The 72089-nt window shown below is 44.2% G+C and overlaps 2 protein-coding genes across 2 annotated transcripts; both read left to right on the top strand.

The window, feature by feature from the left end:
- The first annotated feature begins 8666 nt into the window (after positions 1-8666).
- phka1a (phosphorylase kinase, alpha 1a (muscle)) lies at positions 8667-53646 on the top strand. The gene is made up of 31 exons (XM_056300140.1): positions 8667-8883; positions 15275-15433; positions 15643-15690; positions 16020-16188; positions 17132-17214; positions 17868-17948; positions 21676-21774; positions 25170-25316; positions 26374-26427; positions 28555-28677; positions 29897-29992; positions 31264-31371; positions 32062-32140; positions 32822-32956; positions 33225-33334; positions 34406-34550; positions 35059-35137; positions 35274-35458; positions 37624-37785; positions 38509-38606; positions 38960-39096; positions 41872-42025; positions 42711-42869; positions 43809-43938; positions 44202-44303; positions 44728-44843; positions 49979-50023; positions 50223-50384; positions 51042-51095; positions 51862-52062; positions 52509-53646. Exons 1-31 carry the CDS (start codon positions 8806-8808, stop codon positions 52680-52682), a joined length of 3672 nt encoding a protein of 1223 aa, XP_056156115.1. The 5' UTR covers positions 8667-8805; the 3' UTR covers positions 52683-53646.
- Positions 53647-55382: 1736 nt separating this feature from the next.
- Positions 55383-66334, top strand: hdac8 (histone deacetylase 8). The gene is made up of 4 exons (XM_056300581.1): positions 55383-55757; positions 55879-55931; positions 59851-59981; positions 66189-66334. The coding sequence occupies exons 1-4, from the start codon at positions 55644-55646 to the stop codon at positions 66332-66334; spliced, it is 444 nt and encodes a 147-aa protein (XP_056156556.1). The 5' UTR covers positions 55383-55643.
- Positions 66335-72089: the final 5755 nt, after the last annotated feature.

Below are 72089 nucleotides of genomic sequence, written 5' to 3' on the forward strand. Positions count from 1 at the left end.
TCACTGGTTTCGGTCGAAATGCCACTGTATTGTTTATAAGGGTGTTTATAATACCTGCAGTCAGTTGAGACTGAAATGTCACTTAGATGAGTGATGAAACGTATCTGTCAATAAACATATCCAGATGAACTGATTCAACCTTTTTTGATCAAAATGATGTGCCTTCTGCATTTGGCTGCTATGGTGAAGATGGAAAACATTATGCCCCTGTAACCCTGGTCACTATTTAGCAATAGGTTACAGTAGTAAACTAGCTTAACGGGATATCAATGATGTGAATGTGGACCAATCTCAGAAGAAACTAGGACAGCAAGAGCCCGAAGGTTTGACTATCAATCAAGAGAATCACATACCAAAATGAATTTGTATGAACACGTATGTTATTACACAAAAGTGGCAGTTTAAACATAGACAAAAGCAATGTTCCCAAAATAACAAACTAAAATAATAAGGTGTGCACAAAAGAAAACCCTTTTTTTTACTTCAGCTCATTCTTTCAGTCGTTGGGCTCAATTCGATTTGTGTCCGTGTCTGTCCTACCACACGATGAGCGAGGAAGGGGATCCGTTTCACAAGTCAAAATCACTATCAGTCTGGCTCGCCACCCAGTCAACTGGGATCTCTGGAATCTCACACAGCAGATGCTCCTGTATGAACCTTTATCCCTCAGCGGAGTGGACTCCTGGCATTAGCCGCTTCGCAGCATCAGAATTTGCTCCAACTTGCAGTTACCAAAACCTGACCTATAGACAGGTCACATCACATCCACATAGTTCGAGTTACATTCATACACTGTCAATATAGATTATACCTCACTTCTAATTCAGTGTGAATTATCGCCAAACATTAATAATACAATACAATAATATAATACATTAATAATACAATCAAATCACATTCTCAATTGGTTCTGTTGTACAACAAAAATATAGTTTCTAATCAAATTCAGTGTAACATGTTAAGCTAAGTGTAACAAGTTAACTCCGTTTCAAAACTTCAGAGTGACATTACTCCAACTACTTCAAACTAACCTTGATTTAAGGCTTCAAATTTACACACACCACATGAGGCGCGGACATGTTATACTCTGTGAACCTCTGAGGCTGCATAAAAACACAGGGTGCACAAATTAAAATAAATGCCCATGCTTCACAGGCAAGTAATTGAGATCGGCTAACCACGTTTTTCCCGCAGCCACATGCTGACCTAGCTAGCGTCAGCCTATGGGAATTTACATGTTATTTGTTTCGCGGCTAACGGCCGTCTTTTTCCGCTCCGCGTTTCCTGACAATTTTCACTTCCCTACGCGTCTAACAGCCTCATTACACCCACCGCGGAGCGGACTAGATCCCGCCGTGATCCTGCTGGGCCAGCGCAGTCGAATTTCAGCGTCTTTTGCACACTTGCGGCCAACAAACGGTTTAGACAAGCCGCTCACTCGCTCCGGCGAAAAACGACAAGATGTCGGTCGGCTGTGGAGAGCCTCTGCTGATTGGCTACCCTGCACCAGAGTACGCCACCTGATTGGCTCACTTCAGTGTCACTCACAGAACTCGAGACGCCTCCTGATACCTTTCACAATAAAATGTCAGGATTAGCTCGTAACTTTTTAAAACGTGAAACTACACGAACCACTTCTATAAATATGCTCAAAAAGAAACTGAAACTGCGGTGGAAAAGGTCCTTTGTTTCTATGCAAATCTTCAGGGTTGGATCATTAAATCCGGACACCACAGGATGACCTGGTCAATGACTTCCACAACAAAGCACGTCCTGACAAGAGGCCTGTTTGGGATGGACACTTGACAAACACGATCTAGCTGTGTCCGCACTTTACAGATTCAATCAGTCAGAAAAGCTCGACTCGCCATTTGATCTGAAGGACCAGATATTGTCAAATCTGTTCGATATTGTAGCGAATTCGGGGGGCCACGCAACCACAGGAACTGCCGCGGCCGAAGCCGTATCGCCCGCACCGCAGGAGACATCGCTAACCGCTAGACTAAAGGGTCAGACTCGCGAGCAAGCGGCCAGCGTGTCTTCTTATCCATGCACGTTACAATATTTAGCACCTGACATCCCCGCGGGTCCAAAGGGAGACTTGTAGTAATGTGTTAGGATCAACAATTCATCCCCAGAGGTGGAGACCACCACAGGAGCATCATGCATCCACTCATGATGTGTTTCTTTAAAAATGTATTCGTATTTTTTTGATTGATTTCTGACTGGTTTCACATTGAATTGTGCAAGTTGCAGTGAGATTAGAAGTCCTGTCGTCATGATAATCTCAGTTCTATATTCAGTGATGTGAAACTCCGTCTTTGCCCGATGCTGAAATGTGAATGCATTTATGGCAAGAGTGACAGCATGTATGATGCCCTGTGTTTTTAAGATCCACTTTAACCCGTAACCAAACCATGCTCGATTTGAATTCAACCATCCTTGGCCATCAAAGCATTTGTATTGAATAGAACTGGGTTCGAGCCCCGGGGTAGTCCAACCTTGGGGGTCGTCCCGGGTCATCCTCTGTGTGGAGTTTGCATGTTGTCCCCGTATCTGCTTGGGTCTCCTCCGGGTGCTCCGGTTTCTCCCACAGTCCAAAGACATGTAGCTCAGGTGAATCGGCCGTACTAAATTGCCCCTAAGTGTGTGTGTGTGTGTGGGGGGGGGGGCTGTTTGATGGCCTGGCAGCCTGTCCAGGGTGGGGCTTAAGGGGGCATATGAACCCCGGTTAGGATAAGAACACAATTGGAAGGATTTATAATCAGGGGTGCACATAATTTTTTTGGTCTGGTTCTGAAAGGAGCACCTGAGGTTCTTGCTTGGTGCTCACCTTTTTTTAAATGCATTTTTCATGACCCACCCACCTCACAAAATTAACAAAATATGAGGGATACGTGGATAACATTACATGTACTTTAATTTCAATTGAAAATGAACAAAAGCAGTAGGTTACAACAAAATGTCTGTTCTTTAAAGTGCCATACATGTGACTTTCAAATGAAATGACTGCTCTTCAAGCACTGAAAACTAAATATACAAATGACTGCTTTTTCAAACACTGAAAACCAAATCAAACTCACAACAGATACTGCTATTTAAAGCACTGAAAGTTCTGTTATCCTACAGGACATCATCGTCATCTTCATCACTCCCCTCCAGACTGTCCTTCCTCTATTTCAAAAACACCAGATGTACTAGGCCTGCTCCTTTCTCGCTGCTTCAGCCTACGATTAGCTGTTTGCATCCACAAGTCTACTGCTGGCTTTGGGTCAAAGGTTTCTGTTGTGAACTTAGATAAGTGGATGTGCATTAGAGATGAGAGGCGATAGGCTGACAGGCAGGATCTGTACTTGTTTTTTATTATATTCAGGTGTGAAAATCCCCTCTCACATGCAGCACTGCTCAAGGGCAGTGTAAGAGACAGCAGAAGGACTTTCTGAATGTTGGAGTAACTGCCTGGGTTGCTGGTGTTCACTACATTGACTAGATCATGCACAGAGGAGGCTGCCAAACGTTTTCCAGCTTGCTTTAAACGCATCCACTCTCTTAAAGTTGAATCTTTGTCAACATGCATGCTGGCGTCATATTTCTCAAGGATGTTACTAAGTGTTGTGTTGCCAAAACCGTTGAGGTCTTTCATTTCATTAGGCCAAGTTGTAGGATCAAAAATCAAAAAGTGATCGCATGACTTGAGGGATTCATATCTGCTTTCAAATTCATGAATTAAAGCTCTCAACACATCAATCTTATCCCTGTCAGCTTCAGCATGTGCCACAGTCTCCTCCCTGTACTTGCCCTCACTGCCCATCAGTAGCGTCAACTGTGCAATAGCAACCATGAGCTCATCTTTGCATTCACCAATAGTCAGATTGTCTTTCTGGAACCTGAGGGAGGTGAACTGTAAAATGTTCCCAACATCAAGCATGTTGGCTAGGAAACAACGAAAACGCTTTGTGCTGAGATGTTTTAGGCTACTGTCATCACTTGGATCTGAATGGCTGGTAACATTCTCCATATTTTAAACAGAGTCTCTTGTCTCCATGCAGACCATCTGATGTTGTGGAATTTACCTAGTTTGACTAAATCAATGTCTTTCTCCTCACATATCTTTTGTAGTTGTGCAATTCGTTTTGCACCCCCTTTCTTTAAGTAAAAGCTTAGCAAAGTGATGATAGATTTATTAAATGACTCACAGTATGGGACCGCACGATCAGCTGATTTAGCGCAGTTCTCCAGCGTGTGGGTGGTGCACAGGATATGCACAAGGGAATCCCCGATATCCACCATCTGACGTAATTTGGGATGAACCCCGTTGTAAACTCCAACGTTGACAGCTGCTCCATCACTGCGTACCGACACCAACTTTGTCTTCCACTCTGCTAAACCACAATCATTGAACAGTTGCACAAGTCCATCCACTATGTCCTGTGCTGTTCGGTTGACCCCCAGATTAATTAATCCAAGGAAGTCTGAGCTGTATTCTCCGTTGCGGGACACAGAAACAATGTACACAATTTCCTGCTCCGTTTTTGTTATATCTTCGGATCCATCGAAAAGCACACCCCAAAATTCAGCTGCTTTCAGTTTTTCACTTAACTCTGAACTTATTGTCTGAGCGATGCTGTCCGTGATGCGGGATCCCCCTTCTCGCGAATGATAAGCAGTCCCGACGTTAACTCCTAACCTCTTGAGAAGCGGAATGTCCTCCTCGTATGAACGCAAAGGACGTGCATGTTTCGCTCTGTGAAAGGCCAACCAGAGCATGTTTGTCAGTGCCTGATGTTGTTCTTCCGTCAGTCTGTCTTGCCACCTGTCGAGCGGGCCGCTGGGTCTCTGGTTCTGGCTGCGCCTGTTAGCAATAGCTTCCGCTACTTTCTGGTGTTCTCTGCTGTTTGCATGCTTATCAAAAGCTGGATGGCTGAAGTTTTTCGTCCCCATATAAAAGTGGCAGTTTCTGTCCGCTAATGTGGGATTTTCCCGACATAGTTTACACCACATCTCAGTGCGGGCGTCATCTGTTTGAAGCCAGCCGATGTCCTGCAGCCATTTCTCTGAAAACTTACGCTTTGACTTTGGTTCTAGTTCAGTATGGCGTTTCTTTGGTGGAGGTGTAGGAAGACCAAAGAAATTACTCAATGTCGCTTGCTTCTTTGACATTTTGGAGAAATTAGTGGCTCATACTATAGCATTGGCTAGAAGCAGTGGCTCATACTCTGCACTGCAAAATGTTTGGTGCGCAAATGCGCGGTAAAATACTTGAATCTGGTGCTCGTTGAATATTTTAAGTGCGCATGCGCACCTGCGCACCACTTATGTGCACCTCTGTTTATAATCAATGTCTCATCCCAAATACGGATGAAAGGTGTACTTATCACTTAGCCACTGCCTCCACCTTGTGGAGATACAGTACATGGGTTTGTTGACCTGGAACGGAAGACTGCATAAGGAGGTTTCTGACTTGACTTCATTTGGTAGTCATTGAGTTAAATCCTGTTAAGTATTTGGTATGCAAAATATGTATGCTAACTAACAAAAATAAAGACAGATACCCCTCAGAGTCCCAGTTTTATGGTCAGCTCCATGGCATAGCAGACACCCGGTGTTACAGTGGGGTCAGTGGAGGTGTCTAACGTGCACTTCCTGTCTCAAGTACTGGGTTGAGTAAATTCCACTAAAAAGTAAAATGTGCAGAACTTACAACAAAATGCTTTAGCTTTAGATACTTAGGATTTGTACATTGTGCGAATATATTTCAAGAGAAAGAAAGAAAGAAACCCATACTGTGACAATTGATGTTTATACTTTTTTTTTGCTAAAAAAGGGGGGGGGAGTGTATATTAAAAAGAACTGTTATGAACATTTCGAAAACGTGTACGTGAACATCTGCATGTGCAAGCATATGTGAATGTGCACGTTTATGTGCACATACGCACATGTGTGCAGAATTCCCAAGCAGTCAAATCATCGTGGGTTTTGCGGCCTGTGCCAAATCCCAGCCGTTGTTTGATAACAGCTTGCATATCATCTAAGCAACAAGTGCGTCAAAGTCAACTCAAGTCAATTTTATTTGCACAGCCCTATATCACAAATTACAAATTTGCCTCAGGGGGCTTTACAGACCCACTGGGAGGAGACCCCGGGGTAGACACAGAACTCGCTGGGGGGACTACATGTCCAATCTGGCCTGGGAACGCCTTGCGATCCCCCAGGAGGAGCTGGGAGGCGTTGCTGAGAGGGGCGTCTGGAGGGGCCTACTTAGCTCGCTGCCACCGCGACCCGAACCCGGAGGAGCGGCTGACGACGAGAGATGAGGTGGCTTTAGAGCAAGTTAATAAGTGCATGCTTTCAACAGCAAAGGTAACGCAACTTTGACCAACAATGAAAATGTTGAATTGTTCGCTGTGGTGCCTATCTCAAATGAGATTCAAATCACTGCAATTCAAATCGCCAATGTTTTTGTAAACTACTAATAAGACACGTTAGTCCCTAGTTAACGGGTCTGACCCTTAGCCGAGCGGTTAGTGATGTCGCCTTGTGGTGCAGTACACCCCGTATCGAATCCCGCACCGGGCAAGAAAACAGCCGATTGCAGTTTCTATAGCTTGGCTAACGCACTGAGATGATGAGTGCAAACCAAGGGCTTCCTAACAGAGATGAAAAGAGCATTCAGAAAATCTAACGTACTTTAACGGTCACGGATGAATAGACTCGGTAGCCCTTGGCTAACGACTGGTTAATGTTGTCGCCCGCGGTGCGGGAGATACGGATTCGCGTCCCGGCTGCGGCGATTCCTGCGGTCGCCCCCCCCCCCCGAATTCGCTACGTTAGCCGCTTGCGGTGTAGGAGCCCCAGGTTCGCGTCTTGGCTGTGGCGATTCGCGGGGACGCGAATCACGAAGGAAGGGGCAATGTAACGATCACGGATGAATAGGCTCGGTAGCCCTTGGCTAGCGGGACGGAGCCTTTAGTCGACTGGTTAACGTTGTTGCCCGCGGTGCGGGAAATTCGAGTTCGCGTCCCGACTGTGGCTATTCTTGCGGTTACCCCCCATTTCGCTACCTTACTTTGAAAAACGGTCGCGATTTGTAAAAAATATACGCCATTCGTACTAACGTCTTCAGAGTTGCGCCAATTTATCAAGTATATGCGCACGCCCAGTAGCACTTGTCAGTACTACTTGGTAGGTGGGGTGAACTTGAAATTGGGACTCCGGCCTTTAGTGATGGGGATTCCGGCTCTTTTTAGTGAGCCAGCTCATTTTGCTCAGCTCAGCAATAAGAGCCGGCTCTTTCGGCTCCCAATAGGCTCTTCATTTAGTACCACTTCTGACTTTCATGATTCAGCCAATTTACCTATGATTGGAGTGTTTGTACATATATCACTTAAATTATTCAACGTAATTATACCGAACCGTTTAATTTTCCGAATGCCATAATTTTACATTATGTTTGGTACAAAAACCTTAAATAATGTAAAAAAATCAAACACTATTACACATGTGTATTGAGCGATTTATTCATATTGAACTATGTTTTGTATGTTGGCGACCGGCGCAACATACAAAAGTCTCACCGTGCTTGGCTCTGCATGTCATTACCAAAGTGAGACGTTTCCAGTCAACAAATACGTTATAGGATCACCCTATTAGTCTGCCTTGTATTTATTTAAAGAAAACAAAAATTAAAATCGGCTTTCAAACGGGACTCCGCGGTTCACTTAAAGGAGCCGACTCATTTTTTTTAAAGAACTTTATTAACAAAAGTGAACAAAAATAGTATACAACAATGTCAATCAACAATAGTCACATTATTAAATGTATACAACATTAACACATATATTATCATAAACATTACATAAATACACCAGAGGGATTGTATAAAGTAAAACAAATAAATTACACACTTAACTAAATATTTTGTAAATCATAAAGTGCTTATATGTTTTTACAGCTTTTTTATTTTCACTATCAGATATTGATGAAATATATTGTTTGATATACGCAGACAGCTCAGGAAAATTAGGTTTCTTGCTAGAGAATTTAGATCTGTGAATATAAAATTTTGTTAAGATAATTAGCAAATTGATTAAATAATACTGAGACTCGAGGTTCCTATCAAATTCAGTATCTCCAAACAATACATTTTCCCAACTCAGGGTGAAATGAGGGTAAATATGATCAATAATCAAACGAGACAACCTACTCCACAGTTGTTCAGTGTGTGGGCAAGACCAAAATAAATGAACCAATGTTTCATTAAACAAACCACAGAGAGAACAACTCACATCAATGTCCTTCTTAAGTCTGCAAATAATGATTAGTTGGATAGAATCTATGAATAATTTTGAAAGATATTTCTTTTACTTTATTAGTCAAGAGAGGAACTTATGAGGTAAAAGCCAAATTTTTTCCCAAAAGGAGCCGACTCATAGAGCCGACTCGTTCGCGATCACCACATCACTACTCTGCGCTTCCTGGTCGGCCAGTCCTCCCCCGCCCACTCGGCTGTCACGGGATCTCCGCTCGTCTCCAAACACAATGGACGCGTAATCTCGAATCGTGTCCTCCCGCGTGGTTTGATTCCCAACCGCGGAGCGTGTCGTCGTCTCGCTCGAGCCCAGAGTCGGTGGGCGAGCTGCCGCGGTCTTATTTGACGCGCCGCCGCTTCCCAAAAAAAACCTGCCCCCCCCCCCCCACCACGCACTTCTTCCGGCGAAGAGGAGGAAATGTGACGGCGACTCTGCTCATTTCAGAGTTGGCGAGTTCGCGAGCGGGTCGCCGAGGAAGCCCTGGAAGCTCGTCGACATGCGGAGCAGAAGCAACTCGGGAGTGAAACTCGACAACTACGCCCGCGTAGTGAACCAGACTATCCTGCGGTACCAAGTGAGTGTCGCTCTTCGTCGTTCACACGACGACTGGCGAGTGTGTACAGATGAGACGGGGTGCAAAAAAAGAAAAAATAAGAATCTGCTCGGATGAAGATGGTTGTCATGGTTTGTTGATCAAATAGCTTAATACCGCAACACAGCGCTTTTAAGTGCATATTAAGTGTGTGAGGCGCGCGCACGCGCGCGCGTGCTCGATGTCGCCCTTCGGTGAACAGGCTGAAGTTGGCGCCCGGACGAGTGAGCCCGTGGAAAGATGGTTGCGTCCTGCACCGGTATTTAGAAGCTGAACAATCGCTCACCGTTTTGGACGGGGGGGGGGGGGGGTGTTAATTTCCCAGCACACACCTAAAGACCCGCTCGTATAGTGAAACCTGTCTTACGGGCTGGTTTCTTTCCCCTTCCATGTCTCTTGTGAGGCAACCTGTCTGTCAGCAACAGTCATTAATGGACGAGATGGACAGGGGAGAGGGGCGTGTATTGTACCAGGCAGTTTTGAAAAATACTGCCAGGACTGTGGCAGGTGCCCAAGTTCACCAGTTTGGATCTGTGACGTTGTTCCTGATTCGGACTCCAAGCCCATAACACATTCCTAATGGACAATTTGACCGTTAAATGGACCCAGTGCATTTTATTTTGCACGGCACAAGGAATTGATTCTTTAATTTCCCCCTTGGAGGGGATTTATTGCCACAACCTGCTCCTTTTTATAACGCCATCATTTACGCGCACATACATAAACGTAACATGCCAACAGGACTGCCCGGCCTCGGCTTGAAATAGACTGAGGTGAATCTGAGATGAAAGCTGTCATTGGTTTTTGATAGCTCACATTTTGAACCCATTTCAGTCACAATAAACAGATGGCCAAGGGGAAGAAAATGGAAATTAAAAATAAAGATTTTAAACCCAAATTGAAATCACAAGTGTTTTATGAAAGATTAGGAAGATTCCAGCATCTTTGGTCGAGCTGCTCCGTAACCAGTAGCAGAAGATAGTGATTTTACTGGGCAACTCCCAATCGTGAATGTATAAGCAATGAATGGGCAGTTTTGAAAAGATTAAACTTGTCGTGGTGTTGCGACTGGTGCCATTTGTTTTGTGTTTTTTTTTCTACACCAGTCTTGCCATCCTTTTGAAACTGATAACTGGTATTGCTGCCTTTAACCATTTGAGGCGGTTGTCACTGGTCACTATTGTGCATTGCAAATCCTCCTTCATCATGCTGCACATGGATTCCCAGAGTTTGGAAACACCTCTGATTGCATGACAAATCAGATGTGCTTCCTCGTTGCAGTGTGTTTCTTGTTGTCCATGGCTCATACAGGTTTCAGAGCATGCAGACGTGCGCACCTCCAAAATCTCAACAGCATGTTGAACGTTTCAGCTAGCCTTCCTGTCACGTCATCGCTGATTGGCTGTGCAGTGAATGATAGCTGGTATGTGACATCAACATAAAACCAAAAAGACTAATGGGAACAAAGGAATTGACAAAATATACAGACAGACTAAGCACAGATCAAAAACAATGGATACATACAGATGATTTTTGCACTTTTTCTGTTTCCAAGTTTCTTTTGCTAATGCTATGTGATTTGGTTTTGTAAATGCAACACTCCCCTATATGGCATATTCGAGTGCTGCTTGCCTATATACACTGAACCGCCAAAACATTAAAACTAATGACAGGTAAGTGAATAACATTGATTATCTTGTTACAATGGCACCTGTCAAGGGGTGGGATATGTTAGACAGCAAGTCAGTTCTTGAAGTTGGTCTGTTGGAAGCAGGAAAAATAGGTAAGTGTAAGGATCCAAGCGACTTTGACAGGGACCAAATTGTGATGGCTAGGCGACTGGGTCAGAGCATCTCCAAAATGGCAGGTCTTGTGGCATGTTCCCTGTATGCAGTGGTCAGTACCTACCAAAAGTGATCCAAGGAAGGACAACTGATGAACCAGTGGCAGGGTCATGAGCGACCAAGGTTTATTGATGCATGTGGGGAGCAAAGGCTAGCCCGTCTGGTCCGATCCAACAGAAGAGCTACTGTAGCTCAAATTGCTGAAAAAGTGAATGCTGGCTAAGATAGACAGGTGTCAGAACACACAGTGCATCGCAGCTTGCTGTGTATGGAGCTGCATAGCCACAGACCAGTCAGAGTGCCCATGATGACCCCTGTCCACTGCAGAAAGCACCTATAATGGGCATGTGAGCATCAGAACTGGACCATAGAGCAATGGAAGAAGGTGGTCTGGTCTGAAGGTGCATGTGCATCATTTAACTGGGAAAGAGATGGCACCAGGATGCACTAAGGGAAGAAGGCAAGCTGGCGGAGGCAGTGTGATGCTCTGGGCAATGTTCTGCTGGGAAACCTTGGGTCCTGGCATTCATGTAGATGTTACTTTGACATGTGCCACCTACCTAAACATCGTTGCAGACCAGGTACACCCCTCCATGGCAATGGCATTTCCTGATGGCAGTGGCCTCATGCAGGATAATGCACCCTGCCACACTGCAAAAATTGTTCGGGAATGGCTTGAGGAACATGACAACGAGTTCATGGTGTTGCCCTGGCCTCCAAATTCCTCAGATCTCAATCTGATCGAGCATCTGTGAGATGTGCTGGAAATACAAGTTCGATCCATGGAGGCTCCATCTCACAACTTAAAGGACTTGAAGGATAATATTAATAATAATTAACGATAACTTTTATTTTTACAGCACATCTCTTTATTTTTAGATTTTTTTTTTGGCATTTTCCGCCTTTTCATTTGATAGCAATTGTAGAGAGAGACAGGAAAGGCAGGGGAGAGAGATGCAGCAAAGGGCCCAGGCCAGATTTGAACCCAGGCCACTGCAGTAAGGACTCAGCCAGGTGAGCCACTGGGGCACCCCCAATATAGCACTTTTCTAAAACAATGTTACAAAGTGCTTTACAAAGAAATAAAACCAGACAAGGCAAAAACAAGAGTAAGACCACATAAGTAAGAGTAAAAATAAAAACAGTATAAATAAATGATAAGAAATCAAACACTTGTAAACTTCTTCATAAAAAGAAAAGTTTTAAGATGGCATTTGAAAGAAACTAGAGACTTGATTTGTCTTAGTTCAACAGGAAGAGAGTTCCATAGTATGGTGGCTCTAACGGCAAAAGCCCGATCATCCTTTGTAACAAACCAAGACCTGGGAATAACCAGCAGGGCTCCATCTGTGGATCTTAATGGTCGAGGGGGCATATACCTTCACAGGTCTTGTGGAGTCCATGCCTCGATGGGTCAGTGCTGTTTTGGTGGCACAAGGGGACCTACACAATATTAGGCAGGTGGTTTGAATGTTTTGGCTCATTGGATCGGCATATGTGTATATATGTGTGTATGTCTGTAACTGAACAAAAGTTCTGTTGTAATTTGATAGCAGCAGGCAACATCACAAGGCTGGAAGTGACACCAGCTAACTCTTTTTACAGTGTGGGATCAGGCCATTTTTGGCACGTTGGTCCGTGCAGTTGTACATTTAACCTAGTCGCTCAACATTGGTGATGGGTTGAAAATATGAACTCTCAATTTTCAGTAAACAAATACTGGCATTGAGCGTGTTGGATTGATGCTCCAATATCATTGGCCGTTGGGCAAACAGCCCACTGTAACAAACAAACCAAGGATTAAAAGGAAAGGCTCAATAGAAAGGGCCTCCAGATATATTGTGCACTCTGCAGAGACTGAATAAGGAGGAAAGCCCATGCCAGTCCCCAAGTTTGGATCAGTCCCGAATGAGACTTTGTGATGTCCACGGCTCGTTGCTCAGATGGCTCGCTGCACATGGACACAGAGTGGCTTCCAAGCTGCAACTGACAGTCGCTGTCACGTAACTGCCTGTGAGATCCTTTGAGGTCGAGATCTGTTGGCAGTGGGGCTCTGTGTTCATGGGGTCACCTGGTTCAGCATCTCATGCACAGCCGTAGACACATAGGTTATTCATCTCAAGCCAAGCTTTTGTTGATCCCACACAGTATTTGATCCTATAACACAGTAGGGGGACTGAGTGTATAAAAATTTCTCGGAAAAATATAAAAATGTCTGTTATCTAGTAGCAAGATTGTAGTGCACAGAGTGGCAAGTTTGTCTGTCATATATTAAAATGCGAGTTTACACTTATTCTCATAGTGAAATGCTTGTTTTGCTGGCTCAACACACAAGTGGGGAATAAAAGTACTTACAAAAGTACTTGGAGAAGTCAAAGTGCAAAGAACAAGATACAGACTTTGGTTGTACTTTGTGTGCTATAGTAGAGAATGTCTATTGTAGTAGTACGGTGACATACGCGGCGGTATTGTAACAGTAAAATGTGCAAAAAGCAGGTGGTGCAGTCGGTGACAGCAACATAATGAAATGGGTATTGTAAGCAGGAAACCATAGACTTGTGCAGAAAGCAGTAAAACTTGTGCAGATAGCAATGACTGGTCATTTTGGAGTCTTACAGTATTTGACCACTCGCTGAGGAAAATATAATATGAATTGAAATTTGAATTTTTGCTCCATTTTTTTTTTTTAGTATGAAGACACTTATAGTGTATATTCTTTATGGTGTTATACTCTTGGGGGTAAGATGAATGCAGTAGTTGGGCAAAACTTTGTGGTTCCGTCAACTGAGGCTGCTCTCTTTCTGCTGTGTTTGCACAACATAGCTGGAAACCACTTTGTGCAACCTTTCTCTCTTGACGGCGAGAAGACCAAGCTAAATATGGCAACAGTAAATGTGTATAGTGCTGTTGGTTCTCAATGTTCACAAATAACGGCTAATAATAGCCATGCTGAAATAATGCTTTGTGTCCATAACGGCAATACGTATAAACGTGCTCACCAATGATGAGCGCTATCAGTTGTGTCACATTTGTTATATTATGATGATGATGATGGATTACATTTATATCGCACTTTATCTAGACACCCAAAGTGCTTCACAGAGAAGGGGGGGGACTCACCTCAACCACCACCAATGTGCAGCACCCACCTGGTTGATGCACGGCAGCCATTTTGCACCAGAATGTTCACTTCACATCAGCTTGAGTTGGAGAGGGAGCAATCATTGAGTGAACTACACGGAGGGATGATTAGGTGGCCAGATGGAGAGAGCCAGGTTGGGAATTTTGCCAGGACACTGGGGGACCCCTACTCTTTGCGATAAGTCCCATGGGAACTTTAATGATCACAGTGAGCCAGGACGTCGATGGGCTCTTTAATGACCACAGTGAGTCAGGACCTCGATGGGCTCTTTGATGACCACAGTGAGTGAGGACCTCAGTTTACCATCTCATCTGAAGGATGGCATCTCCTACAGCACAGTGTCCTCACACTGCACTGGGGCCTTGGGATTTCTTTACTTGGACCAGAGGGAAGACTGCCCCCTACTGGCCCACCAACACCACTTCCAACAGCAACTCGGTTTTCCCAGGAGGTCTCCCATCCAAGTACTAGCCAAGCCCACACATGCTTAGCTTCTGTCATGTAGCAGAGCCAGGGTACATGTTGGTGTGGCTGCTGTTGTTGTGTACTTACATGTGCCTAGTAGTTTCTTGTTGTATATTAGGCACATTGGCCAAAATGTTGGGTTAATGAAGACGGACAAGGCTAATGTTTATAAAACCAAGGCCTATAGTCCATCTATATTTGTATAAAACTTTATATATATATATGCTCTATTAGCTACTTAAATTGGAAACTGACAGTTTTTCAGAGATTCTTACTGTTGTTTAGAAATGTATTTAACAGGTTGGATGGTAAAGGGGTTGTTATTTAGTTTTGACTTTTTGATTTTACAAGCTGATGTTCCATTGCTTTAACTATACCGTGGGGTTATTGTAAGGTTTTTCTATGGACACGGCACCATGCTGTCGTGTGTCCTGAGGTGACCCATGTGATGAAAACTTCAACAAAATTAAATTTTTGCCTCCCCACCTCTATGCTTGTACTGTGGTTTACTCTCTTTGAAGAACATTGGTTTGGCTGGCATTGTGTTTCCCTGCGTTTCTGTGAAAACCAGCAGATGTCACGGCCTCAGCGGAAAGCAGGGAGAGCTGTCACAGACCTGGTTTGTTTTGGGCGCTCTATGAAGGATTTTTTTCTTTTCCTTTTTTTTCTCATTCTGTGTTTGTCATGCGCCTGCCTCGGTTAAAGAAAGGTCATCCCACATTATCAGCTGTTCTTACTATTCCTGTCAGGGTACACAGAGGCTTCACTGATATTCTAAGAGCAAACCAGGCACGGCATCTGTTTTCTTTCTGTGATTTGATCGACACATTAAGCTGTTCAACCACGAAACATTTCCCTTGACACCTTTGACCACCTTTGACTCCTGATCTCTGACCTTTGACCTCCCACTGTCTCCCAACAGGACCCAGTAACAGGGTTAATGCCAGCCAGCGAAGATCAGCATGATGCGTGGGTCAGGGACAATGTATACAGCATCCTGTCTGTGTGGGCTCTCAGCCTGGCATACAGGAAGAATGCTGACAGGGATGAGGACAAGGCCAAGGCCTATGAACTAGAACAGGTGCGTGTGTGTGTGTGTGTGTGTGTGTGTGTGTGTGTGTGTGTGTGTGTTAGTACTTGGTTGGATACCTGTGTGTCTCTTCTTTGCTCAGAACTTACTGTTTGGCGTGGACGACTCTACTCGAGTTTCTCTACTTGGATACAGAGGACACTGTGTCGACCATGTTGAAATCCAACTCTCTCTTTCACTCTCTCTCTCGCTCTCTCTAGAGTGTGGTGAAACTAATGAGAGGAATCCTTCAGTGCATAATGAGGCAGGTATGTCAGCAGCGCAACACATTTTTCTGTCATTTCTCTCTAACACACACTGCTAGGCTCATGTCCAGCTTTCCCTCCTTTTCAGAAGAAGCTAGAAGGTTTATTGACAGAATGGTTTGTTGTCAGGGATGTAGTGGATTTCAGCCTAGTCTGAACAGCCTGTCTAAGCTTGTCTTAGTCCATCCATCCACTTGGTGTAAAGCAAAACTTCATAGAATTCTCATTAATTGATTTTCCACTCCACAATTATCCCTCCCAAACCATCCACCCACCCACCCACCTCCCTTACTTCATCCAGTCTTTGACTCTGTCCCCCTGTGTCCTTCCAGTTGGAGAAGGTGGAGAAGTTTAAGTACAGCAAGAACACATTAGACTCCCTCCATGCCAAGTACAACACCAGGACCTGCGGCACCGTGGTGGGAGACGACCAGTGGGGACACCTGCAGGTGGATGCCACCTCCCTCTTCCTGCTCTTCCTTGCCCAGATGACTGCATCTGGTGAGACAGAGGAGATGACATGTTTATGTGTGTGGCTGTGCCTATGGGTGTGTGTTTGTGTGTGAGAGAGAGACGGAATCGGAGCGAGAGAGACACACAGAGTGAAAGAGAAGGACACAGAGTTAAATTTGTGAGGTAAGAGTGAGTATCTCTTGTGCGTGCGTGTGTGTGTTAGAGAATATATGCGGATGACTTTGATATTTTTGTGAAAAATTGCTGTGAAGGGTTAAGACAGAAGAAGAAAAACAGAAAAGGGGGGGGGGCGTCCGGGTAGCGTAGCGGTCTATTCCGTTGCCTACCAACACAGGGACTGCTGGTTCGAATTGGCTTGGTCGGGCGTCCCTACAGACAATTGGCTGTGTCTGTGGGTGGGAAGCTGGATGTGGGTGTATCCTGGTTGCTGCACTAGCGCCTCCTCTGGTTGGTCGGGGCACCTGTTCAGGGGGAGACGGGGATAACGTGATCCTCCCACGTGCTACGTCCCCCTGGTGAAACTCCTCACTGTCAGGTGAAAAGAAGCGGCTAGCGAATCCACATGTATGGGAGGAGGCATGTGGTAGTCTGCAGCCCTCCCCGGATAGGCAGAGGGGGTGGAGCAGTGACTGGGACACCTTGGAAGAGCGGGGTAATTGGCTGGGTACAATTAGGGAGAAAAGGGGGGGGGGGTCCAAAGGAAAAAAAGAGAGAAAAGGGGAGAAAGCTGGAAAGCCTGAGAGGCAGTAAAAGATAATGATATTATCTTTGGGTAGGAGAAGCCTGTGACGTATCAGTTGGATCATGTGATCTTTCCACTGAAACCAAGGATGAATAGCAAAGTGGCCCTGGCTAATCAAGTCAAGGAAAAAAAAAAAAAAGAAGGAAAAATGTATTATTCTTTGCTCAGTGTGTGTGTGTGTGTGTGTGTGTGTGTGTGTGTGTGTGTGTGTGTGTGTGTGTTTTCCAGGCCTTCATATTGTTTATACCCAAGATGAAGTGGACGTGGTTCAGAATCTCATGTTCTACATCGAGGCGGCATACAAAGTGGCCGTAAGCATCCCTCCTATCTTTTACAACCAAACCTAGTTGTAAAGTTTTTGTTCCTATCGTCATTACTGAAGCCTTGACAGTTTGTTGAAAACCAAAAAAAAAACAAGCAAAACTCAAAATACTGTCCACTGGAATCGGGAATATTCTCAGATGAGCCACCTCATTTTGCCCATGAGTCAAGCCAACAACTCTGGATGTCACGCATTGGCGGTAGCTCACAAGTTACAACAACCATCACCGGGAACATCGAGAAAAGTACCAGGAAATGTTCATAATAGTTTATGGCTGATTGAATTTCATTCCGAGGCATAAAGTTTGGATTGTGGTTTTATGGGTAAGTGCTTGATAGATGCACATGACTTGTGTCTCCCAATAGAGACTTCAGCTAGTCTAGCTGGACATAAAATATGCATCATGAGACCTGCATTTTTCCTGTTACAAGCCCAAAAATGTGGTTGCGGCAGTGCCTTTTCTACGAAAGAGTGGATGGTATGAAAACGATCGAAAAGCAAACTTCAGAAGTTTAATTTGCTGTAGCCGGTATTACAGTTTTAGTGTGTAACATAAGCATTTGTGCAGGGAGACAGTGCAGAATAAGGGGGGTGAAGTGTTGTTGTTATTATAAAACTGTTTTCTTTCCCACTGCTACAAAGGATTATGGGATGTGGGAACGAGGAGACAAAACCAACCAAGGCATCGCTGAACTTAACGCCAGCTCTGTAGGCATGGCTAAGGTACACACACACACACACACACACACACACACACACACACACACACACACACACAAGCTCTGTAGGCATGGCTAAGATATACATAGCACACACACACTCACACACACAAGCTCTATAGGCATGGCTAAGGTATACATAACACACACACACGCACACTTACATGTGTGTGTGTACACAAATGCACAACACTGAGATATGCTATGGCTTATTTATATCCATCCATTCATTATCTGAACCGCTTATCCTGCTCTCAGGGTCGCAGGGATGCTGGAGCCTATCCCAGTAGTCACTGGGTGGCAGGTCCCCACCTGCCACCCAGTGACACCCCAGACAGGCCACCGGGCCATCACAGGGCCCACACACACACACACACACACACACACACACACACACCCATTCATACCCAGGGACAATTTAGTGATGCCAGTTCACCTGACCTACATGTCTTTGGACTGTGGGAGGAAACTGGAGCCCCCTGGAGGAAACCCACGCAGACACGGGGAGAACATGCAAACTCCACACAGAGGATGACCCGGGACGACCCCCAAGGTTGGACTACCTCGGGGCTTGTACCCAGGACCTTCTTGCTGTGAGGCGACTGCACTAACCACTGCGCCACCGTGCCGCCAGGCTTATTTATATTTATTTCCAAAATAATATACCCATGCACACACACACACACACACTCTCTCTCTCTCTCTCTCTCTCTCTCTCTCTCTCTCTCTCTCTCTCTCTCTCTCTCTCTCTCTCTCTCTCTCACTTACGTTTGTGTACACAAATGCACAATACTGAGATATGCTATGGCTTATTTATATTTATTATTAAAATCATATACCAATGCATGCATGCACACACATGCACACAAATATTGATGTTCATACACATTGCTTAATGACACCCAACAGACAGTAACAGAGACAGAATCTAGCAGATCTACACTGGCACAAACACATTACTCAGCCCCACATTGGAGGGTACAAGGGCCTGCTATTAATAATCAAAGAAATGTGAGAAGGTTAGAGAGGGCTGTCCTGATTTTCCTTCCACCCTTCCAGTCAGTATGGAAAATTGTGTACAGTCTGCAATGGTAGATGTGTGTGTATAAAACATTTCATAATGCATGATGATGAACAGAGAGGGTATGTGTATATCCATGTTTACATTTTTAGGAAATCACATGTACATACACAGACCCACTGAACGGTGCACGAGTGTGTGAAATTCGACAATCTAACATGTCGCTCGCTGGTTTTCTCAGGTAAAAGCGCGCTAGATTGCTAGTTTACAGGCTATTTTTTTTAACACCCACTAGCCACAGGTAGGTGTAAATAATATTTAACAAAGGTGGTGAGCAAGCAGGATAAGCAGTTTGGATAATGGATGGATGGATGTGAGCGAACCATGGAGCATTTTTTTTTCTTAATAGAATTAGATCAACTGCTGCAGGAGGTCATAAACATGTCTACCACCATCACTGCAGACCTTTACACTGACCTTTAGGTCACACCGGCAGTGGAAATTGGTGTGCGTACCACAGAAAGGTCACCATGCAGCGATGATGGCAGGAATTCAATTTTGCTCAGGCAGGCATAATTTATGAATATAGGCACGAAATTCAAATAGGGACAGAATCAGATGTTGTAAATGGATTCAACAAGTGTTGCGCTATCTTTTTAGCATGATTTTAGGATAGAGTCTTGTTAACTTCAAGGCAGTAACTAATGGGTCTCACTGGAATGTTCGCTGATAATGTAGCACAAATTTGTGCAAAATCTCCGCCTACATTTGTGCGTGTCAGCCTTGTGATGGACTGGTGGCCTGTCCAGGGTGTCTCCCCGCCTGCTGCCCAGTGACTGCTGGGATAGGCTCCAGCATCCCCGTAACCCTGAGAGCAGGATAAGTGGTTTGGATAATGGATGGATGGATGGATGGAGGTCTTGTGCTGTTTGTATGGAGTGCGTTCTTTTGGGAAAGAGACTACTTGAATTTGTAGTCGAGATCAAAAAAGATGACGGTGAACATTTAAAAATGACATAGAAGGGACTTGTCTGAGCTCCTCTGGTTGGGTCTTCCAGAATCCAGACGTCCTGATAAGAAAGGGTGGGTTGCTCACAGATTTGAGACTAATCTGGTGCAGCAAGATGATTCACGTCGGCTCATAAATGGGGTTAATGGGTCCAGCTGTAGTTCAACGGTTGAACAGGCAGAACCTGCTATCGTATACGATTGACTTATAGGTGTGTTTAAACTTGTATTTCTACCACTTTAATCCACTCACACTCAGAAGACCGTCTTGGACTCGCTCCCTCCCTCTCCCGTAACCCAGTGGTGTGCCCGACCCAGCCGTGCCCTTGGCCGGTGGGGGAGAGGGAGTATCAGGTTCTCAGCAGTACATTCTGAGGTTTCTAAGAACCGAGCATCACTCAGAAATAAAGCGGCACTCATACTCCTGGCCCAGTAAACACACCCTCTCTTTTTCCGTCTTTGATGCGCAACCAAACACAAATGCACAAACATGTATCGAGGTTAATTTTAGACTTAATGGAAGGCACCACTATTGGACTTTCTCTGTAACTTCTCTGCCAAGTGGCTTCAATTTACTATCAGGTAGATATTTTACTTGGCTGTACAGGGCTATGCTATATACTCCATCCATGCATACTTTATCTAGACCTGTTTAAACCAGTTTGGTGTTGCAGTGGGAATCTGTCCCAGCAGGCTTTGGCAAGAAGGAAGGGAGACACCCTGGACAGGTGCCCAGTCCATCACAGGGCTGACACACAGTTGCTCTGTCTCGTCCAGTTACACAGTAGTCGCACCATCGGGCAAAATAAGGGGTCCAATTAACCTAACAGGCATGTGTTTAGACTGTGGGGAGAAACTGGGGGGCTGGGTGCCCGGGTAGCGTGGCGGTCTATTCTGTTGCCTACCAACACAGGGCTCGCCGGTTCGAATCCTCGTGTTACCTCCGGCTTGGTCGGGCATCCCTACAGACACAGTTGGCCGTGTCTGAGAGTGGGAAGCCAGATGTGGGTATGTGTGCTGGTCGTTGCACTAGCACCTCCTCTGGTCAGTCAGGATGCCGGTTCAGGGGGGAGGGGGAACTGGGGGGGGGGGAATAGTGTGATCCTCCCATGTGCTACGTCCCCCTGGTGAAACTCCTCACTGTCAGGTGAAAAGAAGCGGCTGGCGACTCCACATGTATCAGAAGAGGCATGTGGTAGTCGGCAGCCCTCCCCGGATCAGCAGAGGGGGTGGAGCAGCGACCGGGACGGCTTGCAAGAGTGGGGTAATTAGACGGGTACAATTGGGGAGAAAACGGGGCAAAAAGAAAAAAAAAGAAACTGGGGTACCTAGAGGAAACTCATGCAAACATGGGGACATAACAAGCTCCACACAGATGGGTTGGAATTGCACCCAGGACCCTCTTGTATGTGGAGCCACTGTGCCACCTCTAATCTCTACTGTATTATCCCATCCTATCCAGCATACTGTACTATTCTACACTAGAGTATACCACACAGTGCTGTACTATACGATGTTAACTGTACGTTACTGTACTGTGCAATGGTGTACGATACTCGATCAGACTGAACGAGACTATACTGTACTAGACTGGACTTTGGCCTTGTAACTACTCTAGTTTGTTAAAACAGCTCTACTCGTGAAGTTGAAGATGAAGTTTTTTTTATGTGCTATTGAAGTGCTTCCACTGTCTCTCATCCAGGCAGCTCTGGAGGCGCTGGATGAACTCAACTTGTTTGGAGCCAAAGGAGGACCTGGCTCTGTCGTCCATGCTCTGGCTGATGATATCCAGCACTGCCAGGTACACACACACACACACACACACACACACACACACACACACACACACACACACACACACACACACACACAAGCTCATGCAGACATGCACACATAGGCATACACAACTGATTAGTTCTGTTCTTTTTTCTTTCTTTTTTTTCGTTTTTGTTTTTTATGAAGCCCTGGCTAAGACGGGGCCAAACATAAAATTAAAAACATAGATGTTTTAAATCATCATTACACAACAGTTTTGGTTTATACCAGCAGTCGTTCTCAAACTTTTTATGTCAGGCCCCCCCCCCCCCCTTAAGCATAGGAAAAAATTCCAGGCCACGCATCATAAACCGATACTCCTTCTGTCAGTGCAAATCATTAATATTGGAAACTGTCGGTAATTAATGACGCTAAATAAATAAACCTTTTGTTGAAAAATTGCTAAAAGCGTGAACTGCCTGAGCTGCTGAGCATGAACTCATTTCAACTTCATGAACAGGAACATGAAAGTGATAGTGCTTTTTTTAGATGTAATAAAAAAAAAAAGGGATCAGTTTGCTTGGCCAGGGCATGTTTGACCATTACATAAAGCCACTCTTAAATCAGTCTCGATCTTCAGCTTAGATCTGTACTTTGATTTCAGTGAGGCAACAGAACAGAACCCCATTTCACACAAACAGGATGGGGCAAAGGGGAGCTGAAAGCCCACAGTCCTCTGGCCTGAGTCCCTCTCCACACCAAGCCATAATTCACTCAGTGTCTGAGATGCAGAGTTATGCCTCATAGGGGAGTCAGATGTCATGTCAACGAACTGTTCCTCTGCAGAGGAGCTGAATCAGCAGGGGCTGCAGCGCTGAAGGGATCTCTGACCCAGTCATATTGACTGTTGACTGCTGTTGCTCAGGAAGTATTTCTCAAAATGTCCTCTCAGGACAGAACTGTGCTCCATGAGACAGGGAATCACTGTATTCTCTGTGAGCTCATTGCTTTCAGTTAATGCAGTGAGATTTTCAAACAAATCTGGTTTTCCTTGGCCTGGTCCTCCTGTCCCACCTCTCCAGCTTCCTAGTGAATGAGTTGATCTTGTCTGCCAAGTGTGGTAGGTGCTTGTCTTTGCCCTGCATGTGCAAATTCAATAGATTCAACTTGGCGCAGTTGTCAGTGAGATAGGCCAATTTCATTAGAAACATGTGATCACGGGGCGTTCGGGTAGCGTAGCGGTCTATTCCGTTGCCTACCAATACAGGGATCCCAGTTTGAATCCCCCTATTGCCTCCGGCTTGGGCGGGCGTTCCTATAGACTCAATGGGCTGTGTCTGTGGGTGGGAAGCTGGATGTGAGTATGTGTCCTGGTCGCTGTACTACCACCCCCTCTGGTCAGTTGGGGTGCCTGTTCGGGGGGGAGGGGGAACTGGGGGGAATAGCGTGATCCTCCCACGCGCTACGTCCCCCTTGGGAAACTCCTCACTGTCAGGTGAAAAGAAGCGGCTGGCGACTCCACATGTATCGGAGGAGACATGTGGTAGTCTGCAGCCCTCCCCGGATTGGCAGAGGGGGTGGAGCAGCGACCAAGAAGGCTCGGAAGAGTGGGGTAATTGGCCAGATACGATTGGGGAGAAAAAGGGGGGGGGGAGGATAGAAATCCCCTCCAAAACCCCCCCAGAAAATCCATTTGATCTCTGAACTTGTTTGCATGCTTGTCCATGTCCTCCCTTTCCAAAACAAAATTTTTTTTAAAAATCCAGTCTTCTCTCTAAGCTCCAGCACCCTGGACAGCACCTCGCCACGGGAGAAACACGGCACCCATCTCCTCATGGGCTGCAGTGAGGAGTCGAGCTTTCAGCGGTCTTGTTCTGATGTGGTTAACTGTAGTAAATCCATCAGACAAAACTCCATTTAGTTCAGGACTTAACTGCCTTGATGCCAGGGCGGCTGGATGTATAATGTAGTGTGTTCATCCTGCATGCGGTGCAACTCTTCTTAATGAGCGCCTTTAGCCCACTCCATTTCCCTGCCATATCTTTTGCCCCATCAGTACAGATTCCCACATCGTCCTCCCATTTAAGCCCGGCCTTATAAAAGTCTATTATTTTAAAAAGCTCATCAGCTGCAGCTCTATGCAGGACGTATTTGCAAAACAACACATCTTCACTCGGTGACCCTGAGTCAACATATCGAACATAAGCAATGCAGTACGCAGTCCTTAGTGCGGTCCGTAGGCCTGATCCACTTGCAAGGCGTAGTATTTGTCTCTTATTTCGCTGATGAGTTGTTCTTCCAAGTCACATGACACATCATTAATGCGTCTTCAAATTGTGTCATTGCACAGCAGGGTAGCCTGTAATTTCGTGGCGCTTGCCTCGTCAAATATAACTGACACCATATCTAATGCAGCGGGGAGTATTGACTCCTCTGCGACCTTGTGTGGGTTTTTTTTTTTTTGTATTTCACAACACGGTAAGCAACTTTGTATGAAGCAATTGGGGCTTTGGCTCTCACCGATGTGGCTTTTACAAAACCAGTGTGCTGACTGCCAATATTCCTCACATTTTTGCTGAAAAAAAAAAATCTGTTGACTTATTCACATTAGTGGGATGTGATGTCTCAATGTGTCTCTTTAATTTGTTGGGTTTCAAGCTGCCAGAGGTTTTAGACACGGGACGCATGGGTCTCTCTTCGTCTCCCTCAATGTTAACAGTGAACCTGAGTGCAAGATATGCATCCTTGTGTTTCTTTTTCTTGGGTTTTGAATGTGTACCGGCACTTAAATGGGTCCCATCTGTGAAGCCTCACCTGCTTTTCTTTTCATCCCTGTCCGAAACGTCTCCATCTTATAACTAAATATAACTCAAATGTTTACTTTTTTTTGTTGCGCTCCACTATTAGAACCTGTTAAATCTCCGTTCCGCTCCATTTTTTCCCAGTTTATTTCCCAGCTTGTGCCACCCCCCCCCCACAGTACCTCTGAGCCCCCCTATGGGGTGTACCTCACACTTTGAGAACACACACAGACTGGTTTATACACACAAACACATGCAAGTCAAGTCATAACATGTCAATGTCACACCTATGTTTTTGTGCGACTGAAGGTGTATAGATGTCTATAATATGTTCAGGTGCTATATCAGTGACGTCCAAGTTTATTTGAGCAGCATTTTTAAGAAGCAAAGTTTAAAATAAGTCCTTGCATCAACTAGACACTCAAGACGAACCTCATCTGGACAGACTGTGTCATGATGTAAATAACACAATGAAGTTGTGCCTCTGCCACGTCTCTTTGTGTGTAATCTTGAGAATCAATAGTGTTTTTGCGAAAGATATTGTGATGTTCAAGTGTAGGATCAATAGTTTCCTACTCCCCTAGGGGCTAATATACCCATCTCTTTCCTTGGCTTTTTGTTTCCCTTCTCCTCTAATCAGTCCATCCTGACGTCCATGTTGCCCAGGGCGTCCGTGTCTAAAGAGGTGGATGCTGGCATTCTGGCCATCATCTCCTACCCTGCTTTCGCCGTTGAGGACATCAATCTAGTCAACCTCACCAAGGAGGAGATTATCTCCAAACTCCAGGTGAGACGAGGCAGGTGAAATGCAAGAGTATTATACACAACCTGAGATAATATAGTTGAAGGTGATTGACTTTGGTCGACATGGTGGCTCAGTGTTCAGCACTGTCACTTCACAGCAAGAGTGTCCTGGATTCGGTTCCAGCCCATCTGTGTGGAGTTTGTATGTTCTCCCTGTGTTTGCTTGGGTTTCCTCCAACAGTCACAAGTTATTAGTTGGCGTTAGACGGTATTAGTTGAATTGGAATCTCTAAATTGTCCATAAGTGTGAATGGTGAGTGATTGCGTGTGGGTTTTTTTTTCGGGTTTTTCCCCCTTTTTTTTCACCCCAATTTTATCAGGCCAATTACCCCACTCTTCCAAGCCATCCCAGTCGCTGCTCTGTGCTGATCCAGGGAGGGCTGCAGACTACCACATTCCTCCTCCAATACATGTGGAGTTGCAAGCCACTTCTTTTAACCTGACAGTGAGGAGTTTTGCCAGGGGGACATAGCGCGTGGGAAGATCGCGCTATTCCCCCCAGTTCCCCCTCCTCCTTGAACAGGTGCCCCAACCGACCAGAGGAGGCACTAGTGCAGCAATCAGGACACATACCCACATCTGGCTCCCCACCCGCAGACATGGCCAATTTTGTTTGTAGGGACGCCCAACCAAGCTGGAGGTAACACGGGGATTCAAACCGGGATCCCCGTGTTGTTAGGCAATGGAATAGACCGCTACACCACTTGGACGCCCGACTGTGTGTGTGTTGGCCCTGTGATGGACTGGCCACCTGGCCAGGGTGTCTCCATGGACAGGTCCCCAGTCCATCCATGGGTCTTCCACCCAATACATGCTGGGATAGACTCCAGACCACAGCAACCCCAGTATGGTTTAAGTGGGTATAGACAATACATGGACAGAGTTTTCCACCCAGGTTTTGCTTGTGTGTGACGTGAGTTCAAAGTTCATTATGGTTCTTAACAACTCTTTACATCACTTTTAACATTTTAGATAAATTCCTGTCTCTTTCTCTGTCTGTCATTCTCACTCTGTGTGTGTGTCTCTCTGTCTCTGTCCAGGGTCGATATGGCTGCTGCAGGTTTCTTAGAGATGGCCACAAAACTCCCAAAGAGGTAAGGGCAGCCCAAAAGTATAGATGTGGTCCAGAATACTGCAGCTTTTAGCTGGAGGCGGCCGGGTGGAAACCTTACATGATACATCATCTGTGATTACACCGTGCGTGTCGAGTGTGCCCTTTGCCTTTGCTAGTGTGTGCCAAGACCAGCATACCTCAGGCCTTATGTAATGGGAACTTGGTTGTCGACACTTGGCCAGTGGATTATGGCAAATAGTTTGGACAGACAAACTTAGTCCTCTCGCAGACAAACAATGCTTCTGGCATGCAGATTTTGGGTTGGCGAATAAGAAAAACAAACCTGAACAATCAAAATATCAAGAAGGTCATTAATATTGCATAACAAGTTCTGCTCTGAAAATGGCCTCTGTTTTTTTTTTTTTTTACATTATTATTATTTACCTCTGTTTAGTCTAGGGTGAGTTTTTTTTCTTTTTTTTAAGGCTCTTGGATGTTTAGAACATCATTGGCATGAATTGGTAACTTGTTTTACAGCCTGTATTTGGATTTTTCCACTATGTATTGATCTCTGTTGTTTTGGGTCATCTCACCACTTGATATTTTATACTTATATAAATGAATAAATCTAAACCAAACCAGAGCAGTTGTCCCCACCAGGTGGTAGCCTGAAAGGAATGATGTGTTTGGTTATGTGCGCACGCACGTGTGTGTGTGTGTGTGGGGGGGGGGGATCTATCAGCCCAAATTTTTCGTGCACAGTTATGACTGTATGATGAAGAACGTCTCGTGTTTGCAGTGATTCAAAACCTTTGAAAAACGTTTGTTCTTCCTATCGCTGCTCCCTCTTCATTCACTCTCTAGCTTGCTCGACCGACGCTGCTCTCCATCGCTGCCTGCTGAGTCAACCGTGCCCATGCACGACTCGCATCTACGGTTGGCTCGGATCGGGCAGCGGCAGTGTCAAAGCCAAAACATTATGGATTTGGGTATGAGTCTTGAAAGTAAACAACAAGTCAATCGTATTGGCAAGCCAGCAAATCATGCGCTGCTGATCTCAGCACAGGAGAACTGGAGGAACACTGGATGGACCACAAATAATTCACCTTATTCACCTCGCCGCCACGCGGAAGTGTCATAGTCTCCAATGTTAAAACTGCTATAAAAACACAATTTCAAGAGTAGGATTAATCCCAGCCACAGCTGGAAATCATCGCAGTAGCTACAATATAACATTTCCCCTGGCTGAGCTGTGTATTCTTACTGTTGTTTCCTGAATGAAAGTCAACCAGCAGAGCATCCATTCACCTTGATTCATTTTATATCATGAAAACCACGACGGTTAAACACATTTGATGTCTTTCAATAAAGGCTTTGAAATTATGATAGCCCGATCTCTGTCATTTCATGTCAGACTTGGTCGCTTTCTTGTGAGGGTCCACCTAGGAGGCTGCACATCCACAGACTGACAGGCAAAACGTTTTTACTAGGTAGATTTGTTAGCTTGAGTGCAGCATATTAGCAATTTTTTTTTTCATATTTCCCGTTCAATCAACTTGGGCACCATGCAAAAGTCTTCTAATGGCAGGAAAAACACTGGTTCTTCTGTGTGTGTGTGTGTGTGTGTGTGTGTGTGTGTGTGTGTGTGTGTGTGTGTGTGTGTGTGTGTGGCGATGTGTGTGTGTGCGTGTGTGTGTGTGTGTGTGTGTGTGTGTGTGTGTGTGTGTGTGTGTGTGTATTTCCCTTCTTCTGGTAGGAGAAAAAAAGGGTGGTTTGTCACCAAGTCCAAACACCTGAGACGGGGAGATAGGTATACCTGGTGGAGTTCTGCTGTCTACTAGGTGTACTCTTAGTTATACATTTGAATGAAGTGCTCAGAGTGGAGGGTACAAAGTTTAGTTTTTTTAAACATGAGTCAATGTAGTACTCAAGATATACTATCTAGTTGAAAAGTGTGTAGCAGGCAGCTTGGTAGTAATCAGACAAAAAAAATTTCTGTGTCCTTGGTTACACCAAGTTTTGATTTAACCTCATGATCACTTTGTCTTTTTCCTGTCTTCTCTCTCTCTATTTCTCGCTGTAGCTGAGTAGTAATGATAATAATGATAGCGAGATGTTTTTCTCTCTCTCACTTTGTCTCTCTCTCTTCCCCCCTCTCTTTGTGAAGGATCCAAGCCGTCTGTACTATGAGTCTGCGGAGTTGAAGCTCTTTGAGAACATTGAGTGTGAGTGGCCTCTGTTTTGGACCTACCTCATACTGGATGGTATATTCAGCAGCAGCCCTGAACAGGTAGACTTTGCGCGCGCGCGCATGTGTGTGTGTGTGTGTGTGTGTGTGTGTGTGTGTGTGTGTGTGTGTGTGTGTGTGGGGTTCTTGGTTATTGGGTTTTTAACACAGTAATTAAGTCATAGTATCTATCACATGCGAAGTAAAAAGGTTTTGGTGCATGGGTCCAGACCTTTGAATCTGCCCACTCAGTTGATTGATTCTCTGGTCTGGCATCATGACATGAAACGGCAGTTTCTTGGTTGAAAACGTGATTACCTGGGGCGTCCGGGTAGCGTAGCAGTCTATTCCATTGCCTACCAACAGGGGGATCCCAGTTCGAATCCCCGTGTTACCTCCAGCTTGGTCCGGTGTCCCTACAGACACAATTGGCCGTGCCTGCGGCAGAGGGAGTGGAGCAGCGACCGGGACGGCTCGGAAGAGTGGGGTAATTGGCCGGATATAATTGGGGAGAAAACGGGGGGGGGGGTAGATGTTGCTAATCAAGGCTGTTCTAAATCGATGAAAAGTATCGCCTGATATTGTAGTTTACTTCGCCCCGCTGCACTCTTAAAAACCAGTAAGTTGCCATGGCTACACATCAGCGTCCACTTAAAAATATATTAGATTCAGGCAGCTACGTTGGTCTCTGGTGATTGGTCAGGGAAAATTGAATCCGCCTCCCCCACGGAAATGGGTTAGTGGAGGCGATGTTTAACTGAAGAAGGAAACGGGGTATAATGACTTGACACTTCTGTCTGACACCAGGCAAACGGTTTTGTCCATACATACCCCTTCCTGCTGTCCTCTGTTGATAATCGCAAGACAAATGTAAGACTTATTTTGCTATTAGTGGTTTCAACAGTCCTGTTTTTATTCCAATTTTAAAGTTGTGAATTCACTAAATCAAAATAAAAAAATAAAAATTTTGAAAATTTTGAAATTTGCCAAAACATTTCAACGCTCGCTAAAGCTTAGGAAGTTGATGCATTACACACTGAAGAGTGATGGAAGCGTAACTCTCAAATTTCTCCAGTGGCAAGTAGGGTTTTTGCAACCCTCTCCTTTTTTGAACTATATTAATGATGTAGTTCTGCACACAGAGATTGTTTAGTTGTTCAAAATCAGTTAATGGAAGGATGCCAGAGTATTTTTTTTTAAATTCTTTTCGAAAATTCACTCAAAAGTTTCACAACATGTTTGGATGGGAAGATGACTCCCTGTATTTGTCTGCTGTGTCCAGGTTCAAGAATACCAGGAGGCTCTGGAGGGCATTCTGATTAAACAGAAAGATGGGATACGGTTACTGCCGGAGCTATACAGTGTCCCCCCAGACAAGGTAACGGCCAGGAAAACCTCTCAGATAACGGTTGATGTCACAGGATGAGCCATTACCGCAGTAGAAAATATCTGTCAGTGTGGCTTCGCACCAACAACGGGCATACTTGAGATGCGATTGAAGGACGAAACTCTACTGATGTTTAAAGATTTATTTTGTGAGAAGAATATTGTCGGAAATTCTGATTTGACCAGAAAAGTAAAGCGCTTTGAGTGGCTGTTAGAGCTAGAAAAGCGCTATATAAAATGCAACTTGATTGATTGATTGATACTTTATCAACCGGTATGTCAAAATGTGTGTTCATTTTTGTATGGCCAAACTTTGTCATTCACATGACTACATTGATAAATACCGATGCTTCATCATTGAAAGGCATCTTCATTTTGCAGCTTTTATTACCTTGAAGTGACACCCATTATTACCCTGAAAGACAAACAAAAAAACACTCTGAAAAGAATTAATAGCAAAGGTTAATGCAGTCTCCTCAGGGGACACAGCACCACCAAGATGCTGCAGGATGTAAAACTGACTCATGCAAATTTGCAAAATCTATCAATCTTAGGGGGTGTCTGGGTGGCGTGGTGGCCTCTTCCGTTGCCTACCAACACGGGGATTGCTGGTTCGAATCCCCGTGTTACCTCCGGCGTGGTTGGGTGTCCCTACAGATACAATTGGTCGTGTCTGCGGGTGGGAAGCCAGATGTGGGTATGTGTCCTGGTGGCTTCACTAGCGCCTCCTCTGGTCGGTCGGGGCGCCTGTTCGGGGAGGAGGGGGAGCTGGGGGGAGTAGCATGATCCTCCCATGCGCCACGCCCCCCTGGTGAAACTCCTCACTGTCGGGTGAAAAGATGTGGCTGACGACTCCACATGTATCGGAGGAGACGTGGTAGTCTGCAGCCCTCCCTGGATCGGCGGAGGGGGTGGAGTAGCAAGTGGGACAGCTCGGAAGAGTGGGGGTAATTGGCCAGATACGATTGGGGAGAAAAAGGGGGGGGGGTAATCCAAAAATTTTTTTAAAAAAGAATCTAACAGTCTTATCACTCACTATTTCTTAAGTGCACCATGTGTTTTAGCCTCATGTTGAGCGAAGTCGAATATTCCACACCATGGGCACAGGGCACATTTGATCTTATTGTAGTCTGATGTTTTGTTTGTGTTGACTGCTGTGTTTTTCTATGTGTCTCTTTCTTTGTTTTTGTCCCTATATGAATACGTGTACAATGTATTTTTCCACATCAAGCTCTCAGTTGTGTTGTGTATCTGTTTCTGTAGGTGGATGAGGAGTATATGAATCCCCACAGCGTGGAGAGGGTCCCAATGGGGAAATGCCCTTTGAAATGGGGACAGTCTCTGTACATCCTTGGGAACCTCCTGTCAGAGGTGGGAAACCTGATAATTTCATCAGTTGTATTCCCCCCTCATCGGTCTGGTGTTTACATGTGTGTCCCATTACAATTAAAATCAGAAACTATTACTATTACTTCCTTCCACTTGGACAATTAGACATTTCTAAGCATGAAAGGAATATTTATTCATTTGTTAATTTATTTGAGAACGGGAGAGACGAACAGCCATCCAGTGATATGAAGTGTTCTCTGTATACCCAAAATGTGGCTTTCCATGTATTGCCTGTGTTCTTTTGAAGTAATATGTGCTCATAATGCAACATTACTTGGACCAACAAGCAATTTCAAACAAAAATAGGTAGAAGAAACCCGACCATAGCGGTCATTACTGTCGCCATCTTGAATCCTCACCATCGTCAACGTATTTAGAGCTGTTTTTACATTCGTGCTCTAACCAGTTGTTATCAGGTAACCCAGGATGCATGTTAATGGCAGGTGTAAATGGGAGCATAGCAATGCTTTTAGAATTGGCATACAAAATTAAAGTAAAATTTCAGTTTTTGGTGTGACTACTCAATCTGGCCTGTGTTGCGCTCTTCTTGTCTGTCTCTGTCTTTGTCTCTCTCTCTCTCTCTCTCTCTCTCTCTCTCTCTCTCTCTCTCTCTCTCTCTCTCTCTGTCTCTCTCTCTCTCTCTCACTCTGGTTTTGGTCTTTGGGTCTACAGGGTTTCCTGGCCCCTGGAGAAATCGACCCTCTTAACCGACGTTTCTCCACCATCCCTAAGCCGGATGTGGTTGTACAGGGTGAGCCATCAAGTCTTAATATTTTGAACGGTGGGCTGCATTGTGAAGGCCCCCTGCTGCAGGGCTTCATTACCTTGTAGCAGTTGTCCCAAATTGTCAAACGACGGGGCTTCAACGTGGCAGATTGCAACAACCAGCTACTGCTTGCTTTCTAGTAGAAACAGTGGGAACGCCGCAGCACATCAGCCAGGTTCCACCCAGTCGTTTATGTAAAGGTTAAAACACGGCAAGGTGTGCGTCAACAGATTATAACACACAGTGCAGATGCAAAGAACCATATGTGTGTTGAAACCGTATAATGCGCACGTAGTTCAGCTTAAGTTCATTCACTGTTATAAATTCACATGGCAACGCGCTGATTCAGTAGCAAGAGCAGTGAACATTAAAAGTTAGCTTGGCGGCTAACTTTTGCCTTCTTATCCTTTTAATTCCCGAGACCCAAACATTCAGCAGAAAATAAGCAAATGCCTTTATTTTAATTCTTTGGTAAATTACCGTGGTTTATAAATGGGATAATCCACTCTGAAGCATCATGGATTATTCCTAATTTATGAACACCCTTCAGCCAATCAGAAACCAGTATTCTCTGTGACTATCAAATAGTGACTTTTACGGAATAGTATCCCGTTTACACAAATTTACCTTGTGTTGTCCCCCCCCCCCCAACTCTGACCTGTCCAGTGTCTATCATGGCGGAGAATGAGGAGATTAAGGATCTTCTGATGAAGAACGGCATAGAGGTGGAGACTGTGGAGGACCTCTACTCAATCCACGTCCAGCCCTCACGGGTCCTCAGCCATATATATGCAAGGCTTGGTAATTTAAGAAATTTGGGCTTTTCATTTGCTTTTTTGGGGGGGAGGGCTTCTCTTACCTCCTTGACATGTTGGTCATCCGAAGTCCTGATAGAGGAATTTATTTGGCTGCTAACAAATCTCAAGAAAATATTCTATGTGAGCTAAGATCCATAAGCTTTATATAAATGCCAACTTATACAGGCCACTTTCCTCTCTCTCGCCCCCTCTCTCTTTTTCTTTCTCCTTTTTTTTCTACTTCTCTTTTCATCCATCTCTTTGTGGTCCAGGTAATAACCAGAGGCTGGGTCTGACAGGTCGACCCTACCGGAGGGTAGGAGTCCTGGGAACCTCCAAGTTCTATGTAATTAGGAACTCCATCTTCTCCTTCACCCCACAGGTAAGAGAGACAGGAATGTTATCTGGATGAATAAAGGTGAAATGTGTAATGTTCTGGCTGTACATGAAGTGTAATACGACTTGTAAGTATCAGAAGAAGTTGTGGAATAGTATTGACTGCAAAGTGAACAAATCATTTGCCAGATTTCTGCACATAAAAACACCAGTTATTTATTTTACTTATTTATTGAATGCCCTGTGATAAAGACTCTGTTTACCCCCTGTTGACCTTTGTGGGCCTCGGCGCATGATGCAGTGATCCATGCAAACCGCTAATTTCCTGTTGAATTTGCCTGTCTTGGTCTGTTTTTTTTGGGGGGGGGTTCTCCCCTTTTTCTCCCCAATTGTACTTGGCCAATTACCCTATTTTCCAAGCCATCCCGGTCATTGCTCCACCCCTTCTGCTGATCTGGGAAGGGCTGCAGACTACCTCATGCCTCCTCCGATACATGTGGAGTTGCCAGCCGCTTCTTTTCACCTGACAGTGAAGAGTTTCACCAGGGAGACGTAGCGCATGGGAGGATCACGTCATTCTCCCAAGTTACCCCCCCCCCTCCTGAACAGGCACCCCAACCGACCAGAGGAGGCGCTAGTGCAGCGACCAAGACACATACCCACATCTGGCTTCCCACCCACAGACACAGCCACTTGTGTCTGTAGGGACACCCAACCAAGCTGGAGGTAATACGGGGAGTCGAAATGGCGATCCCCGTGTTGGTAGACAATGGAATAGCCTGCTGCGGTACCCGGACGCCCATCTTGGTCTGTTTTGATTAGTAGTTTTTAGATATGATGAGCCACAGAGGTCAGCACCCAGGTAAAGATTACACTCGTTCTTTGGAAAAGGAAAAAAAAAAGACGCAGAAGAGGTCAGAGAACCAGAGTGGGGTGCAAAAGGCCCAAAAAAGTCAAATATTTTGAATGTTAATCGGTTTCTCTTTCTTCTTTCCTGCTGTCTCCACAAACTCTATTTATCCCCCCCCCCTCTCTCTGTCTCTCTCTCACTCGCTCTCTCTCTCTCCCCTTTCCCATGTGCCAATTTGCCTGCCTTGTTTGACCCTCCCTTATTCAGTTCGTAGACCATCAGCAGTTCTACTTGGCTTTGGACAACAAAATGATCGTGGAGATGTTGAAGACGGACATCGCCTACCTCTCTTCAAGATGGAGGATGACTGGTCGACCAACCGTCACTTTCCCCATCTCACAGACCATGCTGAGTCAGTACACACACACACACGCACATGACCACCATGGTTGAAGTTAATTCCATCTCAATTCAGAAAAAAAGAATTCATTACCCATTGGCCTTCTGCTGTTAAAAAATGTTTTTGGCTCATGCATACAAGACGTTGGCTCAAGCCAAAGGTTGATGTTTTGTGTTTGCATCCCACTCTGGGCCTTTGTCGCACATCTTCATTTCAGAGTCATCATATTTCTCAATCTTCTCTGTCCCATCTAACGAAGGCGAAACTATGCGAAAAAGAAAAAGGTCTAATTTTCATCCCATAAATTTTTTTTTTTGAGTGATGACTTGTTACACATGTCACTAATACATCTGATAAGGTTTTCAATAGATTTTGGATGGAGAATGGAATACCTATTTGTGGGCTTATGTTCACCTGAGTGTCTGTGTGTGTGTGTGTGTGTGTGTGTGTGTGTGTGTGTGTGTGTGTGTGTGTGTGTGTGTGTGTGTGTGTGTGTGTGTGTGTGTGTGTGTGTGTTTAGCGGAGGACCATTCTGATCTGGACCCTGCTGTCCTGGCGACATTAAAAAAGCTACAGGATGGTTATTTTGGTGGAGCAAGGTGGGAGAGTATTTTTTTTAATCTTTTGCTGGGTCACATCTCATGTTTCTGTGCTGACAACCCTCAAAGTCAGATAACCAAAATGTGCAAACTTGCCTCGTTTCTGATTCCTCCTCCTCCTCCTCCTCTTCCCCAGGACCCAGACAGGAAAGCTATCAGAGTTTCTTACCACTTCCTGCTGCGCTCGCCTCAGCTTCCTGGACGGTAAGAACTCTGGCAGCATGGGTCGCCACGACGATGACTATGATGATGATGATGATGATGATGATGACGACGGAAGCTTTGCCCAGTCCAGCGTGCATGAGTTACGCTTTTACGACGGTGAGGAAGGAGAGAAGAGGTGGATGAATGGAGAGGTTTTGGGGCGGATTGGAACGGCGACATCAGCTATTGGAAAAAGAGTTAAAGAGGAATTGTCATGTGAAAGTTGCAGACCCACACAGTTGCTTATTTTTCAAGATTTTAAACACCCTTTCTAATTCCGCATATAAAGTTACCCATTTTCATTCCCCGTACTTCCAAAAAAAAAGTCATTCTTAACTAATGATTTAATCTTCTGTTGACTTTTGATATATCGAGTAAAGTTTTGTTGCTCACCAACTAAATCTGCACATACAAGGAATATGATTTGGTGGGATGATCAACCTACAAACGACACATCATGATCTCCCAAAGAAGAAAAACAGAGTATTTAAAGACATCTAGAAGTGAATATCGAAGAATCTGAGGGTATCTACCCATTTGAAAATATCTTAGCAGGCAAATGAGGTTAGGAACACTGAATAAAAGTGTTAGCTAATTGAGATTATGAACATATTATTATGCAAACAACTAAATGCTAATGTTATTAGCGTTAGCATTTGGCAAATGCCGTGAAGACTGCCAGAGAAATGGGACTTATGAATCTGATCATCATAAAACTCTCACACATTAAGTTACCTGTCAGGATTTTAAATGTTTCCACATTTATGCGTGGTATTTATTTATTTATTTTGACCCTATTTTAGTTTCGCAATTGAACATCAGCCTTCTGGCAACTGAGTTAGACCATGCATAAAAAGTATTCACAAATATGATTTGATTTTGATTTTGGGTGGCACGGTGGTGCAGTGGTTAGCACAGCCGCCTCACAGCAAGAAGGTCCTGGGTTCGAGCCCCGGGGTAGTCCGACCTTAGGGGTCATCCCGGGTCGTCCTCTGTGTGGAGTTTGCATGTTCTCCCCGTGTCTGCGTGGGTTTCCTCCGGGTGCTCCGGTTTCCTCCCACAGTCCAAAGACATGTAGGTCAGGTGAATCGGCCGTACTAAATTGTCCCTAGGTGTGAGTGTGTGTGTGTGTGTGTGAGTGTGTGTGTGTGTGTGTGTGTGTGTGTGTGTGTGTGTGTGTGTGTGTGTGTGTGTGTGTGGGCCCTGTGATGGACTGGCAGCCTGTCCAGTGTGTCTCCCCACCTGCTGCCCAATGACTACTGGGATAGGCTCCAGCGTCCCCACAACCGTGAGTAGGATAAGCGGCTTGGATGGATGATGGAGCTTTTCCAGAAAGCAACTTTTAATCGTTCTGTAGTTATCTTTAACAATTACCACGAGAGATCCAATTCAACTGACCCAGAAAACCTCTCTCCTTTTTAATATTTCTCACTCACTAGTGATCTTAACCCCTTTGCAAAAATAAGGTGGCCAGCCATCGATAATCTGCACTTCTTGTTTATTTCCTCTCCTGACCCCGACATCCAGTTCAACCTACACGCATCCCCTATCCTCTCCTTTACCCGACGCTGGCGTCTGTGTCCTTGGCCAAACACTCAGTGCTTTTGCCAATTTAAACGAGTGCCCGTTTTAACTTCCAGCGCCCAGCTGCCTCTTTATTTAGGATGCAGCTGAAATGGATGATGGCTTTCTGTAGACGACAGCTTTTTGAATTGTTTCTTTCGTGTTGGATGACAATAGGGAGGAAAAGTGAGTGCGAAAGCTGAATTTCAAATGAAGTATTTATGCTGGCTGCACTTGCTCGGCTGGCCTGCATGGAAATACGCGCCTTTCTTTTTCAAAGCATGTCCACTTGGCATGCAAATGATCTTGAAGATCAGCATATTGCATACAGGTGTTTCGATCTTAAATGAAAAAGAATTGCAAAAGCAATGAAAAGGTATGCAACGAAGGTGAGTCTAAATATAAAGGGTGTTGTCCATTGTCGTTTACTGTATCGACATATTTCTGTGTAAAGCCTTCTGAGACTATAACTGATTAAGGTTTGCAAAACTAAAGTTGTCTGTCTGTCTCTCCGTCCATCCTTCTCTGTCTTGCTCCTGTCGTCTTTCCATCACTCCCTTGCTTATATATCTTCACACCGCCTGCCAATCCTTTCCACCTTCATCACTCTCTTTTTGTCTCTCTCCTTCCCCATGAGCCCTTTCTTACTCACCCACCTTGCCCCCCCCCCCCGCCTCCTTTCATGTTTCTCGCTTTCTCCATCTTTCCACCCATTCAAGATGCTGATGACCTTTCTCAGTACCTGGACCGCCTCCTGGCCCACTCTGGCCCCAGAAGAGAGAGGCCCCGCGCCGGTGCGCGGGGCAAGTTCCGGGCCGTCGCCACCAAAGCCAAGGATATGGTCTCCCTGATGAACAAGGCTCAGGGCCTCGACATACACGGTAAGGCCTTCTTATTAACGACTTCATTATTCCTAGATTAGATTATGTTGTATGAGAGTCAGATTAGGTGAGATTAGTTGTTATTTGGGTCAGTTCAAATTCAAATTAGTTTAATAGGTTAGGTTATCATACTTTAATTTAAACGGGCGACATGGTGGCCCAGTGGTTAGCACTGTTGCCTCACAGCAAGAAGGTCCTGGGTTCGAACCCCAGACCGTCCCAGGTCCTTTCTGTATGGAGTTTGCATGTTCTCCCCATGGCTACGTGGGTTTCCTCCGGGTGCTCCGGTTTCCTCCCACCATCAAAAAGACTTGCATGTTAGGGGTAATATGCCTGCCTGTGCCCCTGAGCAAGGCAATGGAAAAGAAGAACTGTAGTTGGTCCCCGGGCGCTGCAGCCGCCCACTGCTCCCATACAATAGGATGTGTTAAATGCAGAGATTGAATTTTGCTGTGTGGTTGTTTACAATAACAAATAAAGTGTCTTTCTTTCTTTCTTTCTTTATCATATGAGATTGGATTGGATCATATTGGGTTGGAGTAGATTAGGAAAAATAGAATAAACTTGATTAGTTTTGGAGCAAGATTGGTAATGATGAGGGAGGTGATGCAGGCAGTTGTGGATGAGTGAAAGGGAAGAAAATGATGAAAGAGGATTACTATGGAAAAGCAGTAAAACGTCATAACCCCCCCCCGGCCCCCCTCTCTCTCCCTCCCTCTCAAGATGTCAACATGTACCTACCTAAAAAGCTGTTCCACACCCCTATGCCTGCTCTCAACCTGAACCTCACCGGCAATTCACAAGCACCACATGAGAGCCAGGTATGTGTGTATGTGACTGATGTAGTGTCTTCAATTTTCTATGCTTTTTTTATTGTTGTCGTTCCTTTCTTACATTTGCTCTGTATGAATAAATTAACGGAGAAAAGGAGCAAGAATGTGTTGTGTGCTGTTCTTCATCCATCCCTGCAATAGACAGATATAATTGTCCTGTGTGTACCACTTGTACCGTCGTTGTGTTACACTTATATCAAATTGGTGCTGCTGCGGCATTTTGAGTCTGTTTGCCGCCACAGCGTACAGTCTCCCCTGCAGGGAATTAGCCAAGTTGATCATATCTCATCTTACCTCTTCCACTCCAACTTCGGCCCATCTTTCTCTTGCCGGTTTCTCAGGCGACGCTGCCTACGGACAGCGGTCTACCCAGAGATGCCAGCGGAGCCATAGACTACGACGCGTTGGCAGAACTGCTCAATGACACACAGTCTCTCCAAGACCAGGCTGATATACTCTACATCCTCTTCAAGGACAAGTAAGATGTGGCTGCTGATATGATTGTTTCTTCATTTGTGTGGTTTTTTTTTGTTGTTTTTTTTGGTGGGTTTCAAAACCATGCAGATCTGTTTGACATGTTCTTACAGCGAGGTAAATTCCCTGTAAAGCACAGCTGGTTTTGAATGAAATGCTGTATGGCCATGCACATGGTGTAAGTTCGATAGGAGCCCCTACCGACTGGGTATGTATGGGTAACTGAGGACACTCTAATTTCCCGATGGCTGTGAAAATCGCTTGTAACAGTAGTGTTTACTTCAGACAAAAAGAAATGTCTGGGGCATCCGGGTAACGCGGCAGTCTATTCCATTGCCTACCAACACGGGGTGATCGCCGGTTCGAGTCCCCGTCTTACCTCCGGCTTGGTCGGGCATCCCTACAGACACAGTTGGCCGTGTCTGCGGATGGGAAGCAGGATGTGGGTGTGTGTCCTGGTCGCTGCACAGCACCTTCTGTGGTCGGTCGGGTTGCCTGTTTTGGGGGGGGGGGGGGATAGTGCGATCCTCCCACTCGCTACGTCCCCTTGGCGAAACTCCTCACTGTCAGATGAAAAGGAGGGGCTGGCGACTCCACATGTATCTGAGGAGGCATGTGGTAGTCTGCAGCCCTGCCCGGATCGGCAGAGGGGGTGGAGCAGTGACCAGGACGGCTCGGGAAGAGTGGGGTAATTGCCCAAGTACAATTGGGGAGAAAAAGGAGGAAAAATCCAAAAAACATACCCCCCCGCCCCCCCCAAAAAAGAAAGACCTGTCAAAAAAAGTGTTGTCAAGTCATATTGATGGCTCTTTTGACATTAACATAATTTTATCCATCAGTAATGGTGACCTGCATTGATGCCTTACAACCTTTCTGGTAATGAGTTTGATACTTTTAAGCAAGGTCCTCTGTGGACGGCAACATCTGGGTCATGCAAATACCTATTAGAGGTGTTACCTCTGGTTCTGCTGCCCCATACTCCTGTACCCTCCTTTTCTTTGTGTGGATTTTCCCCCCCTTTTTCTCCCCAATTGTACCCATCTAATTACCCCACTCTTCCGAGCCATCCCGGTTGCTGCTCCAACCCCTCTGCCGGTCCGAGGACAGCTGCAGACTACCACGTCTCCTCCGATACAAGTCGCCAGCTGCTTCTTTTCACCTGACAGTGGGGAGTTTCCCCAGGGGGACGTCGTGTGTGGGAGGATCACGCTATTCCCCCCAGTTCCCCCTCCCCCATGAACAGGCGCCCCAGCCAACCAGAGGAGGCGCTAGTGAAGCGACCAGGACACATACCCATATCCGGCTTCCCACCCACAGACACGGCCAATTGTGTCTGTAGGGACGCCCGACCAAGCCGGAGGTAACGCGGGGATTTGAACCGCCGATCCCCATGTTGGTAGGCAACGGAATAGACTGCTACGCTACCCGGACACCCCCTTTTTTTCTTCTTCAAATAAACAGTTGGGAGAAGGAGCAGCCTAGGAGTGTGTGTATCTCCTTGCGTCATTTTACAACTCAAGTGATGCAAGGTCTGCTTCTGCACTCTTATTCTGTCATTGATTCATTGCATTTTTCAGGTAGCGGGTGTGGTTGCATAGTGCGGTTGCCACTCTTTCACAGCTGGATCATCTGTGAACTTGAAAAAATTATTTAAACTCTCCAATGGGGAACGAGAATCGTATTTAGCTGTAGTGTGTGTTTGGCCTTTGTGGACATCGATCAGAAAACAAACACATATTTGATGGGGAGGAAAAGTCAAAGGAAAAAAAAACTCATTTGCAATGTTTGTCCAGGGGCGGCGTGACTCAGGAGGTAGAGCGGGTCATCTAGTAATCGGATGGTCGCTGGTTCGATCTTTGGCTCCTACGGCAAGCATGTCGAAGTGTCCTTGAGCAAGATACTGAACCCTTAACTGCTCCTGGTGAGCAGGTTGGCACCTTGCATGGCCGCCTCTGCCATCACTGTATGAACGTGTGTGTGAATGGGTGGGTGTCAGGCATACACTCTAAAGCTCTGTGAGTGGTCGGTAGACTAGAAAAGCGCCGTATAAAAATGCAGTCCATTTACCATTTGTCCATGCCTGTGTCTCTCTGAGCATATAAAAAAAACGGCTGTCGTATCAAACAAAACAAAGTTGGGCGTCCGGGTAGTGTAGCGGTCTATTCCGTTGCCTACCAACACGGCGATCTCCGGTTCGAATCCCCGCATTACCTCCGGCTTGGTCGGGCGTCCCTACAGACACAATTGGCCGTGTCTGTGGGTGGGAAGCCGGATGTGGGTGTGTGCCCTGGTTGCTGCACTAGCGCCTCCTCTGTTCGGTCGAGGTGCCTGTTCAGGGGGGAGGGGGAACTGGGGGAGGAATAGCGTGACCCTCCCACGCGCTATGTCCCCCTGGCGAAACTTCTCACTGTCAGGTGAAAAGAAGTGGCTGGTGACTCAACATGTATCGGAGGAGGCATGTGGTAGTCTGCAGCCCTGCCCGGATCGGCAGAGGGGTCGGAGCGGAGACCAGGATGGCTCGGAAGTGTGGGGTAATTGGCCAAAGTTGGGGAGAAAAAAAAAGGGGGGGGGAACAAAGTTAGCTAGCAAAAGAAAGGGGGAAAAGAAACATTACGTTAGCTGGCTAAACTTATCAAGTCACTAATAAGTCAAACAAAGTAAATGCACAAAAAAACCGAACAATATGAGGTGTGTGTGTGTGTGGGGGGGGGGGGTGTCAAGAAAGAAGCACTTTGATGGTTAATGTGCTTGTCTGCGTGTCTCTCTCGCTGTCCTCCAGGGGAATGGACTGGGACACCGGGCTGCACGGCACAGGGACCACAGTGCGCTCCCTGCTGTCTGAACTCTACGAGAAGGCAGGAGAATTCAAAAACTGGGGGCTGATCCGCATGATCTCCGGCATGCTCCGGAAAAAAGTAGAGGAGCTCGACTCGGTAAGTGGAATGTATGCACGTGCACACACATACGAACACACACACACACACACACACACACACACACACACACACACACACACACACACACTCTTGTATAGTCTAAGGCCCCAGTCACACCAATGTTTGACAGCAGTATTTTGCATTGAAATCAGTTCATTTGAATACAGTCATCGCAGTCTGTGGTAATGGAGAGAAGTCACTTGATGCCTTCGTGAAGAGTTCAGTGGTTTCCATACTGCAAGGTCGCACAAATAAATGTTGCTCTGCCAATTTCTGGTGTGACTGGGGCCGAAAATAGACTTGAATAGAGGACAGGAGTGCACACACAAAGTCCATGGATCCACAGTGAGGCTGGAAAACAAACAACCCAGACATGAGGCCAGTTCAATTTCTGTTGAAGCAGTTGAACTGAATTTACCCCAGATTAAAAAAAAAAGAAAAGGAAATATTTTGTCATTTTTATGTCTCATTCCTCAGATATTAGTCCAATTTTTTCTATTAGTGTTGACAAACACATGTAACCTCAACCGTGTGCCCAGGTTTTTCTCCCCGGGTTGTTCTGATTGGCTTATAAATACCAAACCCTGTGCTTATTACCTATTGTCACTCCCAGTTCCTGTAATAACTGACTCATGTGCTACATTTCTAAGGCCTCCTCTCATTGGTCGTTGCCTCTTCCTAGGCTTGTTCTGATTTGCTGGCTCACCAGAAGCATCTGACAGTGGGCCTGCCTCCGGAGCCCAGAGAGAAGACCATCACAGCTCCCTTACCCCCTGACCAGCTGGCCAAGCTCATAGACGAAGCCAGTGAGAACAACATCACGTTGTCCATACTCACCCAGGTGATCCATTCACTGCTGCACAAGTTCACCTCGATTGTTTCCCTTCAAGTTTATCAACAGCCAAGTACAATTGCAGTTGCAGTTAGTTGTTTTAACGAATATCTAAATAATATCTACCATCTCTAATATCTAATCTAATAATAATAAATACATACATATTAATCATATTATAATAATTGTAATTATATATAATATATGATAATATAATTATTCATATTAGTTGTTTTAATGAATATCTAAATAATATCTACCATCTCTAATATCTAATCTAATAATAATAAATACATACATACATATTATTCATATTATAATAATTGTAATTATATATAATATATGATAATATAATTATTAATATTAGTTGTTTTAACGAATATATAAATATCTACCATCTCTAATATCTAATCTAATAATAGTAAATACATACATACATGTTAATCATATTATAATGTAATTATATATAATATATGATAATATAATTATTAATATTAGTTGTTTTAACGAATATCTAAATATCTACCATCTCTAATATCTAATCTAATAATATTAAATACATACATACATATTAATCATATTATAATAATTGTAATTATATATAATATATGATAATATAATTATTAATATTAATTGCTTATAATTAAAAATTATAAATAAATGATAACAATAATAAATAATAATAATCTAATCTAATATCCAATATTTAACTAATATCTAACACTTTCAAAAAGAGTATTTACTGAAGTTTGTGGTATCTTGTGCACAGTGCAAAAAATCTTAACAGTTTAAAATAGGTCATTTCTGCACAAAGCATCACCCTGCTGTACAGTATTTACGTTAAGCCTTTTTTAAGATGTTCAGTGTATGTGTTATTATTATACCTTTATTCCTTCTGTGTCGCCTTCTTCCCTCTTTTCCCTCTTCCCTCCTATTCCTCCCCATCAGGAGATCATGGTGTACTTGGCCATGAGTATAAGGACTCAGCCCAGCCTCTTCAGCGAGATGTTCAGGCTCCGCATCGGACTCATCATTCAGGTCATGGCCACCGAACTGGCCCAGTCACTCAACTGCTCAGGTAGGGAAGGAGGGAAGGAAGCGAGACAGTAAGACACGGTTGAGGGAAGAATGGAAGCAAGTCTTCCCATAAATAATTTCTACATCTACCGGTAGACTGTGACATTTGCTAGTCACTGTGTGTTTGTGAAACTTGTAAAGTAAAATCAACCCCTTAAACGCAGTGTGTGTGTGTGTGTGTGTGTGTGTGTGTGTGTGTGTGTGTGTGTGTGTGTGTGTGTGTGTGTGTGTGCACGTGTGTGTGTGTGTGTGTCTGTCCTGTAGGAGAAGAAGCTATAGAGAGCCTGATGAACCTCAGTCCTTCGGAGCTGAAAAACCTCCTCCATCACATCCTGAGTGGGAAGGAGTTTGGAGTGCAGCGCAACGGTCGGTCTGATTTTAGTCCCCCCATCCAGCTGTCCAACTTATTTCAGTCACAATCCTGTTCCTGTTTTGTGCAATTCCTGTGTTGTTTGTTGTCTGTGAACTTAACTGTGTGAGTGAGTGACTCTTCCTGTTGTTTTTCCTTTTTTTTCCCCCCTTTGTTTTTCCTCTGAATTCATTTTTCGACCAGAGGGTTTATTTTTTCATTTTCTGTGATGTAGTGGTTTTTATTTTGCTTTTTGAATTCAGTTTGTTAACAATGGTGTGTTAACTACTAATGTTTGTTGATAAGTGAACTGTTAATTAAGTTTTTCATTAATAGAAACAGAGAGGAATTGTTTGAGCTTGTCAGTTGTCATAAGTATAATTTTGTCTGCGTGTTTTATGTCAGTAATGATAATTATGTGAGTTTTTCCTCTCTTGGCAGTGCGAGAGAGGGACGTTGGCGTCAGCCCTGCCATCTCTATCCATCATCTAGGCAACGTGGGCGCCACCAAGAGTGAAAGAGCAGGCATCAGTAAGCTGAAGAGCGACATGAAGCTGGTAGGTGTGTTTGGTCATGCCTGAGAAAGAATAAAAAAATAAAATGAGAGAAACTGACAAATTTCACACATACACACACACACACACACACACACACACTCTCTCTCTCAGGAAAATGGTAGATGAGCTCAACAGGGTAAGTGGAATAAATACACACACAAAAAGCCATTTAGGTGTGCAGTAGTAGGAAGAACAAACAATGTTGGATTTGCGGTCAGTTTAGTTTCGGTCATATCAATTCAGGTTTTGGATTCACCTCAGATTCTGAGGTTCATACAATATGGTGCAAGTGAGTTGGGTTGTAGGCAGCATGGTGGTGCAGTGGTTTGCACGGTCACCTCACAGCAAGAAGGTCCTGGGTTTGAACCCTGGGGTTGTCCAACTTTGGGGGTTGTCCTCTGTGTGGAGTTTGCATGTCCTCCCCGTGTCTGCGTGGGTTTCCTCCGGGTGCTCCGGTTTCCTCCCACAGTGCAAAGACATGTAGGTCAGGTGAATCGGCCATACTAAATTGTCCCTAGGTGTGAATGTGTGTGTTGGCTCTGGGATGGACTAGCAGCCTGTCCAGGGTGTCACCCTGCCTGCCGCCCAATGACTGCTGGGATAGGCTCCGGCATCCCATGACCCTAATTAGGATAAGCAGCTTGGATAATGGATGGATAGATGGATGGATGGAGCTCGGTTGTGTGCATTTTCCTGTGTAATTACTTGAATAATTGAATTATCAATAACCTGCGTGGTTCAGTGCCTCTGTGGAAGGACACACAGTCAGAGGGACACATCTGCTACACTGTGCTTAATTTCATCACTTAACAACTATCTGTCCGTAAGCCTGGCACTCAAGTGATTATCCATTTTAGAGTCCAAAGTCTATGCCAGTCCTCTGCCAGGACCTGAAAGCAGAATATTAGCTATTTTTCTTGTTGAAGCTGACATGCAGATCAATATGCCACACAGATTCGAGGCTCTTCTCCCTGTGCCTAAGAACACAGATAAACATATAGGGAGGTTAATTTGGTACACGTGGGCCCAACTACCCTGGGTCCATTTCGACACCAGCATTAAAATGTTATCAAGTATGATAGTGTACATGTTTCTTTTCATAAATCTGCTAACGTCGCACCCCTGGTGGTTAAAATCTGTTGATCCGCTATCACCAAGAAAATGTTTTCATCTCAAGTTTCATCTCGCCTAACCCTTCTTCACAGCTGGAGCACAGGTTGTCTTTGACAGATCCCAGCAAGGTAGTGATGTTGATGATGATGATAATATTAATGTCGATATAATTTATAATGGGTGTTCAATTAGAACAAGGTGTTAATTGACATTGCTACGGGTTAAGTGAATAGGAAATGTTTTCAGAGGTTAGGTGAAGTTGATTGGGAATTAATAGGAAATGGATACATGACTGTTGTAAAGTGTACTAAAGCTGAAGTAATTGATCAAATGATATTGTGGCGGATAGATTGATCTCAATCCTAATCACCTCAGATGATGACGAAGTGATGAGAAATATGTATGGTATAGGTTTTCAATTTTATGTAGAAACAATATAACCGGTGTTGTGTTTTGTACCAGTTTGGTTTGTAATCTTATTCACAATTATGGATTAATCTGAGCCCATTATATTGATATGCGGATTGGGCAGAAATTCACCTTGCATGTATAGTTTGTGTTGGTTGTTGACACATTAATTGACTATTTTGTGGCTGGTTCAATTAAATCACAAAGACGTGCTGAGATGAATGATCACTCATTCATTTTCAGGGAGTGTAAATTGTTTTAAATCAATTTCTACTCAGTTTGGTTTTTCTGTTTCAGATGGAGCACAGGTTGTCTTTGACAGAACCTTACCAGGTGATAATTATGGTCACATGACAGAACAAATATCACAGTTGTGTTCATCATGTTGTTAGAACAGTTATAGTTTGATACATAAATCAGGGAGAGTGCTGTAAAAAGTCTTATTTGTAAAAAAATCAGCATTTTGGTCCTCAAAAAAGAGAGTGGATATATTATTTGAGTTCTTTGTAAAATTTGACAAGTTTTTTTTTGTTTTTTTCCATGCATAACACGGGTTAACTCTGACAGAGTCAGCTTAGGTGATCATGACCGCAATGATATTAACAACTGTATTAAAGGCACAATGTGTAATTTTTGCCTGAATGCTGACCTCTATCCCTCAGTAGCATGAATGACAACAACACGTCAAAAATAGACACATGGCCTGGTTCCACATCGAGAAAGCAAGAAAATTCAAATAGACAAGTAGCGAGCGATACACAGCATATTTGCAGATATCTGCCATTTTTGAAACCTTTCACTAAATATAAGTTTGCAGCAATTCCTTTATGATTGGCTGAGGACTGCAAGTGTAAGTCAACATAAACAACTCAACCATCCAGTTCATTTGATTTTCAATCCAGATGTCAGGGCAACGGAGTGATGTCACTTTTCTTTGTTTTAATCGCAACTATTCAGTGATCCTTGCTGATATTTACCAGTAATGTTAAGCTTCAGAAAAGCAGATACACATTGCACCTTCAACCGTTTGTTCACCTACATAATGGACAAAAACCAGGGGAATCTGTGAACGGTGAGAGGAAAAATAAGGGAACTGAACTTTATACCGATTTGTGGTGAAAATTAAATGGAACAGACTTCTTCCTGGTGTGAACAACAAAAGTAATTTGGCACCTTAAAAAGCAAGTGTAACTCTGTTGGGTTTCTTTGCAGTGGGAACACAGGCAGTCCCTGCCAGATGCCTTCAAGGTGATGTTGACATGTTTACATAATGGAGTAATGATGTCATACCACAAATGGAAAGAATTCAGAATCAATACAAATCCATTCGTGTTATTTCAACTCAGAATAATATTACAAGTATATTATAAAAATAAGTATGTCCTAATAGAGCGAGTTGATTGTGTTTTAATGGTGGTGACTGTATAAAAAGTACTAAATAGTATTTGTATTTTTCACAGCTTAAGGTTTGTCTTTGTTTGCAGATGAATCACAGGCTGTCTTTGACAGACCCCGTCCAGGTGATGGCGACCATATCAGTCATTCATATTTGGTGTTAATTCACCTTTTGAATGGGGAAAAAAAAGTCATAATTTGGCATCAATCAAATTACAAGGAGCTGGAATGAAGGCTGGTTTTGGGGGAAGATGTCTAATCTAGAAATTTAACCGCATTGCTGATTGTGGCGGAAAATGAAATTTAACCAAAATGTCTAATAACAAAAGAATAGATGGAAAACGCAGAGGTTTTTGTCATATGCTGTTATTGTGCTCAAGTGTTATTTCCCTGTTGTTGATGGAACATAGGAGATGAATACCGTCTCTTATGGTAGTTATTGTGAACCCTTCTCCATTAAATGATGATGATAAGAAGAAAGCTAAAGGATTAAAATCACATTTCCCACAGTCTTCATCTCAAAATAACTTTTATAATGCTGGATGTGGTTTAACTTGTAGTCACGTCACCATTCGAAGCGTCACAGTAAAGGCTAATTTATGCTTAATATACGTACGAAAATAAACATGTCCATTTCAGACGATGTAACCATCACTGGCCACATACGTACATTGGTACGTACGGCTGTTGAGCAATACAGCCATATCCACTAGAGCAGTGGTTCTCAACCGGGGGTCCGCGGACCCCTAGTGGTCAGTGGTGTAATTGCAAGGGGTCCGTGAAAATAAAATATCTTTAAAAAAAGATCCTATGACATTTATAGAAATAGGATTATTTTACTCAAATGTGACTGAGACCTTTATCTACCTAAACTATAAAGGGTAACAGGACTTTTTTCTCTAATTACATCTGTTTCACAAGTGTAATTTATTGTATTTTAATAAGAGATCTCGCTCCCGTTTGCATTGTTAAAAGTTACTGCATAAAAATTCTGTTGTTACATATATCTGAAAGTTACTGAATACATATTCTGTGTTGTTATATATATCTGAAAGTTACTGAATACATATTCTGTGTTGTTACATATATCTGAAAGTTACTGCATAAGAATTCTGTTTTGTTAACTATATCTAAGTTACAACTGAAAGCTCTTATTTTTGCCCCAAAGAGTGAATAAAAGCTATAATGCAATTTAAAATGCAGTTTCTACTGTTTCTATCAAATTGCAACCCCCCTCCCCCAAGATCAGGTGGAGGGGTCCTCAGGGTAGATCAAAAATACGCAGGGGGTCCAGGACCCCAAAAAGGTTGAGAACCACTGCACTAGAGGGCAGTTCAGAGTCAAGTTTCTGACAACAGCAAATATGGCGACGGTGGAGGAGGTCTTTATAATGTACCTGTTAAGAAAGCTGTTCTGTAGCAATTATTTGTCCCTGTGCCCGGGCGAGATAACATAATTGATATGTTGAGAATTTCTCACACAAATTTCTCACAACCTGTCTTCAAAGAGTTCTGCCATTTTTTAAACGTCTTCATTTTGTCTCGCTTGAACTATCGGCTGCACTGCCCCCACGATTTCCGGTGGTACTGCTCCGTTTCTTTCGTGTCCATAAGCTTTCAGAAAATGTGCACAAACACAGACGAAATGACCGCAGGGTGCGATAGAAGGCGCCGCCCGTATCCGTATGGGATTTTTTTTTAAACGTTGAACATAAATGAGTCATAATTGTGACCACTAATTTCATAAAAGCTCCTGCTGCAAGTCTGGTATCATTTTGATGCCGACTGGCTCTGTCAGTAGTTACTGAAAAGTCCATGTAAAGCAGTGTGATGTTTTCTGTTTCAGCTGGATGGTGTGCTGACAACCAAGTGTAAGGTGATAATATTTAAAACTGGACTGATAAAAATTTAATTCAAATTAACATCAAAATACAAAAATGAAATGTGTTTTTAATTCCGTTCCTGATTTTAGTCGACTAAACATGCATGTAAAAGGTCATAGTTTGTCGCAGCAATTTGAATCCCCAGGTGAACAGGGATTGTCCGATGACTGATTTTCATGTCATCATTTTCAGTTGGTCTGTCATTTGGAATAAATCCGTTGCTGCCGTTGGAGATACATCGTCAAGACTGTCACGATGTTTTGTTTTTTGTTTGTTTGTTTGTTTTAATAATGTCTTTTTGTGTCTTTCTGTTCATGTCTCCACCTTTTGCTCCTAGAGTTTAACCACTCACTCCTTGGACATCGGAAAAATCGAGGCTGGGGTAAGAATGTCAAACTAACTGCCAGATTACAGTAACATCTGTTTGACCCACAAGCACTTTACTTACGTTTCACTGAATAATGATGATAATGACAACGAATTAGCTATTGAACCATTTATTCCCCTGTGTGTATGTATGCGCGCGCGTGTGTGTGTGTGTGTGTGTGTGTGTGTGTGTGTGTGTGTCTACGACTGTCCAGAGGTACAAGCTTCCGTCCATAGACTCTCTGGATGTTCCGGACAGCGGTCCGGCTGCTAGGGATAGCAGACACGGCCAGTGGCTGCGCAGGAGGCGGCTGGATGGAGCACTGAACCGAGTCCCTGTCGGCTTCTACCAGAAAGTCTGGAAGATTCTTCAGAAGGTGATTTTTTTTTCCCATGTGCACACACACACACACACACACACACACACACAAACACACCAAAGGTTTTACTTAACTGGTATTAATTTACTGACACCCATAGCGATGAGTAGCAACTGAAGTAATATGACTCCAAATCCCAGGGATCCATCTGTACTGAAACAGACACACCAGTGTTGTTGTGTCGGCGCTTCTTTCCTATACCAAACATGGAAAACATGGTTGAGTTTTGGCTATTGATGTGGTATTATATGTTTATAAAGACATATAAGCTTGTTTTTGCCGTATCTGTTTGTTAGCCACGAAAACCTTGTTTCTTATTCCGACTGGTGTGACATGTCTTATTCTTCTGCATTTGGCTGCTATGTGGAAGATGTTAAATATTATAGGATTATTTTTCACAGTCACCATTAAAATAAGTACGACAAAAGTGTACATGATTTGGATTTGCGTGGATAAAATTATTATTATTAGTGTTATTATTATTAGCTATTGTCTTAAACACACCAGAGGTGGAATGAATTGAAAATAATCGCAAATCTTAAGGATTTTTATTTCACTGTGAATGAACTATCCAGGCATGAGTGTGAATATGCATAAAATCAAATCAATGGCACTGATTAATGAATTATTGATGGTTAGTAATTTGTTTTATAGTGTCACGGTCTCTCCATAGAGGGATTTGTCCTGCCTTCTTCAACCACTAGGGAGGTGAGTGATGTCTATTTATGCTTTCTACCACAGAAGAAGGGTAAAAATAATGTTGTGTGATTAAACAGATCTCTGTAGCTCTTCGCCCTTTCATTTTTTCTATATTGGTGCGCTCCTCCATTTACCCATGGGTTTGGGGGTCTCATAGCCTTATACGTAGATGTAATGTGGTCTTGTTTTTTGTTTTATTTAGCGGCAAGGAGATCAGTTTAACCACCCTAGGGAAGTCCCAACATGTTTTCAGCTCAAAAAAAGCATTAAAAGTTTACTCTTTAAAGAATGATGCAATAAACGGTTACTGCTTATCTCTGCTCATTTCAAACTTTTAAAAGAATCCAGATTTGTTGGACGGAGAACATTGTGGGAGCTTCGGAGTCACCTCTCAATCACAGCTTGTAATCTTTCTTTAGTTTTTCCCCACTGACATCAAATTGCCAGAGGAAAAAAAAATCAATTGGAAGAATGCGGCATACGCCTCCCCCCCCCACTGAAAGTGGTTTGGTTAAAGGTATTTTCAGCAATGTTGAAATTATGTCCAGTTTTGGGGTTTTCATAAGGTAGGAGGCATGTAGACATGTCTACTGCTGAATATTGTGATTTGGGGTTTATTACAATTTGTCTGCCAACATGTTACTTGTGTAAACATGCACCCAGTTTCATGATTATACCTCCTCTCCCAAATGACAGTACCAAACAATGACCTTTAACAGACAAATCTACAATTTTTCCTTTACCCCCCCCCCCATCCCCTCTTTTACATCCCCAGATGACTCCTGGAGAGATAAAATTCTCTGTGCATGTTGAAACTGTTCTGAATCGCGTCCCCCAGCCAGAGTACAGGCAGCTGCTGGTGGAAGCCATCTTGGTTCTCACCATGCTGGCGGATGTGGAGATCCAGAGTATAGGATCAATTATCCAAGTGGAGAAAATAGTTCACATTGCTAATGATATGTTCGATAAGGATCAGGTTAGTAATGGATAAAGACACACACCCACACTCACCCATCTCGAGAAGCAAAAGAAAATATAAAATTCTTTATCCATGTGTAAGATATACAGCTCCGTTATGTTCCACAAGGATAAGGTGAGTGGAAGATAAGCAGACATACACACACATACCCATTAGCAGCGCAAGGAATTTTCGTGTCTTTTTATATGACAAATGAAATTTTTACAATATTCAGGTTAGTGGCGGGTAAACAGACACGAACACATAAAACATTTAATGAAAGCCAAAGATTGTTAGTGTCAATATGGATATGGAGAAGGAAGGAAGCATCATCTTATGTATGTCAAGATAAGAGCATGGTGTTAAAGGAAGTAGTGTGAATATTCAGGCATACTCAAGGCAATTCCCCATTTCTCCCTCCTGCCCCTTCTGCACTCACTTTTTCCATCTGTCCTAACCCACAGAGGGATCTTGGAGCAGAGGAGCACATCCTGGAGAAGGACCCATCCACTGGAGTGTGCAGGCTGCTGTACGACAGCGCCCCTAGTGGTCGCTTTGGGAGCATGACCTACCTCACCAAGGCTGTGGCCGTGTACGTGCAGGACTTCCTGCCGAGCGGATCGTGTGCCCTGCAGTGAGAGGCACAGACGCACGTTTTGGTTTTGTTTTTGTTTTTTTGTCCGTTTGTCTTTTTAGCCATGCAGCTAGGGTGAGCAGAATGCAGCTGAGATGAGAGACGCACCTCTCGCACAAATACACGCACATGTGAACAATCACAGCTGTACTTTTGTTTTTGATTCCCCCCCCCCTAATGTTCTGTTTAATTGCAGTATGCCTGGTTTTCACCTCAACATGTCTGTTATAAACTCAGTGCCTTGTTTTACCTCAGCAGTGGCCTTAGGCTCCAGTGTAGTTTCAGAGCTGGAAAGATGCAAATAAGTGTGTTTAAGATTAGAACAAGTTAAAACGGTCCGAAACCGAACACACACACAGAATGTAGAGTAAGCAAGCAAGCAAACAGAAAGGACACACAGATATATAGTTTTATCAGTAAATACTGTCATGAATAATAAATAGGAGTGACGTTACTAATTTTTCCTAATTTATTTCCGTATATATGCTATGGTTACTGTGTACCTACGATTGTAGCTTAGCTGCTATGTTTCATGTCATGATGATTGACGATGATCAAAGAAATGTTTTGAATAAGTTGGAAATATTGTCTTCAAAATTCTGTTTGCGAGACGCTTTTTTAAAACCTGAATGCCTTAACATTGTTGCACTTACACGCAGTGTAAAAATACTTTGTTTTGTGTGAAAAATTGACTTCAGAAATGTTTCTTCTAACTGCAAAGAAGACACTTAAAATTGTATTTTTTTTATTTTATTTTTTTTACAATATAACTTTTATTATATTGATTTGTTGGATTTTGGGGATTTCTGCTGTTTTAGATGGCCGATAGATTGTCACACTAATACTACTGAATGGAGTGCAATAATTTACCTGTGCTGTCCTCAAAAAAAGGAAAAGCTGTAATCCAGGGGCATTATTGCAGTGTCTCATTGCACTTAAATTACTGCATTAAAGCATTTGACTTTTAAACTTGGCGCCAGTGCTTAAATTATTGCTGACATAATTGCAGTTTCTGGCTAAACTTTTCATTTGATCTTAGGAAAAATTGAATCGTGTCCCACTGAGGCTGGTATGAAGATTTTAATTTCAACCAAACACAACACCAACACTTTTCACATGTTGGTTTCACTCTCACTAGTTGTTTCGAAACCGCTGGTTAGATGTCACGTTACGAGTTGATATAGCAGTATTTGTGACAACCCTGGGAAATAATTTTAATCACAGCAGTGTAACAGCTGTCTTAATGGGTTACAGAACTACATAATGTTTCACCATAAAAACTGAAGTGTGACTTCATTGTCTTTTGGAGACTTTCTGATCAAACATGACGAGCAGAGTTTTATGGGAGCGATTCGCCGTCTCAAATGGGTTGAAATTCACTTTTTGAGGCCTTGTTAGGCAAACAAATTATGTTGTTTAAGCAATGTGATGTTGATCATGATATTAATATGACTGACCTACTACTAAAAGTTACACAGTAGGTTTTGCTGTAATAAGATAGGACAATGAATTTGGGTTTGTCCGCTGCTTTCTAACAGTCCCATTGAATTGGGTATTTTGTGAGGTCCAGCTAGACAGTCATGTAAGTGGAATCAAAAACAAATATCTGGTTTATAAAGTACCAATTTTCGGTATTTAAATGTGCCGCAATTAAAATTAGCTTTATTCATTATCATCATACTCTAATTATAATTTAATAAACTACCTGACAGACTAGAAAATCACTCCCAGAGTTATACATAAAACGTTATCAGAACCGTAGCCTTTACAGCTATGGCTCCCATTTAGCTCAGCGTTACTCTCGCAAATAATGTTTCTTTCAACATAAAATTCTGTTAGCTCTCTTATTTTGCTGTGTTGAGCTGTACTGTTGTCCTGTTTTAATGACCAGATGCCATTACAATATTTTTTGTGCATCAGAGACAAAACTGGTAGCTTCAGTATTAGAAAAAAAACCAAAACATTGTCATTCAAACTCTCGAAGCTGTGATGAAAATCAGTTATTTACAAAGGTAAATTTGAAATATTGATGCCTGACCATGAGTGCTGTTGCAAGCAAACAACTATTGCATAGGGTAGCAGGAGTTTTCAAAGGGACCACTGGATAACCAGAATATAGAGCGGTGGAAGCAGCGCAGACAAGGTTGAGAGTACAGAACTTACTCTGCAACCCGAATTCTGGTGTACGACGGGCTGCACTATACTTATCCGGGTACACTTTTTACAATTTCTTGCTCTTTCAGCGCTTAAGTATCATCCTAAATATCTGCAATATGCGCAGCATATTTTCTGCCAGCGCTGAGAATTTCCCAAGTATGACGTCTGCAAATCGAGCAGCTCGCTTTGCGGCTGGACTCGGTGCTTTGCACTGAATCATAGCGGGACGGAAGTGACCAAGCTCTACGGGTTCACTACGCTCTCAAATTAGCTAAGCTGAGGCTGGTTTGTGCTCTTTTGTTCCGACCTACGCCCTCTTCTCGGACAACACCCGTTGTTATATAACGTCTTTGTATGCTCCGTTTACTTAGTTGCCGATACCCGAGTCGCCTAACATGAGACTTCCAGCCGGCAGCTTCACGGAAACGCGACTTGAAAGAACTACACGAAGTCCCAGAATGCCTTGCGTTCCGTATACGTCCTACGGCTAAATAGATCCTCCTCCGAGAAAAAATATTAGCTAGTCAAATGACCGTTATTGCAAGCCCGTAAAGTGGCTGATTTAAACACTAAAAAAAAGGTAAATATTTGTTTATGAAAAGACAAGAGTTGGTTTTAATTTTGGGGAACATCGGCTCGAGCGAAGAAGAGAGCTCTGCTCTTGTTCAGTCCGCTGATTTAGCCGGGGAGTGTTGACGCAGACGCACACGACTTCATACTCCCGACTACATTAAGCCCTCCTTTCCATTTGAGGTTTGGGTTTTTTTTTCAGATAATCTATATAAATTATTTAACTTTTATCCAACAAATGAGTTGTAAAGGGGAAAGTGACGATGACGGTCGTACCAAACGGAAAGTTACCTACGTCTTCAGCCCAGAATACATTGAGACGTGCGACTCCTTATCCAAAGTGCCTAACCGGGTGAGATAAATGGGCTGCTCCCGTTAGTTATACCCAACAAGTATATTATCGGCTTTTTTGTAATTGCGTTGTTGTTCAGCTTCATTTTTTTATTGTTTACTGCTACTCTGGTCATTTCCAGGCGAGCATGGTCCACTCGCTGATAGAAGCCTATGGACTGCTTGACCATATGAGGTGAGTTGATGTTGACCTGTAATGAAGCTTTACTACCTTATCCGAACCAGAAAACGTCTCCCACAATATACATAGCCTCGGCTACATATAGCATAGGCTTAGGGGAAATGGCCTCATGTAGTTAAGATAACGTCTTATACTGTATATGTGCAGCCCAGTTTTACTTAACTTCCAAAGCCCCACTGGATATGGGAAACTGATTTCCCAACTATTTGTTAAGCCTCCTATGGTGGACCCTTCCTTTTCCTGGTCTAGTCAGGCATGGATGGACAAGATATTTTGAGTGAGTCTCCAATAGCAGACACCTGGTCTCCTATAGAGTCTTCAATGTGAGTATATTGGTACCCCTGATTTTTTTTTTGGGGGGGGGGGGCCCTGTGATGGTCTGGCAGCCTGTCCAGGGTGTCGTCGCGCCTGCCGTCCAATTACTGCTGGGATAGGCTCCAGCATCTCCGCAACTCAGAGCAGGATAAGTTGTTTGGATGATGGATGGATTTTTTTTTTCTTTGGATATCATGTACAATATCTTCAGAAATAAGTTGATATGTACCAACTTTATATCAGAATATTTTGATATGTCCAAAGTTATAAAAAAAAAGAAAAAAAAGACGGATTTTCAACTTACATGTAGTGATTTCAAAGAATAAACAAAGTATGACCTGGACGTCATGAAAGGCACCCTTGATTGATATTTGATTGCACAACCTTTGGTAACGATGACAGCCTCCAAATATTTCTTATACCCATCTATAAGCTTCTTGCATCTGTCAGGTGGTAGTTTCTCCCACTCTTCTGTTGCAATTTGTTCATGCTCTTCCGTGTTCGCAGGCTTCCTTTTCCCCAATGGCAGATTTCAGCTCTTGCAACCATTTTCAGTTGGATTGAGATCAGGACTCATTACTGGCCAGTTCAAATCAGTCCAATTTTTCCTTTTCAACCATTCTTTGCTGCTTTTGAGTGTGAGCTTTGGGTCTTTATCCTGCTCGAGGACCCATGATCTTTGACCCAAACCTAGTTTTTGTACACTGGGTAGCATATTTTGCTCCATTATTCCTTTAATACATTCAAGTAGGGCTGGGCAATTAATAGAATTATTTTCAATTACAATTTTACCTTCAGCATTCCACGACCTTGATTGGGATAAGCGGCTTGGATAATGGTTGGATGGATTTTGGCTTCCAATGTTTATGGAAAAAAAAATATTGTGCCTCATTTCGTTTGACAATGATGCTCTAGTTTTATTTTGCATTATAAATGCAGTGCACCCCTTTGTTTTACACCAGTGTGCTTTCGCCCCTCCCTGAAAGTCTGAAAGCCCAAACTCAAATTCACTCTCAGCCATGCTGTGGCATGTTTAATTCAGCTCAAGCCAAGATGACGGAAAGAGAGCCTTCGGTCAAAAAGAAAGGTAAAACCAATTCAGCTGTTTGGAAACACTTTGGTTTCAAGGAGTCTGATGAGGAACAACAACCAATACTATGCAAGATTTGTTACATGGTGGCGTCTATGCCACAAAGCAATATGACCAATTTGTTTAATCATCTTAAATTCAAATCACAAAGTGGTCCATGACCAAACAATAAAAGGAGCAAAAAAAAAAAAAAAAACCCAAACAAACAAAGCCCCCTCGACTTTTTCCAACAAGACAAGTCATCGATTAAGGACATTCTTGATAATGCAACTGCCTGTCAAAGACAGAAATAACAGATGCCATCACATTCTTCCTAGCAAAAGACATGTGCCCAATTAGCAGTGTTGGCAACCAGGGATGGATGGATTCAAGAAACTGGTCAACACTTGGAAAGTTCAAGAAAAAAAAAAAATCAACCGTTAGACAAATATTTTTTAAAAAGTTCAATAAATGCACGTTGTTTTCAAAGTCAATTAGTAATCATGTTAAATAATGAATGAATGATTTTGTTTCAAACTTGTAAATAAGCAGGCTATAAACATACAGATAAGCCATTGCCAATAATCTGAAGTGATCAACAAATCCACACATCAAATTTAGAGAACAAGTCTCCATATGCATCAGATTATTTGTTATATGTTGGAAGGAGTAGGAGGAAATATACACATTTTTTCCTACCCCTTCTCACCTACAATTTAATTCAGCCGCTATGCATTAAACTCCCACTGTACTGTGTAGTTCAAATTCAATGCACGTTGTGCTGCACAGCACAAACTTGACTACTGTAAGAAGAAAAAAAAAGGAAAACATTCCAATTCATGTACCAAGAATAAACAGATTTCAATGCTACAAACAACCCAAATATCCACTGTGTCATAGAAAGAAAAGTGGAAAAAAGTAATGTTTAGAGATAAATAAAACAGATAGTTAACACAACTTTGTCATCCCTATCTCTCTTGAAAATCCGACCGTTGTACTTCTTGAACTGCGTAATGTTGGTACTTTGAGTTCCACGCTCAGACTGTTCCACAATTTTACCTCACAGATTGAAATGCCCATGCTCTTCAAAGTTGTACGAACACAATTTCTTCAAGTTTAATTTCCCTCTCAAATTATATTCCTCTTCTGAGAATATTTTCTGTATATTACTCAGAAGTAGATTGTTTCTTGCTTTGAACATTATTGGTGCCGTGTTGAATTCTACCAAGTCCCTGAACTTCAAAGCACTTGACTTTTGAAATAGCTTGTTGGCATGTTTAACTTATCCTACATTATTAACCATCCTTATGGCTTTTTTGTAGTATACATAATGGTTGTAGGTTGGTTTTGTAGGCGTTACCCCATACCTCCACACAGTAGATCAGATATGGTAAAATAAATTAACAATACAGTGTGTGCAATGATTTATGATCCAGAATGTGTCTTGCTTTTCTCATGACTGCGATGCTCCTTGCCAGCTTTGTTCGCACATATTTTGTGGTCTAGTATCAGTCAATATCAAGTAGTTTCAATATTGACCAAAATAATTGTGATATTTCCATAATTGAGCAGCTTTGTGTTCAAGGAATCCAGTACTAGAGGCAGCCCCACAACATTATGGATCCTCCACCATGTTTAACCATAGGTAGGATGTCTTCCTTTCCTTGCCTATAAACATTATCGCTGGTCTGCATTGCCAAAGCACTCTAATTTGGTTTCAACTGTCCGTAGAACATTTTCCCACAAGGCTTGGGGTCTGTTTTGGTGAAGCCCAGTCGTGCCTTTTTTTTAACTTGTCCTTGATTTGGTCCCTGGATGTTTTACGTGGTGTTTTTTCCACAACTTGCACCAACCTTCAAGAACTTGGGTCATCGATTTTCCTCATTCCATAGCTCTGGAGGCTCTTGACAGTTCCATGAGTACCAAACTTCTTACTATTGTTGCAAACTGTTGAGACGGGGATGCCGAAGTCTTTGGAGATGGCCTCGTACCCGTTATAATATTTAGTGATAAACAGCATTTCTGATGCTCTCAGTCAGCTCTCTCGTCTTCACCATTGTGGGAGGGAAAAATGGAATAAGGGGCCTCTTGAAGCACTAAAGCCATCATTCATTGGTTAATTCAAGTCATGTGAGCACTGACAATTTATCACAGGTGAGTCTAATTTCTAACTTACCACAGGTGAGTCTAATCTAGTTCTGATTTGAGTGCCCAATTGTCATAGTAATGTTTCATTTTTTTAATACTTTTTCCTCCTATTTCTTTTAAAAGTTGTCATTGTTTTATCCTGTGCAGTTCTGTATCAAACACATGAGTGCATAAAGACGAAAGCTGTTTCACTAGACACTGTGTTTTACAAGATCTTGTACATGATGTACTTAAAATTCAGGGGTGCCAATAATGCTGACCAGAACTGTAGCAACAGGAATATTTCTGACAAAAAATAGTCTCTCAGGGTTGGTATGTACTGCTGTTCATGCACATCAGTTTTATATGTATATATCATTAATGTATGTATCTTCTCTCCAGTATTGTGAAGCCTCACGTAGCCACCATTGAGGAAATGGCGAAGTTCCACACAGACGCCTACCTGGAGCACCTCCACAAGATCAGTCAAGATGGAGACAACGATGACCCGCAGTCGACGGACTTTGGCTTGGGTGAGGAGAACCTGAGGCTTGAGTGGATTCAGGGGAAAGTGGGTGGTAGACCAGGAGTGGAGTGAAGATGTGAGAGAGATGAAAAGCAAGTGCATACACAAAGAGGAAGGGAGAAAAGGAGAGAATGAGAAAGAAAGTGAATGTAAGGAGGGAGAGAGACAAATAGGATGAGAGAGAGAGAGAGACAGGCCTGTATTGGCTAGGATAAAGAACTGGGATTGATCAGCTGAATATCTGTTGCTTCTTTCATGCTGTGTGACTAAATCTTAAGTGTTGAGGTTTGTTTATATAGAAAGTGGGTTAGACAGGCATGATGGCACAGTGGTTAGCACGGTCGCCTCACAGCAAGAAGGTCCTGGGTTCGAACCCCGGGGTTGTCCATCCTCGGGGGTCATCCCAGGTCATCCTCTGTGTGGAGTTTGCATGTTCTCCCCGTGTCTGCGTGGGTTTCCTCCCACAGTCCAAAGACATTTAAGTCAGGTGAATCAGCCGTACTAAATTGTCCTTAGGTGTGCATGTGTTGGCCCTGTGATGGATTGGTGGCCTGTCCAGGGTATCCCCCCGCCTGCCACCCAGTTACTGCTGGGATAGGCTCCAGTATTCCACAACCTGAATTCAGATAAGCAGCTTGGATAATGAATGGATTGGATGGGTTAGACAGGTAGACAGAGAAGGGCGACCAATGTAGGTGGGTGAGAGACAACCAGATGGTTATGCTGAGATGGGTCCCTTTGGTTGCTCATGAGGAATACATAAGACTTAATACAACCTTCAAAAAACAAATAAATCATGCCAGTTAAAGTAATTTATTGGCTTATTTGTCAACCACATGATGTGGTGTCATTTCATTTGCAGTATATCTTTTATGACAGCTGAGGGCGTTGTAACATTGGAATCAAACTCACTGAGAGGTTTACCGGTGTCCAGTCAAGGTCTGGAGTGTTAAGGGACATATTTTCTGTTGTTTGAGGACTGTTTTTTTTCTTTCTCTGTAGACACAGAACAATGTACATCCACCCTAACCTTTTTTTTTCCAGTGTGTATGTTTGTAATTTACTTTTTCCTTCGCCTCTTTTGACACTGCAGTCTGACATTGTTCTTAAAACAACATTGAGCCAATTCTAGGAAAAGTCACAGGGAAGTGAAGACTTCTTGTGGCCTACCCCAAAAACAGCAGGTTGTTTTCCTTGTGGAGACTGTAATGTATTGTCACATAGGATCTTCCAGGGAGCAGAGGAGGGTCCAGTAGTATTGTTCACTGCTGCCTGCTGACGGATCGACTCTCGTCTACTTCCTGTTCAGGAGTTCACGGCTGGTCAGACAAGACCAAAAAAAAAAAAAAAAAAAAAGCGAAACAGAACATGACCCGTTCCATTCACAAAGGCCATCCTTGAATATAATTTAAAGTGAAATTTATGAAACCTTGTAGGAAGGGAAGATAGTATTGTGCAGGACCAAGCAGATTTAAACTGCAAAATGTTGAAGACTTAAAAAAAGTACAAGAAGCAAAATTAGCATAACACAACTACGGCAGACTCAGACCTCTAAGTCTGAGGCCATGGTTCTCTACCGGAAAATGGTGGATCGCTCCCTCTGGGTTGGGGATGAGTTGTTGCCTCAAGTGAAGGAGTTCAAGTATTTCGGGGTCTTGTTCATGAGTGAGGGTAGGATGGAGCGGGAGATTGACAGGCGGATTGGTGCAGCATCAGCAGTAATGTGGACGTTGTACCAGACCGTTGTGGTGAAAAGGGAGCTGAGCCGGAAGGCAAAGCTCTCAATTTACCAGTCAATCTTCATTCCAACCCTCACCTATGGTCATGAGCTTTGGGTAGTGACCGAAAGGGTGAGATCGCGGATACAAGCAGCTGAAATGAGTTTCCTCTGTAGAGTGTCTGGGCTCAGCCTTAGGGTGAGGAGCTCGGAGTAGAGCCGCTGCTCCTTTGCGTCAAAAGGAGCCAGTTGTGGTGGTTTGGGTATCTGATCAGGATGCCTCCTGGGTGCCTTCCTTTGGAGGTTTTCCAGGCACGGCCAACTGGGAGGAGACCCCGAGGTAGACCCAGAACTCGCTGGAGAGACTACATGTCCAATCTGGCCTGGGAACAACTTGGGATCCCCCATGAGGAGCTGGAGGGCATTGCTGGGGAGAGGGACGTCTGGAGTGCCCTACTTAGCTTGCTGCCACCGCAACCCTACCCCGGAGAAGTGGCTGAAAATGCATGAACAACTATGACACGAGCTATATATCGTGCTGTATATGTTGAAAATAAGTGTGTGTGCAGTGTATCGTGATATATTTTACAAATAATGTCCTCTCTTTCTATGTAATGAACAGACAGATCATTCATATCTAACATCAATAAAAATAACCTACCAAGAAGATATCCTACCTAACAGTGATAAACAACAAAAGAAACAGTAAGCCAGCATGTGAAAGATCACAAGTTTGAATCCCAGGACTAGCTGGGTAATCCTGGTTTGGTCTGGCCTAACAACTGGGGGGTGGTTGTTGTCAATATCTCATACATAAACTGATGAGCCCAAACATTATGACCACCTGGCTAATAAGCTGTTGGTCCTCCGTGTGCCACCAAACAGCATCAACCTGCCAAGGCATGGACTCTACAAGACCCCTGGGGTGTCTTGTGGTATCTGGCACCAAAACATTAGCAGCAGATCCTTCAAGTCCTGTAAGTTGCGAGGTGGTGCTGCTGTGGATCAGACTTGTAGGTCCAACACATCCAATAGATGCTCAATCGGATTGAGATCTGGAGAATTTGGAAGCCAGGGCAACACCTTGTACTTCATCATGTTACTCAAACCATTCCTGAGCAATGTGTGCAGTGTGGCAGGGTGCATTATCCTGCTGAAAGAGGACACTGCCATCAGGGAGTACCACTGCCATGAAGGGGTGTATTTGGTCTGCAGCGATGTTTAGGTAGACAGTATGTGTCAAATTGACATCCACATAAATGGGCGGACCCAAGGTTTCTCAGCAGAACATTGCCCAGAGCATCATACTGCCTCCATTGGCTTGTCGTCTTGCCACAGTGCATCCTGCTAATCAGTTCCCCAGGTAAACTGCAGGCACATACATGGCCATCCACGAGATCTAAAAGAAAATGGGACTCATCGGACCAGGTGACCTTCTTCCACTGCTCCAAGGGTCCAGTTCTGAAGCTTGCATCCACGTTGTAGGCGCTTTTGACAGTGGACAGAGGTCATCACGGGCACTCTGACTGGTCTGCGGCTACACAGCCCCCATATGCAGCAGGGTGCAATGCACTGTGTGTTGTGATACATTCCTCCTATAACCATCATTAAAATTCTCTGTGACTTGTGCCACAGTAGGCCTTTTGTCGGTTTGGATCAGACGGGATAGCCTTTGTTGCCCTCACGCATCGATGAGACTTGCATGCCCAACACCCTATCACTGGTTTGTGGTTTTTCCCTCCTTGGACCATTGTCAGTAGGTACTCACCACTACTGAGCGGGAGCACCCCACAAGCCTTGCCGTTTCAGAGATGCTCTGACCAAGTCCTCTGGCCATAATTTGGCCCTTGTCAAAGTCACTCAGGTCTTTACTCCTCCTCATTTCTCCTGAGAACTGATTGTTCGCTCATCATTTAATCGATCCAGACCTTGACATGTGCCCTTGTACGGAGATGATCAACGTTATTCAGTTCATCTGAGTGGTCATAATATTTTGGCTCATCAATGTATAGTCCTTGTGCCTTTGGGCAAGGCACATCCCCCTAACATCCCCAAGGTGGTGCACCGCTGTGGCTTATATTGCGCTGCTACCAGTCTGGCCAGTGCTAGCAGTAAAATGGCCAATTTCCATTACATCGAATGGATTGATCAGAGTTTAATTGAAAATCTTAAAGTCAAGTTTATCATTCAGGATCTCTACAATATAATAATATTGTCATTGCTATTCAGAACTTTGAAGTGGTCAGAGGAAGGCATATAAATTTTATAACAAGGTTGCCTCCAATTTTTTTTAAATTTATTCCCCCCTTTTTCTCCCCAATTGTACTTGACCAATTACCCCACTCTTCTGAGCTGTCCCGGTCGCTGCTCCACCCCCTCTGCCGATCCGGGGAGGGCTGCAGACTATCACATGCCTCCTCTGATACATGTGCAGTCTCCAGCTGCTTCTTTTCACCTGACAGTGAGGAGTTTTGCCAGGGGGACGTAGCGTGTGGGAGGATCACGCTATTCCCCCCCCTCACAAACGGGCACCCCGACTAGTCAGAGGAGGTGCTAGTGCAGCGACCAGGACACATACCTACATCTGGCTTCCTACCCGCAGACACAGCCAATTGTGTCTGTAGGGACACCCGACCAAGCCAGAGGTAACATGGGGATTTGAACCGGCAATCCCCGTGTTGGTAGGCAACGGAACAGTCCGCTACGCTACCCGGATGCCCGTAGCCTCCAAAATTACACATCTCCATTTGGAAAAGATATTTTTAAGTCATTATTCAGCATCACTATAATGTACAATTTTAAAATTTATATTATATACTGTAATTTTTCTTGCATTTATTCAAAACCGCCTAAGGTCTTCACTCAACATTTCTGTGTATATTCATGGTCATAAGTTTTTCTCACCTTTGCAATATGATCCGTATGCAATACCCTGATGATCTATATGCAGCATCCACTGACCTCTACAAAAATACATACTACTTTCTTGACCACTTGATATTTCTAATCGGTAAATATTGTTAGACTCTTAGTTACTCTTTTCCTGATGGTCTCAGATACTCTGTGCTCACCTCCCTTCAAATATGGTGTTGCATTGCGTCTCTTGCAATCTTATGTTAGCACATCAAGTCGTATTTCTTGTGTGTGCCAGCTAACACGGTGGTCAATCAGACTTGCTTTGATTTATTGTGTGTGTGTGTGTGTGTGTGTGTGTGTGTGTGTGTGTGTGTGTGTGTGTGTGTGTGTGTGTGTGTGAGCAGTGGATTGAGTTAGCTACTGTACTGTCCTGAAGCGAAGTGCCATCATCATTTCAGCTCGTGCTGCAAATTGCTGTCTTAAAGTAAGGGCTGATTTTCTTACGCTGAATGTCTCACTTTGAAAACAAGCAAACTTGGCATGCGTTGAAGGTTGCGTCTTGTTGTTCACTTTACCATCACAAACGCAAAAGAATACTAAAAAAGAAGGGAATAAACAGAATAAATCATCCTTTTATCCTGGAGGCCAACTGTCTAAACATGCGCGCTGATTCTTCCGTCCCATTACAAATGTGATTACATGGTCTGAGCCCACATAGCATAGGCCTGAGTCAACATTTCTCTCTGTATATGAGCTTTGTTGAAGCAAATTAAAAATGAATCCAGTATGTTTCTGTAGCAAAGTGAACCCTTCCCAACCAGCCAATAGGGCGGGGCGTTGCTGAGGGGGGTCACACCATCGTTTGTTGTTATTGGACAACCCTTCCTTTTGCCAGGCTTGGTATTTTTAACTTTGGTCACACGTCTCAAGGTTAAGCCTCTTTTGTTTTCCTTTTTCTTGGCTCCTCCTCTCTCTATCTCCTCATCCATCCCTCCATCCATCTGGCCACTGCCACCCGTTCCTCGACATTGTGTGTTTCCACCTCATCCCTCCCTCGCTTCCACCTTTTGTATTTTCCACACCTCTCTCTGGTCCATCCTCCCATCCTTCCTCCTCGTCTCCACGTCTCTTGTATGGCCAGGCGTCCGGCTTGCTGGCTGGCCTTTCCTGCTAGTTGTCTCATCCCCTTACTGCTCCCTTATTTCTCTTCTCCTCTCTCTCTCTCTCTCTCTCTCTCTCTCTCTCTCTCTCTCTCTCGCTCTCTCGCTCTCTCTCTCTGCTGTGAATCATTGTTGGAGGTTAGGCATGCTGAGCTGATCAGAGGACACTTTACCCTTTATGGCCAGTCGAGCAGGAATTATAAAGACATTAAAACGGTACTAATCTTCATGTTATCGCCCACTGGGGTGTAATGCAAGTAAACAAACATTATGATGCCGCAGGGTGTATACACAAATTTGAATGTGCGCCATGTTTGACGTGCTTAACTGTTGTTTGGTTTTGGGACTCCACTTGACTAGTAGCGTCAACACCTTTTCGTCTTCCTCTTTCCTCTCCTCCCCCTTCATCTGTCTCCCTCTTTCCCCCACTCTCTGCGTCGCCGTGTCCTTTGCCATTTTAATTTTCTTTCTCTCCCTCAAGGCTACGACTGTCCTATAGTGGAGGGGATATTTGACTATGCTGCGGCTGTAGGGGGCGCCACGCTGACAGCAGCCCAGTGTTTACTGGACAGGAAGTGCGAGGTGGCTATCAACTGGGCCGGGGGATGGCACCATGCCAAGAAGTAAGGCGTCAGACCTCTGTAGGCACATACGTGCAGAGACACACATACATGCACTACTAACGTATAGTAGGTCTACCTATGTAAATAAATAAACATGTTGAGTTGCTCAGTGTTACATGTTGCTAGATCCGTCTGCTCTTTATTTATTTATTTATTGTTTTCCTGGCATTGTTATTTCAACTTTGACCTGTGATCTCTATCTCTCTCTGTCTAAACCTACTTGATCGAAAGACCTTGTTCTGATGTAGAATCAAATAGGCGGGATTGATGGTACCATTAATGATTCCCTGCTTTATTTACATTATTCTCTCTCTCTTTCTCTGTGTATCTGTCTCTCTCTTGCTCTCTCTCTCTCTCTCTCTCTCTCTCTCTGTCAGGGACGAGGCGTCAGGGTTTTGTTATGTGAATGACGCCGTGCTGGGGATCCTCAGGCTCAGAGAGAAATATGAGAGAGTTCTCTATGTGGATGTGGACCTTCACCACGGAGATGGTATGCATACACACACACGTGCACAAATAAACAATATAACTGGCAGACTTATGCATTTGGTAAAATTTATTTCAGCGTAGCAGAGAATAGAATAAATAATGGGCATATTTCAAAAGTGTGTACTGGGCGGAGATGAGCTTTAGCTTTTGTCAGATCATGTTTGATTCAGTGGGTTTGTCCCCCAAGTTTGCAGTCTTGTGGCATTCAGATTCCCTGGAGCCTTGCCCAATTGTTAATCAGTGGAAGCTATGTACATGTTATGTGTTTACACACTAGTTACTGTGTTCTGCATAGCCAGGGTTGGGAGGGTTACTTTATAAAAGTGTTCTGTTACAATTACAAATTACCCGTTGAAAAGTGTACTCAGTAACTTACTTTAAGTATCATGATATTAAAGTAATGTAATCTGGTTACTTTGTTACTTTTGGATTACCTCAATGCCAAATATGAAAAAAAAAGACAAAAGAAAAGGTATAGGGGGGCATCCGGGTAGCGTAGCAGTCTATTTTGTTGCCTACCAACACTGAGATCCCTGGTTCGAATCCCTGTGTTACCTCCAGCTTGGTCGGGCGTCCCTACAGACACAATTGGCTGTGTCTGCGGGTGGGAAGCCGGAAGTGGGTGTGTGTCCTTGTCACTGCACTAACGCCTCCCTGGTCGGTCTGGGCGCCTGTTTGAGGGGGAGGGGGAACTGGTGGGAATAGCGTGATCCTCCCACGCGCCACGTCCCCCTTGTAAAACTCCTCACTGTCAGGTGAAAACAAGCGGCTGGCGACTCCACATGTGTCGGAGGAGGCACGTGGTAGTCTGCAGCCCTCTCCAGATCGTCAGAGGGGGTGGAGCAGCGCCGGGATGGCTCGGGAGAGTGGGGTAATTGAACGAGTACAATTGACAATTGGGGAGAAAAAGGGGGGGGGGTCCAAAAAAGAAAAGGTATAAATACGTGTATTTTTTAAGACAGCAAAACAATGTAAACTTAGAGAGGACAATGGGGACACCAAGCTTTTAAGCATCAAACAGATAATACCGTTTCCATTTAATACATAGATTAAAGGCACCCACATGAATTAAGAGTATCCACAGTGTTTATTTAATCAAGAAATCAGGTGTCCACCTACTGAACTGTCAAAAAGAACATCATAAAAGTAATTCAGGCAGTAGGCCGATGGAGTCCACATTTAAGTATATAGGTCCCACATTAAAGTACGTGTCCCACATTGTCCCACTTAAATGTTCCACATTTGGTTTGTTGACATCTGGTCACCCTACATGCAGGCCAGAGTGAAAGAAGGAGCCACAGAGACACATCTGCACAGTCTGTCAGCAGGGTTTCCACCTTTAGCTCAGAAAAATAAGGGACACTCAACCCTTTCCCATCTGGGCTCCCACAGCCCCTACCCAGGCCCCGTGACCCCCACCTCAATGGAAAAGGCTGATTTTTTTAAAAAAATAAAAAAGCATGAAATCGTCCAGACCCACGGTGCACCTGCCAAGTGTGAAATCGATCGGGTGAACGGTTGCCAAGAAAATTGAAGGACAGACAGACAGACAGAGACTCCTTCCATTTTAATTAGATTGTTATTATTCCAGGAAATTTTGAAACTTAACGAGCGCGCGTCCTAAGCGTCCCTCTCGGGTCGTCCACGAGTGAGTGAGTGACCACAATTTGTGATGCATCACCCACGCCGGCAGTTGCACAGCGCTGTGGGAAAAACATGTATTTGATATTATTTTTAAAATATAATCCTAAAAAATAATCCCTGTTTCGGTAATCTGATTACCCCCCCCCCCAATTGTACTTGGCCAATTACCCCACTCTCCCGAGCCATCCCAGTCGTTGCTCAGTTACGCCCGATTACGTCTTTTTTTCTGTAACTGTGCTGGAATACAGTTACATTTTTGTTGTATCCTGATTACATAACGCCTGTTACTGTATTCCGTTACTCCACAAGCCGATGTATAGCCCAACACTTCTGACATGTTGAGCTACGGGTTGTCACCCAGGCAGACTTGCTCACAGACACACAAACACAGTACATGTACACACAGGCAAGTGTCACAGTTTTATGGTTTCTTGTAAAGATTGAAAACGGAGCAATAAAATGCCCAATGTTTTGAAAGGACTCGAGTTAAAACCCTCCAGTTTCAATCCATGACCTTGTTAATGTCTTTCCATTTCCTTTTTTGTTAGGAGTCGAAGATGCCTTCAGCTTCACATCCAAAGTCATGACTGTTTCACTGCACAAGTTCTCCCCTGGATTCTTCCCAGGTCAGCCAACATGGAGGGTGGTCAGCAGTGGTATTGTGATGCATTACAAAGCCACATCCTTACATGACATAATGATAGGTGCATGCTTTTCCCCCCCCCCTCTTTTTCTCTCCAATTGTACTTGGCCAATTAGCCTGTTTTCCGAGCCGTCCGGTTGCTGCTCCACCCCCTCTGCCGGACCAGGGAGGGCTGCAGACTACCACGTGCCTCCCACGATAACATGTGGATAACATGTGGAGTCGAGAAACTTCTCACTTGACAGTGAGGAGTTTCGCCAGGGGGATGTAGGGCGTGGGAGGATCAGAATCAGAAACACTTTGTCATTTCATTTCATGCACTTGCGCACATGAAACGAAACAAAACATTGTTTCCGCCATCCCACAGCAGTGCAACACAAAGACAAAAATACATATCCAAAAACTACAAGAACACCTATATCCAAACTAACACTTCTATCTATCCATCCATCCATCCATTATCCAAGCCACTTATCCTGCTCTCAGGGTTGCGGGGATGCTGGAGCCTATCCCAGCAGTCATTGGGCGGCAGGTGGGGAGACACCCTCGACAGGCCACCAGTCCATCACAGGGCTAACACCATCACAGGGCATCACATCTATCTAAACTAAACAAAAAAGAAATCACTGTCCAGGAGAACAAACGCCAGCCAGGATGACTGTCGGAACTGCCGGTCTGGATGGGCTAGCAGTTAACTTAGCCTGCCCCGCTTCTCTGTCCTGTCAGACTGCCCTCAGTGTTTCCTCTTTGGGCGCAGCTTCGGTCAGGGCCGTGGTCCTCGGGCCCACAGGATGCAGCAGACCAGGCTCCCTCAGCCAATCCAATGCCAGCTCTCCCAGCCAGACAACTTTGACACACCTCCCCGCACTCCACACGATGACACTGAAAACACAGTAAAGGCTAGGCAAGGCCACCGCCAGACCGCCCTCGGTGTTATCGGAACTGCCGGATCACACTATTACCCTCAGTTCCCCCTCCCCCCCGAACAGACGCCCTGACTGACCAGATGAGGTGCTAGTGCAGCGACCAGGACATATACCCACATCCGGCTTCCCATCCGCAGACACGGCCAATTGTGTCTGTAGGGACACTCGACCAAGCCGGAGGTTGCACGGGGATTCGAACCGGCAATCCCCATGTTGGTAGGCAATGGAATAGTCCGCCACGCCTCCCGGACACCCCAAGGTGCGTGCATTTGCACACAGTTGGATGAGTGATGGGAGGCTGACAAGTGGCAGTACACTGAAAGCAATTATATTCCCTATGTCCAAATAGTCCTGTTTTAGACAGTGGTGGCAGTGAGAAGTGTGTTGACAGCAGCTCCACAAAACTGCCCTCTCCTCTGCAGTTGCCAGCTGTACATCAACTATCTAAGATGGCTTCTTCCTCCGCTTCAAAAAAGATGAGAAAAAGTGTAAAAAACAGTGCCACATGAAGAATTTAACATAGCAAGCATGGCCTACCTGGCGTATAAGTTTATTTTTTTCCAAAAAACAATTTATTAAACATTGTGCAAAGAAGTAAAGGACGCTGTTATTTGCATTTTGTGTGGGGAAAGTGCTATTGGATTTCATTGTGGAAACAGGAGATGGGTGTTAATGCCAGGTGTGTCATCCAAATAAATCATATCTAGATGCAATTTAGATACCAGATGCATTGTAAAAACCTGGTATAAACGGCCCATAGCATCCCCAGGCTTCTCTCTCTCTGTTCAAACACACTGGCATATTTATGTGGAGAGGTTGTTAAGACCTAAGCATTCCTCCTTGGCCAGATGAGTCATTGGGTTTTTCTTTTTTCCCCCTTTTTCTGCCCATTTGTACCTGGCCAATCATCCCGCTCTCTGAGCCGTCCCGGTTGCTGCTCCACCCCCTCCGCCGATCCGGGGAGGGCTGCAGACTACTACATGCCTCCTCCGATACATGTGGAGTCGCCAGCCGCTTCTTTTCACCTGACAGTGAGGAGTTTTGCCAGGGGGACGTAGCACGTGGGAGGATCACGCTAGTCCCCCCCACCCCCCAAACAGGAGCCCTGACTGACCAGGGGGCGCTAGTGCAGCGACCAGGACACGTACCCACATCTGGGTTCCCACCCGCAGACACGGCTAATTGTGTCTGTAGGGATGCCTGACCAAGCCGGATGTAACGCGGGGATTTGAACTGGCATTCCCTGTGTTGGTAGGCAACAGAATAGACTGCCACGCCACCCGGATGCCCAGATTAGTCATTGTTCACTTCAAAACCAATGCACAAACTGTCAGTGTCACAAATATCTGTTGGTCTGACGACGTGTGTGTGTGTGTGTGTGTGTGTGTGTGTGTGTGTGTGTGTGTGTGTGTGTGTCTAGGAACGGGGGACCTTTGTGACACCGGGTTGGGTAAAGGTCGCTGGTATGCGATAAATGTACCACTCGAGGACGGCATCAAGGATGACAGATACTATCAGATTTTCACCAGGTACACACAAACACACACATACATACACAGAACATATTCCTTTTTCTTGGATAATCCCTCTTGAAGTGGGCATGTCATTGACCCCTCTTTTCTGTGCTATTATGAAATCCCATTTTCGCCACACCGAAGTCCACACACATTTTAAATGTTGTGGGGATTATTTGGATCATCGCTGATATTCTGCCCACTCCCTGGTTTTGCAGCGTGATGCAGGAAGTGCAGGCACTGTTTAACCCGGAAGCGGTGGTGATGCAGCTGGGGGCGGATACCATCGCTGGTGACCCCATGTGCTCCTTCAACATGACCCCAGTTGGGGTGGGCCAGTGTCTTCAGTATGTTTTGGAATGGGAGCTCCCGACACTGCTACTTGGAGGAGGTAGGGCCTTTTGTTGTGTTTGTGTGTGTGTGTAGGTGTGTATGTATTGATATGTTTGTGTGTGTATACATGAGTGAGTGCTTTGCCGTATGCATGTAACAGTACTTTATTATTTGGTGTGCGCGGTGAGGGGTGTTCTGTGTTTGTGTTTT

Source organism: Lampris incognitus, chromosome 20, assembly GCF_029633865.1.
Source record: "Lampris incognitus isolate fLamInc1 chromosome 20, fLamInc1.hap2, whole genome shotgun sequence".
NCBI lineage: Eukaryota > Metazoa > Chordata > Actinopteri > Lampriformes > Lampridae > Lampris > Lampris incognitus.

What these genes read in the sequence shown, in the direction of transcription:
- phka1a (XM_056300140.1), top strand. Translation starts at nt 8,806, where the DNA reads ATGCGGAGCAGAAGCAACTCGGGAGTGAAACTCGACAACTACGCCCGC. An exon ending in AGATTATCTCCAAACTCCAG is followed by an intron (nt 25,317 to 26,373) that starts GTGAGACGAGGC and finishes GTCTCTGTCCAG; the next exon opens with GGTCGATATGGCTGCTGCAG. An exon ending in TGAAGAGCGACATGAAGCTG is followed by an intron (nt 44,844 to 49,978) that starts GTAGGTGTGTTT and finishes TTTTGCTCCTAG; the next exon opens with AGTTTAACCACTCACTCCTT.
- hdac8 (XM_056300581.1), top strand. Translation starts at nt 55,644, where the DNA reads ATGAGTTGTAAAGGGGAAAGTGACGATGACGGTCGTACCAAACGGAAA. An exon ending in TATCCAAAGTGCCTAACCGG is followed by an intron (nt 55,758 to 55,878) that starts GTGAGATAAATG and finishes GGTCATTTCCAG; the next exon opens with GCGAGCATGGTCCACTCGCT. An exon ending in GGACTGCTTGACCATATGAG is followed by an intron (nt 55,932 to 59,850) that starts GTGAGTTGATGT and finishes TCTTCTCTCCAG; the next exon opens with TATTGTGAAGCCTCACGTAG.